Below are 71,464 nucleotides of genomic sequence, written 5' to 3'. Positions count from 1 at the left end.
GGAGGTCAAATATGAAGTTTGGATGAAATTGTTTCCAGACAAACGGCTCACGACCGGGTTTACTGGTCAATACAATAGCCAGTATGATATGTATTTAAGGTAAATTAAGATTCGATAAATAACACCGGTAATATTTACAGATTTTGAGAAATATAAACAAAAAGGAAAACCATGAATAAAGCCAGCGGTCACAATCCCGGTTCAAAGGAGACACTCCTAACATGCATGAATTTATCAAATATTGAATAAGCCTTCGTAGAGCAATGTACAGTCTTCGTCAAAAGTCTTAACGCCAAAGGCCTTTCGCTTCAGCCGCATAACGGAGCCATTACGGCAATAATAAAGTCCGAATGACCTTGAAATGTTAGCAGAAGGTTTCTTCTTGTGGCATAGAAGCTTCATGCTTGACTTGTATTTGGAATGATCCGCTACAGAGAGAATTCTAGGAACATTCATTTCGCTGCAGCTGAACGCTGTGACTTTAAGACTTTTGACCAAGACTGTACGTAGATAGGATGGTGGTGATGACAAAAATGTTGGGCTGGATACAAGGTCCTCACGCTGCAGGTATATAGGCCTAGAGGAACACCGTCCTGAATGTGACCGGATTTAATACCATCAGCTGATATTCAAAAAGATTGACCTAGTGCGCTGCGCATTCAGATTTTTGGGCGTCGCCTCCAAAAAAATTGGAGGGGACTCTAAAGCTCCACCTTAAGAATATGGCGTGATAGCTTAATTGGTAAATGGCCATATATGCAGAATTGGATATCCTCTGCTTAACACTGATAGATCACAGGGAGTCTCACTTCCACCCCTGGCGTAATGATGCAGTGGTTAAGCTATGCACAACTGTTCTGCGATAGCAGGCGCTGACGCCGGTCGTGCTTGTGCGACACAGATTGCTCTTGCCGAGAAATCTCTAGCGACCAACCATCAAAGCCACCTGCCATGGTGAGCAGTTTGCTCACAATTCGGTAGGCCGAGTGGGATGACGTCGCAAGGTCACGTGACCTAGGTGACCCACATGCCTTTTCCTGAGGCTGATTCTCTGGGGATTTTTCATGCATTTTTCGCTCTTGGTTAACGACGCCGATGGTGACGCCGGATTTAATGCTGCACGAACTCCTTACCGCTATCGCGTTACTGCAGCTGCCATGAACAGTATTTGGTCCCTTGATATTTGCTCAGGGATCCGAGCGCTAAAGCCACTCAGCCGCTCAGCAGGGCGTTCCGGCGTTAAATTTAAACCTTGGCTTTTCCCGTCTTTTCAAAATTACGGTGAAGTAGCGTACTGACTGGCAGCACAAAATCTTACAGGGACGAATCTGCTTAAGCACTCCAGGCACATATTACGGCGTCGGGTCACCAGCACAATCATCTGCTTTATTTGCGGTCCAGCCTTGAAAAAGAAAATTCACAAGGCGGTTTCGACTGTGTTAAGCGAGCTTCAGTTATAGCTGTTAACGCATTTGGATTTGGGGATATTTTCCTGGCGCACTGTTTTAGTGGTCACGTGATGCACCCCTGCACTGGCAGGCGGCTGTTCCAAACAGATCCACCCGTAGACTTATGTGACCCAGGTTGACCGGTGGCGCAACCGGTGGGTGGTAACGCGCCCACCTGTTACCCCGATGCCGACGACGGCGGACGACTACGACGCGCCAGCCAGGGACGGGTGCCGAACAGCTCTCGCTGTAAAAATCCTTGTGGTGGCCTGGACGCAGGTTCGCCTCGCTGCTGCACGTGGGTGCAATTGCGGGATGCCTGGTGGCGGCGCTGGTCGCCCAGTCCATGGGGCGCCGCTTCGCCCTGCTCACCAGCGCAATCGGACACTTCTCCGGCTACGGCATCACCTCTCTGGCACGCTCCGACACCCTCATTCTGCTGGGCCGCTTCCTGACGGGTGTCGCCACCGGCATGTGCTCGCTATGCGCGCCCGTCTACCTCGCCGAGGTGTCGGCACCTGTGCAGCGCGGAACAACGGTACGCGTCTCCAGAAAGATTGTTACATCTTATTGACATCCCCTTTCAATCGGGACGGCGGCAAGCTCCGTCCTGCCTAGTAAACTGTTTGAAATCATTTTTGCTAGCGCTTAGTGCACACACGGGATAAAGAACCCACATACACAGGACACACGTGTACGCAGGCTAGCGTCGGTCCAGTGTATGTGTGCTCTCTGTCTCGTGTGTTCACTAAGCGCTAGCAGAAATGATTTCAAACGCTTTCCAAATAACCCAATTTCTGTCTTAACTAGTAAACTGGGCGAAAGAATGCAGTCTACGCAGGATATGTGAGGCTTTAAAGAGACAAGAACGATACCAGGAATAACTGCAACGCGCCGCACTTCGGAACATATTAAATGGACATTGTTTCAAAAAAACCGTTGCGGTAAGGATTGTAAGGCGACTAGTTTATTTCGTTTGAATTTGTTCATGAAACGCACAGCACAGTACATATGCGGACTTTCCAAAGCTAAACAAAGGTTTCAGAGCAGCGCGGGGCAGATGGCTGCAAGACTGTGATTGCTATATGGTATAAAGAAATTAGTACTTTCGTTTGAGCAAGTTTTATTCTTAGATGGACGCATCTTTGCGCAAATAGGTGCTATAATATTTAGGAGTTTGCATATACCAATCACACTAAACCGGCAGGAATTCTCCTACAAGAAAAAGATAAACAAATATTTACACCCCTTTACTTGTGGGGACGAGCTGCATCATGTATAAACCTGTAGAGATGATGAATTTTTATTGCTTATGGGAATCTGGCCTAGGAGCTCCGTGGCACAAGATTTTTTTCTTTTGCTCAAGGTGCGGTCAAAGCCCGTTTCCAAAGCATTTCACCCTAAAGGAGCCGAGCACCAGGCTAGGGGAAAGCTTGTACCCATGGTATCACCGGTAGGTGCCTGGTGGCACTAGGCATCAAACCCCGCACCCTCGGCATGCGAGGCCGATGCTCAAACCACTAGGCAACCACGGTGGTCAACCTATAGAGAACCGCTGGCGCATAAACACGTAAAGGCATAAGAACATTGCACGCGTACTGCGTACAGGTGCGGAGACAAGGCAAAGCAAATGACGGCGCGATCGAAGCTCATGATTTCTGGGGAAGACAGTACAGAAGTTCTGCTTCTAAATATGTATTCAAGGAGCTGTAGATTTTAACAACTGCTCAAGTATTTCATTATCAAGCACGAAAACAGGTTAGCGTTGCTAGCGGCCATCACATCGTATGTGACGTAAGCACACTATGAAAAACGCAACCAACTTTGACGCAAAGCAATACTAGTAGAGTAATTTAGGTAATCAGATTTACATGCGATTACAAAGAGTTGCCACGAGATCGTATTAAGAGGCACGCCTCTGAAAAGTCGGTTGCGGCGCAGTGCATTTAATCTCGCACCGAATGAACAGAATGATAACTCCGTGCGTGTATACGTACTGCCTTTAAGGCCCACAGTCACGGACAAAAGCTTATTAGACGCTGATTCGTAGAAAGGAATTTATTTCTATAACGTCTCTCAAGCCGGTTCCCTGAAAAGCCTCGAAGCACCAGGGGCAAGCATGATTCACACACTGGAACAAAAAAATTAACTGCGGTTTAATTACTGCAGACCCCGGTTAGAGAATGAAAGCTGTGGTGTATCGGGCAAGTAGGCGCGGCTTGGCTGTCTGTAACGTTGAATGCTGTCCGCACGCTGGATAGGCAGCGCACCCACCCTGCCAACCTGGCAGGTGGCGGTTGCAATAATGGTTGGTCGCGAAAGGTTGGTTACCCAATGAAAGCTGCTGCCTATTCTACTGCCCTCTACCGGCGAATCTAAAGGTGAAAGGTCAAGTGGTGCGACAGCATAGAGGACCACATATGGCAAGGCCTATAGCCACACTTGACCTCTGGCTGACCTGAACGCATGGCGAAATTGGCTTTACTTAGCGTAGTGAAGCTTTCGCTTCGAAACCAGACTACTTTCCAGCGAGTACTAGGCTGCCGCCCCAAGCTGAGAGGGCGCACGGCTTCTGATCCGGTGTTCCCGGGATCAAACCCGACCACGACGGCGGCGTTTTTATGGAGGCAAAACGCAATAAGGCGCCCGTGTGCTGTGCGATGTCAGTGCACGTTAAAGATCCCCAGATGGTCGAAATTATTCCAGAGCCCTCCAATACGGCACCTCTTTCTTCCTTACTTCTTTCACTCCCTCCTTTATCCCTTTCCTTACGGCGTGGTTCAGGTGTCCGCCAATATATGAGACAGATACCGCGCCATTTCCTTCCCCAAAAACCAATTATTATTAGTATTATTTTCAGCGAGAAAAAAACATTGGTTTGGTTGTTTTTTTGAGGGGGGGGGGGGGGGGGAAGGCGCAGTATCTGTCTCATATATCGTTGGACGCCTGAACCGTGCCGTAAGGAAAGGCATAAAGGAGGGAGTGAAAGAAGAAATTAAGAGAGGTGCCGTAGTGGAGGGGTTCGGAATAATTGCGACTTCCTTGGGATCTTTAACATGCACTGACATCGCACAGTACACGGGTGCCTTAGCGTGTTGCCTCCTTAAAAACGCAGCCGCCGCGGTCGGGTTCGAACAGGGAACTCCGGATCAGTAGCCGCGCCCAAACCACTGAGCCACCACGGCGGGTAGAAAAAACAGAAAGCAATGTTTTTACACGATCTCGTGTCCTATAAATTGTTGTCCATGGTTGCAGCGTCGGTTGGTCAGCTGTGCTGTGCCCCTGTTACTGCAGCGTTTAAATCACGGTGCACACTTTTCCGCAGGGCGGCAGTCTGCAGCTGGCTCTCACCATAGGGATCCTGTACACGAACATCATGGGCCGGTTCCTAAACTGGGACGGGCTGGCTTTCCTGTCCTTGGCCGCTGCCATTCCGCTCGTAGCGGCTTGCCACTTCGCAGTCGAGTCGCCGCGCTGGCTGCTTCTGCAGGGCAGAAAAACGGAGGCCATTGACATACTCGGCAAGCTACGCGGGCCGGAAGCCAAGGTGGGCCCCCTCCATAGTCGACCGTTTGGAATTCGTTCCTCATGGTAGTTTTCTCTCTGTACTACACGCATTGACGACCCCAGGGCTTTCAAAGCGAAAGCTCCCTACGCTAGGGAAAGCCGATTTCGCCATGCGTTGCCAGTTGACCTTCAAGTGAGCCAGAGGTGAAGTATGACTCTAGGCCTTAGCATATGTGGTTCTCCATGTTGTCGCTCCACTTGACCTTTGACCTTTCGATTCGCCGGTAGAGGGCGGTAGAATAGGCCGCAGCGTTAATTTGATGACCAACCTCTTGCGATGAATCACTAATTTAACTGCCACCGGCCAGGGTGGCAGGGTGGGCGCGCCGCCTAGCCAGTGTGCGGAACGCACTCAACGTTAAAGACGCCAATCCGCGTCTACTTTCCCTGTACACAACTTTCGCTCTCAAACCAGGTTCAGCAGTGGTCAAACCACAACTAATTTTTCTCATGACACCACACGCATGTGGTTCTTCCAGCATTGTCTCCTCGAGTTTAACTAACCACCTAGATGATGAGAGTCCGTGGTATAGAGAGGGCAGCTAGACGGTTCCTGATGCACACAAAGTGAACAAGGGCGTATAAAGCCTCTGTGCGCTTGCTAACGTTCCTATAAGAGTTACAGGAAGCACCCTGAAGCTTTACACGTCTTTGTTCTCTTTGTGTGCACCTAGCTGGTAGGTTAGCAATTTATGTTGATGTTTGGAGGTCGGTCAAAATTTATTTTAGGAGATTTATTAAAAATTTCACGACCAACTTAATCTAGACACATTAAATGCAGTCATGGGTGAGTGGCAGTTGCGATGGGCGGAGTATAGAGCATGTGGCGTGGAACGCATAGCTGAGGCATAGAGGCGCAAGAATGGCACTAACACATGTGCGTTATGACAGGGTAATGACCCTTATCTTGCATGTCTGATGGTCTAGGCAGGTTGAAGGCAATTTTTTTGGACGTTGAACTGCGGATAATTACCACGTTTTTCTTGAATCTAAGGAGACACTTGTAATATGTCAGTTGCGGTAGAATACTTCCTAAGTTGCAACTGCTAGTCTTCTGTTTTGTCTGCTTTCCTTCAACGTGCCGTGAAACGATAGTTTCTCGTGTTTAGGAAAAGCGCCTGAGTGTGCTGTATTGCATCGCTCGTCAGTGTACGGCAGAAATATTTATATCAGTTTCAATAACTCCAAAGATATATCCGAATAAAAATTTTGATCTTTCTCCACCCGAAAGCACTGACGCGGAGATGCGCCAGTAAAAAAAAAAACACGCCTGGACTACACCCTCTCGCTTCCCGTCCCGTACATGACACTCGGGCAAGCCCGATTAGAAGGGTAGCGAAGATTCCCAACACTACGTCAGTGGGGAGGACGGCTAGGTACGCTCTGTGAGGTGTCACCGTAATCGGTTGGTAGCATAAAATTTTGAACATTTATTTTTGAGTTATCATGCCCACCTAGAGCTTGTACCGTTAACTCAAATACTCACAAAGACCACCTCTGCCGATTTGTTAAATTAGTAATATCGTTTGTGCAACTTTGTTTATAGTTTGAAAAGTACGGTGTTGCAAAATGTTCTGTCGGGGACAAATGTGGTATTCTCCACGCAGCGGGAGCCGGAGCAACAGAAATGTGCATCGTAACGCCATCTGAAGTACGAAAAATTGAAACATTTCAAAGCGACATGCCTGCAGATATATAGGGCTCCCATTGGCTGTCTCGATCCCAGACGCCGCCTGTAGATGGCATTGCGATGCAGTTTTGCGTTGCTCCGGCTGCCGCTGCGTGGAGTGTACCACATTTTTCCCCGATAGTACATACCGTATGTGTTTCTACCTTTGTCTCGTTGCGCAAGAGCGTATTTTTCAAATAGGTTTGTGAAGTTCGAATACGGCTACCAAATTCATTTCAGGGCAACTTTAAGGGTGTGCTACTCCGTCACACTCTGAGGAGCTTACGAGTTGGTAAACCCAGCGTGAGGCCAGCTTGGCAGGTTTTTTTGGGTGTTGGTGAAAATATTAATTTCATTGTTGCGATCATTTTTGCTGGGTTTTGTCTTGATCGTGTGTTTTTACTGAAGTCAACAGCAATTTAAGGCCGAAGATAATGATTCGCTGTATCTTGGAAATAAGTAAATTCTAAGAATATTTTAGATGTCTAATGTTTATAATGACTAGGGGGCCCGGCTACTGAGCCGGAGTTCCTGGGTTCGAACCTGGCCGCGAAGGCTGCGTTTCGATGGAAGCGAAACACAAAGGCGTCCGTGTGCTGTGCTTTGTCAGTTCACGTTAAAGATCCCCAGGTGGTCGAATTTATCCCGAAAACCTCCACTACGGCACCTAACTCTCTCTTTCTTCTTTCGCTCTTACCTTCCTGCCTTCATTTACGGCATAGTTCGCGTGTCCATCGAGATGTGAGACAATGACTGCGCCATTTCCTTTCCTCAAAACCAATTATCAATTTTTGTCAGTGATAATTGTTTGAAACTCAGTCGACAGGTAGGGGGGGGGGGGGGGGAGGTGGCTTTCCTTGTTCCCGGGTGTATCTCTTGCTACACCGTAATCGTCGTTTCAGATGACGCGGTTGTTGCGGCGCGCCTCTTATCTTTCAATCCTTCCTCTTATATCTCTTTTAACAATCCTGCTGTCTGCATGTGGCAGCGGGCAGGCCCATGCAGTTTCCCTTTCATTCTTCCTTCAGTCACAACAACAACAGAAAACAATAGAATTGGGTAAAGTTTACGCGTTCGAAATAGCAAGAGTACCACAAATTCAGAGGCGACATTCTGGCTCCGTCTTAAAGATATGACACCATAACATGCCCATATATGCGGAATTGGTAATTATAAACTTTACATTCATATGTCCGCTGTAGTTCTCATATCACTGTTTGGGCAATGGTGCAGCCGATAAAGGACGCACCCCTGCCCGGCGATGGCAGGTGCTGCCACCGGTGCGTCTTGTGCGACCAAAATTGTTCTTCCCAAGCAACATCACGCGATCAACCATTAATATAACTGCCATCTACCAGGGTGGTTAGTTTGCTCACAATCCGGTGATTAGGTTATGATCACCCCGCACGGTTACTTGAGTTAGGCTGCCCACTTTAATTGCGTCTCTGGGGATGGCTACCCGGGCCACTCTACACCACCCTTTTTAGCGCTCAGAACGTCGACGCCGGATTTTCTGCTTAACGGGAATGCTATAGTGTTATATCTTTTACATTCCACCTTGCATGTGGTGAAAGAAAAGCAAGTGAAGCACAGTTTCGTTTGAACGATCCAGTTATCTTTTGTCTTGCTCGTCAAGGGGAATCATTTTCATACCCTGAAATATATCTCTTAGCAAGTCTTCTTTTTTTTTGTAGGCTACAGGAATGTTGTCCAAAGCAGACTCCTTGTGAGGCATTTGTGCCACGCTGGCGGAATATTACCACAACGACATCGCCACAGACCGCAATATAAAACGAAACATTCTTCTTCTAGACAATAGCAAAATGATGACTGAAAATTAAGCGACAGCTAAGCTCAAAAAATATAAAATAAAGGGCTGAAACGCCTTGGAGAACGTACACGCAAACTCTTCCAGTCAGCGTGCTGGTGTAAGGCTCCGTTTCGGCACGGTTGGAAGTGGCTCCCGCGGAAGTAAGATGTATGTGAGAGAAAACCAATATTCCTCTGGCATTTGTAACCCTCGCAGCTGGACAAAGAATGGAGTGACATGGAGACGGTGTTCGCGCGGGTGCCGACGCCTCCGACTCACGTCCTGCTGGCGATGACGGTGCAGTTCCTGCAGCAGTTCTCTGGCATCAACCCTGTGCTCTTCTATTCCCGCAAGCTGTTCGCCGAAGCCGGCCTGACCATCAGCGTCGCGGACACGAGCATCATTCTTGCAGGTTTCCAGGTGAGCAAAAAAGATTTTTTAATCCATAGGGTTAAGAGTGCAACACCATAAGCCCGCCGATGTCCGCTGCCGCTAATTTCGCTGCTTGGTCCAGAAAGAGGTGACGTGACCTTGTGACATCGTCACAACCTGCCTTTATAGGCCACGCTGATTGGTCGAGAGAGGTTACGTCACCTTGCGACGTAATCATAATCTGCCCACAGTGGCAGGTGGCCACCTGCCCACCTAATTATGAGCACCCTTGGCACCTGTGCAGGTGGCAATTAATGATTGAGGTAAAAATGCCCGAGGTGCCTCAAAAGTACCTGAATCATAAATTGCCATCTGCCGAGGACCTGTCTATTAAATTAATGATTGGTCGAGAGAGGAGCATTACCCCTTGAGATATGGCCCCTTGCGGGCCTTTGAGGTACAAATAAATAAATAAGTAACGTTCTTGCCCTAGACGCTCTCGACTTAACCTAGTTATCTTACGGACGCCACGTGTGACTTCGACAGAGCGCTGAAGCTAATGTCCAACATAAGCAGGCACGTGGAAAAGGCATACAGTTAGCCTAGAAGCTAATTGATCCTTTGGCTACGCTGTGAGTTACAGCACTTGTGATCAGCGCGGCGAAATTCAACATTGGTTGCTTATAATCCAAACCTACAGTTCATCTGAAAACCGTGTAATTATAATTTTTGAGAGATGTGTAATCTGTGGACTGCATGCCGGAAATTAATGCTGTAGCTTGGCGTTGCGAAGTTTAGGGAACTGCTCGATAATTCCCACGTGCAGCATACTCAACAGAAGAACATCCTTAATTTGCGGATATCCCAAGCTCTGTCACTCGCAAAAAAAATTAGTACTCAGCGGTCGAAAGGCCAAAAAGCGGAACACCGTCAGGCTGAAACAAGAAAAAGCGCAAAAACAAAGATGCTTCCCTATTTCTTTCGGAAACTTAACACAAATTCAAGAATGCATATGCTGCTACGCCATCATAACTGGTCCCAGAGCAAGCAAGAAAACAAGAAAAAACAAAGGGACACGTTAACAAGTGCTCTGACTAGACCAATAAAAAGCCTGCTCTGCGAGAAGAAATTAAAAGGAGTAGGTGCCTGGGCGGCTGACCCGTAAAGAAGGCGCCACTTAAAAACAATTGAGTGATTAATTCTTTGTGATATCCTTTGTTTGGAGGAAATAGAACATCATTTCAGCTATTCATAGGAAAGAACTTCAGCGCAACAAATATCTGAAATCAAAAGCACTGCTTGTGATTGTAGATGAACGAATTCCTTGGTTAACTTGAAACGAAAGCTTCGCCCGTCAATAAATCAGTTGTCATCATCATCAGCCTCACTGAGCCCACTGCAGGACAAAACCCTCTTCACAATCTCTACAGTTAACCCTGTCGTGCACCATCTGCGGTCGAACTATCGTCGTAAAAATAGAGGCGGCGATAGCCTAGAGGTAGAGTATTCGTCTCGTGTGTAAGAGGACCGGAGTTCGTATCCTCTTTCCGCGTAATTTTTCAGCGAAAAAAAATTCGCGCGTCGATCGAGTTGCATAACCAGATCTGGTGTGCTCCCTGATCTCGGTGACCAGAAGCGACAATGCACTCACTCACTCAGTAGAACATGATCTAGCCACCCTGATCTAGCACTTGGCCGCAACCACTATATGACTATCAATTAATGTTTGTTATGTACACGAATTAAAACAGACAGGATAACTCTTAGCTATAATAATAATAATAATAATTCGTTGTTTGGAGAAGGAAATGGCGCAGCACCTGTCCCACATCTCGGCGGACACATGAACCACGCCGTAAGGGAAGGAATAAAAGAGGGACTTTGAAAAGAAAGAAAGAAAGCGGTGCTGTATTGGAGGGCTCTCGAATTTCTTCGACGACATGGGGATCTTTAGCGTGCACTGACATCGCACAGCACACGGGCGCCTTTTTGGCCTCCATCGAAGCGCGCCCGCCGCGGTCGCGTTCGCGCCGAAAGTGAAACGGCGGAGGGACCTTTTAAGAGTTAAAAATGAGGACGCAAAAGCAATGCATGAGCATAGACAAAATATGTTATAGAGTTAAACCTTTATTCTAGAAATCGTAAACACAACCACAGAACGGAGAAAGCGGCAGGACAATTACTTCGAGCACACAACCGATAAACTAAAGACAATTTTCGTAGACAAAAAGGCATTTGTTCTCTTCGGGCTTGAGAAATGCACAAAATAAAGCTGACAGCGCCAAATGGCACCTGAAGGTACATAAATTGTCATTTAGAATGCCGATTGCTTTATTATTGTTATCTCTAAACATTTAATGTTATCTTAAATGTTCGCTCGCCTGGGTATATGAAATGAACAAGAGGTTTAGAGTAGGCCACTCCCTTCGGTTCCACTCGCCATTTTTGGGCGATGTTCATTATTTCCATATTCTGCCGGATTTCCGGTCTGCCAGTAGAGTGACTCATCGGAATTCAGTTTCCGGCCACAAACAAGAGGCCAGTTATCCACACGTGCGTCGTGGTAACATTGAAATGTTCACCTTAACACATGTGTTTCCTGCATGTGTCCGCTAGCGCTGCGCCCCGCGAATCTCGCACCTGTGTTGTTATCCATAGGCCTACAATTATGTGTGTCTTGCAAGGTCACCACCACTGCTGCTTTCCACACAGTGATTTTTTTATTGTGGAATGCAGCTATCGGTTGCTTCACGAGGTTTGACGTTTTCGAGCAGGAAACTCGCAAAAACTGTCCGCAATAACATCACTAAAAAAATAAAATGCAATCACAGTATTGTTATTGGTTTATTAGTGCGAAGTGGTGCTTTGTTTGCATAAGTTTTTAATTGTGCTTTAATTTTTTTTACAATTCCGTCGTTTAGACGGCCGAGTGGTAACGCTGTGTTGATAGTAATCGCCGTAAGTGGCAACAACTACCAACATCTAGAAATTTTGGAATAAACAACTCTTCACCTACAAACTAGTACTACTTTATATCTCACTATTATGAATAATTTGCCGAGGGTTTGACGAAGGTTCGTCTGGTCAGGGAGGAAACTGATCAAGTGGAACGTAATGACCATGTCAATGTTCTGCGATTTAAGTGGACGTATTTTGTAACGAGCGCTTGGCCATATGAACTCTTGTAGTTAGCATAACCAGCCATGGCCCCCTGTGCAATCAAGTAACCCGCATGGAGTTGCAAAACGTCTCGTATTTTATTCGGACATATTCAGACCTTCTCGGCTCGCGCGTTATCAATAACTCACTCAATGACTTACAGGGCACCTCTATAAATTTAGCGAGTCTGTTGCGGTAATCGTAATTCCATTTTGATAGAAAAGATGCTGTGTTTGAGGCTCTTGAAACAATGATTTATCAATCAACGTTATTTCATCCGCTAACACTGAAACCAGCATCACGACCAGCATCATCATCAAATATTATCGTCATCATTTACTATGTCGGCTTGCGGAGAGAAATTCTTCCTTCTGCAGAAAGACTCAGCTAGAAAAAAGGGAACTGAAAGTTTTATTACTGCCAATACAGTAGCCACTACACGCCTCAATACTTCTGCACCGAGTCTCCCTATGGATTCAGTACGAGAGACTAGAACACATAGGATCTTCTATTACCAGATAAAACTGCAGACGTTTCCCAAAATGGTTAGTACAGCTAAAAAAAGATTGCGCCATTTGCAAGCACGCTTGCTAAGCGTCTGAGGCTCGTCCATGGCAGCTCCGCTACACGCTCGCCACAGCCGTTCTATACATACCCACACAACCACGTGGCTATGACGTGGTATCACATGGTCTGACGGCATCACCATCGGATGTCATCACGTGGCTTCACAGCACACCATCGGATGTTCTTAAGGCCAAAGTCAACCCAAAAGCCGCCCAAAGTCAAAGGTCAACCAAAAGGTCATAGGTGATGGTCAGTGGTCAAGAGTTCGACACCATAACTGCACCAGATATGGCCATACACGGCTATAGCGTGGTTGGGCTGAGGGTGGTTCAAAATGATCATCCTGCCTACGCGACGACGGATTTACCTAGCTAGCATTGTGAAGCTTTTCGCTTCAAAAATAAACACAGCGCTTCCTTGAACTTTCTCTGCGCAAAGTTTCCCCTCAAACGGCTCCTGGACTTTCACCCGACGGTGTGCAGGTGGTGGCCACGGCCGCTGGCGTCAAGCTGATGGGCGTGTTCAGTCGCAAGGGGCTCCTGACCGTGTCTGCATATACGTGCGCGTTCGCTATGATGATCCTAGCCACCCTGTACAACCTGAGCGTCGAGGAGGACGACGCCGACCCCAACGCCACGACCGACATCACGCACCGGCTGCCAATAGTGTTCCTGGGACTCTACGTGATCGGCTTCTCGGTCGGGCTGGGTCCCATCACTTGGCCGCTGAGCGCCGAGCTGGTCCCCATGAGGAACAGCGGAGTCTACCTGGCTGCCGTGGCTGCGTTCAACTGGCTGTGCGCGTTCGCGGTGACCTGGTTCTTCGACGCGCTGCACGAGACGCTCCACCTTTCCGGCGTGGGGCTGTTCTTCAGCGCACTGACGTTCATCTGCTCCTTGTTGGTGTCCTTCTTCATGCCGGAGACGCAGGACCTGAGTCTCGAGCAGATTCTGCTTGTGGGGGAACGGAAGAACAAGGACGATCCTTCTGCGTCCTCCAAAGCTTCCACAGGGTCCAGGAGAGCTCGCTGACGAATCTCACTGTCACTTTAGAGCATTTTTTTTCCTATTTCCTATCGCTTTTTCATAAATGGTCTTATGCTTATGCAACTCACGCTAAAACCCTACAATTTTAAAGACGTTTAATCTCTGAATTACTTGTCTACCCCAGGTCACGATTCTATTCGAATTAGCCTTTGCTCTTTGTATATAACTTTTAATCATTTAGCGTACCAAGTATAATAATTTCACGTTTTTTATAATAGTTTATATTTCATTGCTTCCTGTCTACCTTCGTGGCTCCTGTCAAAGTGCTGCGCTCTCCACCAATATCTATTTTATGCTGGACCCTCGGAAAAAGAGCAATTTTGACTGTGCATATATTCTGGCCTGCGTGACGCCTAGTGCGATACTTTTTTGCTGGAAATTCTTTTCTATTCTTATAATTTTGCCGCCGATTAGTGTTCACCATTTTTTTATTGGGATGGCTTGATAGAACTGACTGTGTCATACTTGGTAGGAGGTCAAGTATAAAGTATAAACATTTACACATCGCCATGTTCCTAATAAAATCTACCAAACACCGGCGTGCCTCAATTTCTTCTCTTTCACAAACATGAAAATTCCTAACTAGACTGTCTGTTTGAACGAGTATTCAGTGCCAGAGCTTCAGACATTTCCAAATTGCAGCTTAATATTGCTGCATCCACTGGGACAGTGGTACAAAGGAACGGTCGTAAGAAGCGGTAACAGCTTTATCCTCTGATTTGTTTTTAACTTAATATATTGCCACCTAGTGTTGCCAGGTGGCGCAAGCTGTCCGCGAAGACGATGAGGTTGCGATCGTGCTCTCGCGGATCGTCCGCCATTACCGTCTCCTCTTGCCGACTCCAGTTGTTGAAGCGTCTCTCCGTGAGAACTCCGTGACAATTTGGTGGAGCCTGCTGGGTACGAGTATCCCATGCAAGAAACCCCTCCAGGGAGCCGTGCCGCCAGCCCTGCGCCGATTGACACCCCGGTACACCGCTTCAGCCGGAGGCTGCAGGGACTTTCACCGGAGCTTGGACCACTCGCGACAGTCATGATGCCAGCCACCGGTATTCTCACGCAAGCTGCCGGTGCTACACCTGCCCACTATACCTTGCAGACCCCGCGGGTTCCCAAGGCGTTCCACGGGGACCTTTTCGAAGACGTGGAGGACTGGTTCCTTCACTTCGAGCGTGTGGCTGCTTATAACCAGTGGGACGACGCCGCGAAACTAAGAAACGTCTACTTTAGCCTAGAGGATGGCGCCCGCACGTGGTTTGAGAACCGTGAGGAAGTTCTAACTTCCTGGCGAGAGTTTCGCCGTCGCCTGCTGGAGGCCTACACCAGCGCGGATCGCCGCGAAAGAGCGGAGCGGGCAATCCAGTCCCGCGTCCAGCTACCGAACGAAAGCGTACAAATGTACGTCGAGGACATGACGCGGCTCTTCAGGAGAGCTGATCCTGCCATGCCTGAAGAGAAGAAACTTCGGCACTTAATGAGAGGCGTCAAAGAGCAGCTGTTCGCAGGCCTCGTGCGCAGCCCACCATCTACAGTTGCTGCATTTCTTTCGGAAGCCACAACGATGGAGAAGGTCCTGCAACAGCGTTGCGCCAGTTACGACCGGCCCGTGCATGCTGCTGCAGTCACATCATCGTTTGCCACCATCGGACAGCATCCTGATGATTTGCGGGAACTTATTCGCACAATCGTGCGTGAGGAGCTTCACAAATTTTGTAGCCCGTCGCAGCCTGCACTCGGTTCCATCTCCGCTCTTGTACGAGAGGAGGTGCAACAGGCGTTCCGGGGCCCTGTTCCTGTGGTCGACGTACCACCTCTGCCTGGGGACTACCGCCGTCCGACGTACGCCGAAGTTGCAAGGCGTCCGGCTCCCGCTTCGCCGCCACCAATTCACGCCACGCCTCAAGCCCCGCGGCCCTCTGTGCAACCGGTGCAGTACTTCGAGGATCGTCGAGCACCCCTCCGAAAGGCCGACGTTTGGCGTACACCTAACCGACGACCGCTCTGTTTTCACTGCGGAGAGCCAGGTCATCTTTATCGAAATTGTTATTACCGACGCATCGGCATCCAAGGCTTCCGCACCGACTCACCGAGATCCCGTCAAGGTGAACGACCCCCTGAAATTGAAGAATTCCTTGCGGACCAGCGCAATCCATCCCGAGCGCAGCGGCAGTCGCGCTCACCCTCACCGAGGCGCTCTTCCCCGACACCTCCCGGCTTCTCGCGAGCGGCACCGGGCCGATCGCCAAGTCCTCGTCGGGAAAACTGAAACCCGCGACCTTCGGGGGCGAGGTCGCTGGGGGGCGCTGTGCTGAAGACCTCCCGTCGTCGCCGCTACAATCCGACAAAAACCCGCCGACGCCATCACCAGAGTTAAAAAACCGCGTTTCTTTAGAAATACCCGTTCTTATCAATGGTCGCAGAGTAAGCGCATTAGTTGATACCGAGGCCGATTATTCGATCTTAAGTGGACAACTGGCGACCATTCTGAAAAAAGTGATTACCCCTTGGCCTGGCGCGCACCTTCGAACTGCCGGCGGTCATCTGGTTACGCCCAAGGGTATGTGCACTGCTCGCGTTCAGATCAGCAAGTCCACGTTCGTCGTCAGCTGCATCGTCCTGGGCGAGTGTTCTCGGGACCTAATCCTCGGCATCGACTTTCTGCGGGAGTATGGAGCAATTATCGATCTGCGCAACCGAATCGTCATGTTTTCCACAGAGCAAGCCGCCGAACTCGACAACTCCTGCCAACGCAGTGCCGCACTTCGCGTTTTCGCCGACAGCGTCACACTTCCGCCCCGTAGCAGTGTTTTGATTGAAGTCGCCTTTGCTGAGTTGCACGACGCTGAAGCAGTCGCCGAGGCTAATCATTCGCTCCTCCTGACTCAAGGCATCTGCGCCGCTCGAAGCTTACTAACAATTCGCGCTGGCCGGTCTGCGATCCTTGTTACAAATTTTTCTCCAGAGCACCGGCACCTTTTCTCTGGAACTGCGATCGCTACCGCTGAAGTGGTTGTGGATGTTCCGGTCTGCTTTGCGTTCGCGGCAGCGGCCCCTGACGACCAATCATCGCGCGCCACTGACGACCAATCTGTTCCGAATGTCGACATCAACTGCAACCTCCCCGAAGGAAAGCGCCTGGCCTTAGAGCACTTGCTATTGGAGTATAAACAGTGTTTCGCTTCTTCGTCGAAAGTTCGTCAAACGCCCCTAACGCAACACCGGATCATTACGTATGACGACGTTCGCCCTATCCGCCAGCAGCCTTATCGTGTTTCCGCCAAAGAACGGGAAGTAATCCAAAAGCAAGTTCAGTAGATGATTGACGACGGTGTAGTTCAACCTTCCCGAAGCCCGTGGTCTTCGCCTGTTGTCCTTGTTAAAAAGAAGGATGGAACACTTCGATTCTGCGTGGACTACCGTAAATTAAACAATGTGACTAAAAAGGACGTCTACCCATTGCCCCGCATTGATGACTCCCTGGACAGATTACGGCGTGCTAAGTACTTTTCATCCATTGACCTGAAGAGCGGTTATTGGCAAATTGAAGTGGACGAACGGGACCGCGAAAAAACTGCCTTCGTTACACCAGATGGCCTCTATGAATTCAAAGTGCTGCCTTTTGGCTTGTGCTCTGCGCCAGCGACGTTTCAACGGATGATGGACACTGTCCTCACCGGCCTCAAGTGGCAAAGTTGTCTTGTATACCTGGACGACGTTGTCGTTTTTTCAGAAACTTTTGAACAGCATCTCGTGCGCCTGCGAACTGTCCTCAGAGCCCTCCATTCCGCTGACCTTACGCTGAAGCCCCAGAAGTGCCACTTCGGTTACACAGAGCTCAGGTTCCTCGGTCACGTTGTGAGCGCCGACGGAGTTCGACCCGGCCCCGACAAGACAGCCGCCGTCGCCAATTTTCCTACTCCGACTGACAAGAAAGCTGTCCAGCGTTTTCTGGGTCTCTGTGCATATTACCGACGGTTTATTGCGGATTTCGCAAAGATTGCAGAGCCGTTGACGCGCCTCACCAGGAGCAACACCTCCTTCGTTTGGACAATAGACCAAGAGACGGCTTTCTCTTCGCTCCGCCAACGCCTTCAGACATCTCCCGTTCTTGCACACTTCGACGAAGAGGCCGACACCGAGATCCACACCGACGCCAGCAATATCGGTCTTGGAGCTGTCCTTGTCCAACACCAAGAGGGCATTGAGAGAGTTATAGCCTATGCTAGCCGTACTCTCTCCCGCGCCGAACGCAATTACTCTACGTCAGAGAAGGAATGCCTTGCTGTCGTATGGGCCACCATGAAATTTCGCCCTTACCTTTACGGCCGCGCATTCAAAGTCGTAACCGACCACCACTGCCTATGCTGGCTGGCTAATTTGCGAGACCCGTCTGGACGATTGGCCCGCTGGAGTTTACGGCTCCAAGAATTCGACATTACCATCGTATATAAGTCGGGCCGTAAACACGAAGACGCCGACACGCTGTCGCGTGCACCACTCGACTCTTCCGGTCCCGAAATCGACGACGACAGCGGTTTCCTCGGTATACTTAATGCATCGGACATAATAGCCCGGCAGCGGGCTGACACGGACCTCCGACCGCTGATTGACAACCTTGAAGGTCACGCCATGCCTCTACCACGACACTTCGCTCGACGTCTCGGCTCTTTCTGTTTGCGCGAAGGTATCTTATACAAGAAGAACTCGAGAGGCCAAGAAAGAGCTTACCTTCTGGTACTTCCGGCCGATCTTCGCGCCGACATTTTATTGGCATGCCACGACGAGCCCACTTCAGGCCATCTGGGTTTTTCCCGGACGCTCGCCAGGATACGCAACATGTACTACTGGCCCGGACTCTCGGACGATGTCCAAAGGTACGTAAAAAGCTGCCGTGAATGCCAGCGCCGGAAGACGCCACCGCTTAAGCCGGCGGGTTTTCTCAAGCCCGTTACTACACCCCGCTCTCCGTTCGATCAAATAGGAATGGACCTTCTCGGTCCTTTTCCGTTGTCACTCTCAGGAAATAAGTGGATCATAGTCGCTACTGACTATTTGACTCGCTACGCCGAGACCAAGGCGATACCCTGTGCCACAGCTTCAGAGGTCGCCAACTTTTTCATGCAAAACATCGTCTTGCGGCACGGAGCCCCTTCGTGCGTTATTACCGACAGAGGCACAGCGTTTACAGCGCAGCTAATCGACCATATATTTACGTTGAGCTGCACTAGCCATCGCAAGACCACAGCTTATCATCCGCAGAGCAATGGGCTAACCGAACGCTTAAACAAGACCATTGCGGACATGCTGTCAATGTACGTAGACCTTCAGCACAAAACTTGGGATGAGGTGCTACCGTACGTCACATTTGCGTACAACACGGCCCTCCAGGAGACTACACGCTTTACTCCCTTTCGTCTTGTATATGGACGTGAAGTCCAGAGCATGCTTGACGCGATGCTACCATGCCTCGATGACGGCCAACTCGCACCCGATGTTCATGAAATTGCCCAACGCGCTGAAGAAGCCCGTCAGCTTGCCCACGTACACATCGGCCAGCAGCAGGGCACTGATGCGCGCCGTTACAACCTTCGACACCGACAGGTCGACTACAATCCCGGTGAACAAGTTTGGGTGTGGACACCTGTCCGCCGCCAGGGCTTGTCCGAGAAACTACTCTGCCGGTACTTTGGCCCCTATAAAGTGCTACGGCGTATCAGTGATGTTACCTATGAAGTGGTTCCCGACGGTGCCGCGCAACCGAGACGTCGACAGCCCAACAGCTCTGACATTGTGCACGTTGTGCGGCTTAAGCCGTACTATGCCCGATAACTGCTTAGCGGCCCTCCGTTGTGACTCTGTGTGTGCTCCGTTTTCCTCGCGTTCTTCTCTGTTTCCCTTCTGAACCTTAGCGCGCCTACGCTGCTGGCGGCCCCACTGCGATGCCCTTCTTTTTCGGAGGGGGGAATAATGCCACCTAGTGTTGCCAGGTGGCGCAAGCTGTCCGCGAAGACGATGAGGTTGCGATCGTGCTCTCGCGGATCGTCCGCCATTACCGTCTCCTCTTGCCGACTCCAGTTGTTGAAGCGTCTCTCCGTGAGAACTCCGTGACAATATCCTAAATTTAGACAAGATGACAATGAAATTTACATGTGATATCAGGAACAACTTAATTAGTCAAGTAGAAGAGTATAAGTACCTGGGGTGACGTTAACGTCGGCTCTTAGTCAACTCGTTATCTCCAACGCCTGCTCTTCTGCGGGGTAAAAGCTAGGCATCTAAAGACAAACTAGGGAGTTCATGCGGTGCGCTTAACCTTCAAGTGTAGAAATACATTCCTCGACCTACTCTTGAATACGCTATCATACTATGAGAACCACACACTGTAACCATGATACAAAAACTAGGATCTATGCAAAGATTAGGAGCCAGATTCACATATAAATGGTATAAGCGAAGGTACTCTCCGTCCGCCAATTTACATAACGTAGCCCTTGAACTACTGGCTGGAAGAAGAAAGGCTTCCCGGCTGTGCTGCTTTCACTCTCTGTACGTTCCGAAACTATGCATTCAACCAGGTGATTACTTCGACCACAGCGGTGTTCAAGCCGTATCAGCACCCGCTTCGCATGCAGGGGGTGCAGGGTTGGATACCCAGTGCCGCCGGTTATACAATGGATACAAGCCTTCTCCTGGTCTGGTGCTGGGCTTATTTAGGGTGAAATGCTTGGGAAATGGGCCTTTGGCTCCGCATTGATTAGAAAATAACTTGTCATGGCGCTCTATAGCCACAGATACCCATTTGCCATAAAAAAATTATCGTCATCATCACTTCGAGAAGCACAGAGCCAGGCCTTTTCTAGAAAACTGGTGGTAGCATCAAACCAACTTTGGTCGCGCAAATTCGTACAAATTATCCCTCTTCCCGAAAACTATAGCTGATTGCAACTCCTTACCTTGAGATTCGCCACTACTCTTTCCAGTGTCGTGAGACCTTATATATCCGGCTGTGTTATTAGAAATATTGTTTTCTTATAAGCAGCCTCGTATTGTACTTAATAGTTTATACGGTTGTGTGCGCGGAATGTAACTCCACGTAATGTATGTTTTTCTGTTTTGTTTATTTGTCTCAATGTGTAATTTGTGGTGTAAACTTATTTGTAACCGAAACTGCTGCTGATTCTAAGGCACAGTGCTTACTAACAAATGAGCGTACCCTCCCTTGCTTGAGCCGATTCGGTCTGCCGTATTCTGTAAAAAAATACAATAACACTGACTACAGTTAATGCCGATTATCGCCAGGTTTCTATCTACTACCTGCACGCTGACTGTCTAGTCGTGAGCAGTGTTCCACTAAGAAAAACGCTTAGCCGCATTACATATCGCGGAAAACCCGAAAAATTACACGCGAAGCCCTTTAAAGACTGCAGCTAGAAATGCTGTGTTGTGCTAAAAAATTTACTTGTTGGACGTTGCAAAAAAATGAAGCCCATTATCACTGCAGCCTGTGTTTCGGATATAATGACAGCAAAGGAAGCATTATTCAGCCGTTAGGGTTGGAAAATGCTGATAACAATAATGTAAATACCATTTTTTTTTTAAAGACGGAGCCTTTGTATTTGATACTGGGAAATGAGGAAACCAGACACCGCTGGAAAATGCGCTTATAAGCGGTTGTGAAAGGTGCTGTTGCTCAGAATATATTTTATTAAAGTTACTCTGTAATGATGGCCTCATTTACGCAGGCAGCGGGATTTTCAGAAAGGGTTGTTGTGAATGAAATGAGATGTTATATACAGAGACTGAGATGGCTGGTCCCTTGACACCATATATCCGGCGCCCTGCGAAAGAAAAAAAAATCGCACTTATTGCAGCGGCATCGGCTACCGTAGTTGTGCATATTAGGTGCACAATTCGGGATTAACCATTTTATCGCCTTCGTGGGTCGGTCATCAAATCAATTTTTCATCTTATTCTGCCATCCACGCTTACCCTTGAGCCATCGAGCCAGACAGTGGATGTCCATCAAACTCCTTTAGTTTGTCCGATGCGCAGGAAATATTTGTTTTAAACACGGAGGTCTCATTAACAAGGACGGTAAGCCGGGCTAGTTAGTACGAACTCATACTCAGGTTAAGCCTGCGTGAAACACTGGTGCCGAGAAAAGAAAAACTGAGCGTTATTCTCGCCACTGAAAAGTTCAGTACACGAGACAAAGAAATTTACAACCTCGAGGTCACACATTTGGGTTAAGGCCGCAACCTTACAAGAGAAAAATAAATTTACTCCTTATACTAAATGGTTATTTCATAGTTATTGACGCATGATTTCAATGATATTTCCCGCGCACTTTCTTTCGATCGAAAAAAGTTGTCACGCGCTGGCTTTCTAAACGCTTGTGTGGGCTAAGTGGTTACTGTGCAAGCACTGCTCATCCTGAAGGCCAAAAATGGCTTGTAAAGTGGGGCGCCGTAGCAGCTTCCAGCAATGTAACGCTGAAATAGGGATTACAACCGATGGGTTCGTATTAAATGGGGTTAGTAAACACTTTTAACAGCAAAAGTATGGTAGACAACATCGGAAGGGAAACGAGACAGTGTTTTCCGGCGCGAATATTATTTCACAAATATTCAACTGTCGCAGCAGTCAGCTAGAACGAATGATTCAGTTTTGTCCCTTCGTGCCCGAAAACTTTAACGTGAAGAGAACAGGCGTCCCTTCCATGCAAATCAATACACCTAGCGCAGTTGGTTTTAAACAAGTACGTTATTCAACAACACCCTCAGCTAGCGCCCTCTTAGTAATGCAAAATAAAATTTTTGATCAGTTAAACACAAAGCTGTGAATGGTAATAGGAATACCAACCTTTACCGTAACGTACTCCATATTCCCATCATAGAACTGGGCGAAGCCATTAACTTGCTGGTGGAACAACCATGGGAAGTAGGCGACCACAGTCTGCGTAAATATAGAAGCGGTTTATGAAGCAGGCAATGATTTCAACATTGCGCGTTTGTCAGTGGTTCGGTATCTCTATTACCATCTTCCCGCCAGAAAACGGCAATAGCTGTGCGAAATAAGGATTGAATTCGGCTCGCAGCTTCTGCGATCCATTCGCCTTCGCACATTCGTCGAGGAACAGTTACACCGCAGCACTTACTGACTAGCCACGCATTATTCCTTACAAAGGTGCAGAACATGAATTTCAAAATGACCTGAGATGCAAAAGCTTTTGGACGGTCCTTGTAAAAGCTAGTTGTTGCGTTCTTTTCCTCCCTTATACTGAAAAAAAAAACGAACACACATTCGGCTTCTACGAACACCCGTAAACCTGCATTATGAACGCAATAGCGTTAAGGGCCCCGTCCTCCAGAAAATCTTATGCCGGCGCTGTGAGCGAAAAATCCCAAGCATGGCTCTGGCAGGTGGGCCCCAGAGATCAACCAGAGGCAGGTGGGCAACCTAGGTCACGCGTCCTTGCGACGTCATCACACCCTGCCCAACCCATAGTGATAAAACTGTCCACCATGGCAGGTCGCAGTTAAATTGATGATTGGTCGCTCGGGAAGAGTGACCTGGGTCGTACAAGGCCCACTGCTGGGAGCACCTGCCATCGCAGGGCAGTGGCACATCGCTTCACTGCAACACTTCTGATCCAGGAATGGTACGGGTACTCCCAGGGATATATGAATGTAAAGTACAGAATGACCTTCGGCATACACGGGAATTAACCCATTATTCTGTTGTGTCATACCGTTAAGACGGAGCTTATGTGTCCCCTACAATTTTTTGCTCCTCATGGCCTGAAAATTATTGCATGGGAGACAACTCACGTGGAAACCGAGGCTGTCGAGGAACCACTTCCCTCCAAGGAAATTAGACATCATGTCGACATCGCCGTAGTAGAACAAAGCCGACACCTTGCCCCTGGCAGCTATTTTCCGGACAATCTCTCTGAGGTCGTGGTACAATATGTTGTACTTGATGACGTCACTGCAAATCAAGCCAGTCGTATGTTGAAATTTCTGTTGACAGCATATATTTGAAAACAGACAGCTTTAGGCATCATATGCCATCACTCCCCGCGTGGTCAAATATAGAGGACCCGGCGTTTTCCTCCATTTTACTTGAAGTATATTCAACGGAGACTCGAAGTTTGTTATCATAGATACGGTTTTTAGGTAGAGTACCAAGGGTTCTGTTTGATTTGTAATACGCTGAATAAGTCTAACAAAGGTAAAAAGCGCCCCTCCTGTCCGTCGTCCTGTACGGTGCGTGTTAAATTAGCACTCTTTTCACCCTTGTTCGACAGTACTCAGCCAACTCGCACAGCACGAGGTACTGTTAAACGGTGACTAAGCCTTTTATAATCATGCGTGCTCTCGCCATGAAGGCGACAATTGTCTGGCGGTTTTGGCGTCTATGTGAAGCCTCCACATAACGGGTGAATTCTTCCTACCCCTCCCCCCGCTCTGCGTACTGTAAGCGCTCGAAGTCACTGACATGTCCACAGGCCCGTATATGGGCCTGTGGACGAACAGCTTCCGCGCGGCGAGCACTTGCTGAGCTTAAGAGTTCTTATAGTGCGTAGTTTCAAGTAACGGGAGAGTGCCTCGTCAGGAAGTCATCAGAGCAATTCAGGTAAAATACAAGGCAAGTCAACCAGAAAGGACAATTTCCAATGTCCACAGGCCCATATACGGGCCTGTGGACATTGGAAACTGTCCTTTCTGGTTGACTTGCCTTGTATTTTACCTGAATTGCTCTGATGACTTCCTGACGAGGCACTCTCCCGTTACTTGAAACGACGCACTATAAGAACTCTTAAGCTCAGCAAGTGCTCGCCGCGCGGAAGCTGTTCGTAGCACACTCAAGCAGGATGAACGCAAGCTAAGCCTATAGGAACTTCGCCATAACAAGCCAAAACCTCACCTGCACGGTTGCCACTGGAGAGGCGACTCTTCGACATGCAGGGCTTTCCTTACATCTTCTCTGTTTAGGTAAGCGGACACATCAGTGGTGTCTACGCAAGCAGGGCTCCACTTGACATCCTTGGAACAAAAAGAAATCCAAACATGGAGTTCGCTTAATAGAAATTTCCTTCTTTGATTATTGTTATCACATCAGAATGATAAAACATAATAGAACCCACTGAACCGTATTAAACGAAGATGGTCATTGTGTTTGTCAGTCGGCTTTATGAACGCATGACTTCTCGGAGGAGAAGGTATTAAGCATTTTATTTTTTGAAACGCGCCACAGCAGTATCAGTTTAGACGGCTAAACATCGTAGACCGCGCTTGCCACGATTCATATTTTTGGATTACAGTGTTAATCTCTACAAAGTAGTTTTAAGGAAGCCTGCCCCTAATTTTTGAACACTTGTTTTCGGAGTTAAAGCGACTTTTTGAATCATAGCAATACCAGTGTTGGCGGACACCTGAAGCGAAGCGAATCCCGTAAACTAGTTAAAGGGATAACTAAATTATAATACCCAGCTTAGTAATGAACAGACACGTGCCTGGGTACAATTATAGAATTATACCTGGTCACAACCAATAGACATATTAAGTTTTCGAATTATAAAATGAGACGAACCTCGCCAGCATAGGTCAATTAATTGTTTTATTTGTTCCTCGGACGGTGTCTAAGAGGAAGCTTAGACTAAAGGCCTATAGCCTTACGAGGTCTTGGTCCCTAGTGCAAGCTTTAGCATCAATAACAGAAACTCAGAGATAACACTTCGGTCAGCACAAATTCATCGACGAACACGTTATTCCGTGGTGCAAATGCCGCGTGACATTCCTGTCCCGCCGGCGCACAGCTTTCACCTCTCCTAGCTGTTCCCTACGAGGCGGAGCAGAGAAGACGAGCGGTTGTGGCCACACGTCTTCTCATTGTCGCCTCCCGCGGCAGGTGTATGGATGGTCAGTGGCCCACGCAACCGGACTTCCGGTCCAGGGCAGCAGTGAACGCAGCAAGCATGCACTCTCGGCACCTTTCCAAGCAAATGCCCAGGGATGGCTTTGCATCGAAAATACGGCGCGCAGAGGAAGACCCGGCCACCATTCTCGGCGCGTACAAGCGTTCGGCGCCGATACCTCCGAATTGGAGTCCCTGTCCCAGCCGTTAAGTCGGAAGCCCTTCTTCCATAGCTTTCTGCTTCCGAGGAATGCCTCGTTGATGTTTTGTAGGTAGCTGGCCCCCTCTGTGTATTATTTGGAAGTCCCTTTGTTCCCTCAAGCACGCCTCTCCCCCCACCCCACCCCCGCTGTTAGCGAGCGAAGACGCAGCAGCCGTGGTGGGGGGGGGGGGGGGCTGCGCGGAGAGAGGACTGGTCGTCATAACTCATAACTTCAACAATCCATGAGAAATAGGACAGCAAGGGCTTGCTTAATACCCGACTGATCACCTTACTGTCCGGTATGTCCAAGGTGTTTACAAACGTAATTAAGGAAAACATAAGACTTCAACGAACCAAATGACAAGGAAAGCCCTTCGGAAAGTTGACTTGACAATTCATCATATTCATACTACCACTCAGGTGTAACCCCTTATACAGCCTTATAAAATACAAGAAAGCATTTGACTCAATCTAAACGTCAGCAGTCATGCAAGCATTGCGGAATCGGTGTAGAGGAGCCGTATCTAAAGTTAATGGAAGATATCTACAACGGCTGTACAGTAAAAAAAAAGTCAACCATAAAGTCAGCAATATAATTTCAATAAAGAAGGATTTCGGGCAGGCAGACGTGATCACTCCAATGCTGTTCACTACCTGTTTCCAGCAGGTATTCAGAGACCAATTGCGAGCAATGGGGCATAATAGCTAATTGATGTCTGACTAATTTGCGATAAGCGGAAAACAGCGCCTTGCATGGTCGTTTGCTATTTGCAAGGCATCATGAATGTCTTACACAGGCAAAACAGACCGGTGGGTTTAAAACTACACTGAAAACTAAAATAATAATCCGAAGTCAAGTAAAGGAACCGCACTTTAAGATCGCTATCGATGTGCAGAAAGCGATAAGAGAAAACGTTTACATAGGGCAGGTGGTGATCGCAGATCCGGATCAAAAGAGTAAAATAACTAGAAGAATAGAAATGGGGTGGAGCCCTTATGGCAGGTTCGTTCATGTCACGAATGGCAGTTCACCGATAATCCTGAAGAGAAAAAGAGTAAAATGGCTTTATCTTAATGACAGTCACATACGGGACAGAAACTTGGAAGCTAACAAAAACTTTTCATCTGAAATTGAAGAGAACGCCGCGAGCTATGAAAGGGGGTATGTTGGGCCTATGAGCTATGATGTGCCTGTCAAGTTCAACCTCAGCTCGACTGCTGCTGACGATTCCTCGAGGACAAGCTGCTGCGTACCACCTGCGCATCTGCCTCCCAGTTTGGCTTCGACCACTCTGTTGATCTGGCAACAAGGACGCACTAGCAGCAAGATCTCCGAGGGGCGGATATTTATTCGCCAGTTTCAAGGCGGCCAGCTGGCGTGCTGCATCGCATCGGCCATGCGCTTACCACTGTTCTTCGCCCAGTTTAGTTACCGGTTTCCCGCGGCATGCTATTGAAGTTCCAATCTATGTATTGCGGTGTCGTGCCCCAACGACTTGCTTTATGTAATGAATAAGCGTGTTGTTAAGTTAATGTATGGTCATGCTCTATTATGTCAAATTTTACTGTTATTATGCGGTGATGTGGAGAGCATCCCCGATCCCGGTTTTGACACACACGGGATGAATTCGGATGATGGGGTAATGGATGACATCTACGCTGTAATAAAACGACTTGAACTTCGCCAGTCGATGCTTAAACAGCAGCAGGACGCTACAAGAACGTCCTTAAAAAGAATACTTGGCATGATCGCTACACATGCGTTCCTCACGGTTGGTCGCCAGGGCTGGTGATTTAAGCACATCATCATGTGGTGACACCTTTACCAGGGAAGTTGCCCATCTTAAGGGCTGTTTTGAAGATGTTTGCAATGGGTCCCGCAGGAATAATTTGCTTATTCTAGGTCTACATGAGTGCAAAACAGAGTTGGTCTGAATCTGAAAAAAAAAAACTGTGCTCGAATTCTCCTCGTCTCTTCTCAGCCAAAATGTTCCACTTGAAAGCATCGAAAGGGCTCATCGAAAAGGTCGCTTTGACGGCAAGCGCCGACCGATTGTCGTTAAATTTTGTAGTTATAAACTCAAGGAGAATATCTTATCGTGCGACCCTAAGCTACACGGCACTAAGTTTGCCATACGCAAGACTTCACGCCCGCAGTCAGAAAGGCACGCTTCAGGCTTTCACAATACGCACGTGACCTGGCTTTTGCCTTCCTAGTTGCGATTCGATAAGCTCCTCGGAAAAAAAAGTTTTTCATCTATGATGCTGAACACGTCCGAGTCGTCGAGCTTCGAGAATGACAAAAAGGGAGGCAACTGCCCACTCCGCTACTCGTGTCCGCCTTTCATTCTATGCCCTTGGCGCCATCAAATTTTGACTTGATAGTTCTCGTCGTGAATTGCAGGAGTATCAAAAATACAACTGATGAATTTGCACTTCATGTTTCCCCTGTAAAACCTCATGTTAGAATTGGCACTGAATCGTAGCCGGATAATTCCGTTCTAAGCTCTGAAGTATTTCCCATCGGTTATTACACATACTACCGTAGCGATCGAGACTTGCATGGTGCAGGGGTCTTTTCGCTTGTTGACCGGTGTCCTAGCTCTTCATTAATAACAGCGCCCATAGTTGGTTGCGAGTCAGTATGGTGCAACCTTCGCCTGAACAATGGAAAGAATTAGCCTATTGGCTCAGTCTACCGTCCTCCTTCCGCTAACAACCCTGACGCTTTCAGATCGCTATCTGCATTTCTACGCAGCTTAAGGAATGAATTTCTTTTTGGCGAGCACTCCAACATACCCTATTTCAAATGGGTAGACTACAAGCCTATTCGTACAAGCAATTCTTTATTGTAGTCATCCTTTTATGAATTAATCACAACTAATGACCTATATCAGTGCGTCACTGAGCCTACACGGGAGACAAAGCCCTCATCTTCAGTGTTAGATTTACTGTTCTGCAACCGGCCTTCAGTAGTGCGTGACACTAGTATCATACTAGGAATAGGCGACCACAGTTGTGTTATCGCTAATGTTCGGCATTTTCCTTATTTAATTCTATGAGGTCGACCTCGAAAGGTTTTAATTTTTACTAAGGGCGCCTTTACGTCAGTGAACAACGAGCTTGCGTCTTTCCTTCCTGACTTTATTAATCTAAGCCAGAATTTAGATTCTTGTTCCCTTTGGGAAGTATTCAAGAATAAGCTGGAATGCCTAACTGTCAATATATCCCACCTAAAGGTCGTTGTGGAAAGCGCTGCCACGACAAACAGTGGTTCACGCGGCAGACCAGACGGCTTATAAGGAAAAAAACATCGCCTTCCAGAATCATACAAAAATATCGGTGCCCTGCAGTATTGAAGTCGAATCGTGCTCTTGGGAGTACACTAAAACTGAAATTAAGGCTCTTAGGGTTGCTTTTTTTTTTACTTGGGATCAAAACTGCGTAATAATCCCAATGAATTGTGGACGTGTTTGGAATACAACGGACGTGAACCAGTTGGAATCCCTAACTTAGACCTCGATGGTGAAGTTAATACTAATGATGGTGATAAAGAATGCTGCTTTAATGCTTTTTTTTAGTCTGGTTTTGCGCCAAGTTACATCAAAAAACTTCCGTTAACTCTTGAACCTGTTACTGAAACCATGTCTGAATTGGTTTTTACTCACCAAGGTGTGTTCAGATTGCTTAGTAATATCAATTCATCTTCTGGCGGTGGTCCTAATGGTGTTCCTAACTTTGTTTTAAAGTCATGCGCGAATGAAATTTCTTATTAGTTAGCCACCTTGTTCCGAGCATCTCTTAACTCGGCGTCTCAGAAAATGACTGGAAAAAGGCTAATGTGCTTAAAAGTGATTCAAAAAGCTCTGTTGTTAATTATCGACCAATTTCTTTAACCAGTGTGTGCTGTACGACGTTGGAACACATAATATATAGCGCAGTCATAAAACAAATTGACTCTCATGAGCATATTGCAGAAGTTCATCATGGCTTTAGGTGAGGCTTTTCCTGCACTAATCGGTTGCTTGAGTTTAGTAATGTTCTGTTTTCTTCCTTTGACCGTGGCTCTCAAATAGATTGTGTGTTTCTAGATTTTAAGAAAGCCTTTGACTCAGCACCTCATTCACTATTATTACATAAGTTAAGTTGTCTTGGTCTGCACCCCACTTTCATCGATTGGCTTCATTCGTATCTTCAGGACCGCATGCAGTGTGTTTTGATTAATGGTTCGCACTCATATTATGTAAATGCTTCCTCAGCTGTACCGCAGGGGTCTGCTCTTGGACTCCTTCTTTTTCTGATTTATATCAATGATATTGTTTTGGATGTCACCCGCAAATTTAGACTACATGCTGACGACTGTGTCATTTACCATGTTGTGGAAAGTTCCTCTGATGCATTAAAACTTCAGGGAAATTTGGATTCTATCCAATGCTGGTGCTCAAAATGACAAATGTCTTTGAGCGCTACAAAATGCCAACTTATCTCTTTCACTCGAATGCGCTCCCCATTACAAACAAGTAACTCATTACATAATGTTCCCCTGCAAAAAGTACTTGAATATAAGTACCTCTGCGTTTATTTTAAACCTAACCTAACGTTTACGAGGCAAGTTGAATATAATACGTCGAAAGGCTGCAGAATGCTTAATTTCTTAAAACGAAATTTCAAGCAGAGTCTAATGTCACACAACTCCGGTATTTCACTTATATACGACCAATGCTTGAATATGCCTGCCCTGCATGGGACCCCAAGTTCGCTTACTTATCTGGCATGCTCGAGCACGTCCAGAATAATGCTGCGATATTTGTGTCCAATAATCACAGCTTCTAAACTAGTGTATCGCCTCTTAAAAACCACCTTGGTTAGGGTATTTAGCTAACCGTAGGAGACATTTGAGGTTGCAAATTATGCATCGCATCCATTTCGGAATGCTGAGCATTGACAAGGACCATTACCTGCCTCAACCTCACATTTTTCTAGACGACTTGATCATCAGTGGAAGATCCGAGAGATTAAATATAGGAAAGATATTTACAAAACCACGTTCTTTCCACGGACGACCGATGAGTGGAACAGGCTGCCAGCCGGCGTCACTGAGTGCTGCACGGAAGATCAATTCCGCGCTTTCTTATCTGATGTGTGACGTGGCGCGCAGTTCTCTTGAGCGTGTGTTTCACTTCATTACTGTCATTGTATTTATGAAATGTAGTTGTCCTCCTTTAGTGCAAGCTTTTCTTCATCTGTTATTAGTTGTGTTATTGTATTTCTGTTATCCTGTGGTACTTTCGGCCAAACGAGCCCAGGATGTTGCGTTTCCCCCCTACAATAATGCCTTCGGGCACTGCAGGTCTCTGCAATAAATAAATAAATAAAGTGTAATGTTAAAAGACAAAGAGAGGGCATAGTGGGTCAAGGAACGAACGCGGGTTAATAACATCCTAGTATAAATCAAGAAGACATGGCAAGGGCAAGGCGTGTAATGCGAAAAGTATATAACTGATGGTCGTTAAGGGTAACGAACTGGGTTACCAGAGAAAGCAGGCATACTAAGGGGCGGCAGAAAGTTAGGTGGGCGGATAAGGCTCAGCATTCTGCAGTGATAAGGTAGCTGCAGGTGGCACAGGACAAGGCTGATTTGAGAGGTATGGGAAAAGGCTTTTGCCCTGCAGCGGGCGTAGTCAGGCTGATCATGATTATGATGATATTGAAGGCGGTTTCACAGTGCACATTATAATGACACTTTTGATAATTCTTCGAATTAGCGTTTCATACTCTATCAGTGTCTTGTGCAAAGCATTCACAAAAAGAAAGATCTCGGAATGTTTTGTTAATATTTGTTTCTGTTAGTGGCGCTTCCGCAGGTACACAAGACGGGCGGCTAGTGCGAAGCACATGTATCGCGATATTTAAAGATTATATCGTTTTTGAAATCACGCCAAGTTCACTGCCTATGTGTACAGGGCTTTTCTTCCCTAAGGGACAACATACATGCAATATGGTATCGTGAGATTGATTTCAAAAATTCTTCTTAACGTGAATTGCTAAGGGCACAACCCTAGCCTTTATACCCAGCCGGTGATAAAAGCTCCGGTGCAACCTGCGCACTTCCAAAATTGATTTTGGTCTGTGAGGCGTGGGTAGGCATAATCAATATTTACTGATGTCTGTATCATTCCCTTTATGTCCTCTATTCAAACCTTGGAATAAGAAACATCCAGACACTCACCAATTCGCTTACACTGAGGCTTCGGAGGAGAGACACCCGTGATGTGTGGTACATAGAACTGAAGCCCGGATCTAATACACCATCTGATCCGTTCTTCGGTGTTTCACACTTGGAGTACAGGTTGAAAATGTTGAGACCCTGGTTCGTAACGATCATGGAGGCTTCTTTTACCTGCAAAACAAACCTTTGTTTCATCATCAGCACCTAGAAACCCACAACATATTCCTTAGCACTTCACCAATGCATTGTGACTGCAGCTAGGCTTCGCGGCATTAGGAGAGGTGCTCTAATGAGGGCTGGGAGGAAGTCCATCTCACCCCAAAGAGACAATTTGAAAACAAAACAAGCTTGTTTTCATTTTTAGTTGTTCAAGAACTACACTGTGCAGATAAGCTCATTCCCCTTCTTCGATCCCCGCCTTCTGCGTCTTCTTTCCCAAAATCAAATCAAATCAAATCAAAGTTTATTTCCCATCTAGCACTACAGATGGAGGAATCGTAGAAAAAAGCTGCCCTTGGGCAGCTTCACGAGTCTACAATCCTAATTATTGACAGGGAGGCAACACAAGAGTTTATACAATTTAAAAAAAAAAACAAGCACATCAAGGAAGCACCGGAGAATACACGAAACAGCAATATGTATACATAATGAAACTTAAACAATGTTATTCAAAAACAAATTATTTAGTTCACGACGTGAAAAAGAAAACAAATTGAGGTTAATGTGGATATACCTATTTAGAAGAGATGGAAGTGTGTACTGAAGGCATTCCCTACCAAGATTTAGCCGAGGTGTTGGCACTGTCCATTCTTCACTACGTCACTGTCCATTCTTCACTACGTCTTGTTGGATAGACTGATTCTTTTTTCCTTAGTTCTGCTAAATTTTTAAGATTTGTTACATTCTTCTTGATTTCTGTTTTAAAAGTAACACTGAGGCGATATTTATAAAGATTATGTGCTTTAATAACTCTGGAATGACAAAAGAAAGCTGCACTTGGATGTCGGAACGGTAAATTATATGCATTTCGGAGATATCTTTTTTGCATTAAATGAATACGTTCAAGGTTAGTGAATGTTGTAGTGCCCCACACCAACTGGCAATAGTTTAAATGCGAGTTGAATATTGAATTGTATACCAGCATCTTAGTTTTTGTGGGAAGTATTCCAAATACCCGCCGATGACTATTGAGACGCTTTTTCCCCGAGCCAAAACTGACAGTCCATTTAAGAACGCGGCTCTGAACAAGGTAGAGCTTGGCAGGATAGACTACCTTTGTTTGGCATGACCTTGGGAGCATTGCAAGCGCCAGGATAAATCGGTTGGTGTACGCCTCAGTTTCATGACACCAGGAAGAGTAGAATACAAGACTGGAATCTACCATATCATTGTTGCACGTTTTACAGCACAATTGCTAATCTCGCTCCATTAATTTCGCTTCGAAGCATGAAATTGTTATAAAGAAGAAAAGTAAAAATGTTATAAATAGTGTTGGGGTAGGGGTTTTACATCCCGAAGAGACACTTGGGTTATGAGAAACACGGTAGTAGAAGGCCGCCATTTATGTAAAACAATCTGGGGTTCTTTAACATGTGCTGACATTGTACAGCACACGGACGTTTTCCATTTCGCCGCATCGAATAGACGAAGAGCTTCGTAGGGATCAATGGGTACGCACGCACACACACTCGCACGCACACATCTGATGAGAAGGAGCTCAGCCAACATCACCTCTGCAGGCTACTGCAGAAACATTAGAGAAAGCTGCAGCACCAATTGCTGCGCGAATGGTGCAGCAGCTGGACATTTTTTACCTTAACACTACTCCTTGCTAGAGAAAAAAATGGCTGCGGCTTCGCTCGGCTAGGCCCGGTTATTAAAGCGAAAGCTTTGTTATGCGTGGCTATTCTGTGTTGCTTAGCCAGGTTAGACCAATAAAGACAACCACATCTTTTGAGTCGTTTATTCCCGGTTTTGTTTTACCGCGGCAAGTCCTATTCGATGGTCAGTGCAGTAATTTGCGCTGTTTCTACCCTGGCCAAAGAGAAAGTCCAGTTCATCGACTCTCTCCGAAACAGCAGGTCTATACTAGTTCCCCAACGGCTAGCAGCAACGTCCAAGTCCGACACTAAGTCCAGGCCGAACTTGTCTTTCATCATCTGTTTAAACCCAAGCTCCTTACCGTTGAAATCGCCAAGTGTCACACACAACTGACACGAGCCATCGTGCTCTCTCCCTCCTTCCATTGCCTCCCTTTTCAAGCGGTTGATGAATCCCGAGGTTAGTCACGTCACGCGCCGGCGTACTACGCACGGCGAAACTCGCTCGACTAGGCCAGTGCACCTTTCGCTTTAAAATACTAAAATATATAAAAGATCAGGGAATCCGAACCAGCGGAACAATGCCAGGTCTTAAAGCCAATAAAAAACATATAATAAGGACGCTCGTCAAGCTAATGCTCTCTAGTCCCACCCTCGACAAGACCGAGTGGCGCTCACCGCCGAGCGAGAAGCCGACGGCCGGTGAAGCCAGACCGAGGAGCGTCCGACAAAGAAGATCGCACAGGAGCGAGCATTGTATCGCATTGTGATAAGGCACGGGACGGACTGAGCTGCGTAGCCCATGCCACAAGCGCGAGGCGCTCCCCCTCATCGTTTCGCTCACCATTCGGGCTGACATGGATTATATACGCGAGAACGAAATAAACGCGACTGTGTTCGCCTTCCCGATGTCAGCCCGTCATTACGTCGCCAACAGAGCGACGATACATTGTGTCAGAAGTGGCCGTCCCAATTCCACAATGCCCTCAAGAGACAGAAGGCTTCGACGCCAGGCTGCAAGGATGGGTGTTCTGAAGCCGCCGGACCCACTTCGCAATCACACGTAATGCTCGAAAAATTTGCTGCTATTTAAAAAGAAGCTACAGCTCTATTTTACCGTAGTGAAGCCAGACGACAAGACGCTGAGCTATGCTGCAAACGATGCAGTGCTGTTGGCTTTAGCTGGTGACGACGCAATCGAAGTCTTCAATAAGTTTACTTTCAACGAAAACGAAAGCAAAGCAGACTATAATACGGTCGTAAAAACGTTCGACAGCTGCACGCGCGCCCAGACGATCGATGTGTATGAACGATACTTGTTCCGCACGAGAAGGTAGGAGAAATCTTCGAGCAGTTTTCACGTGACTTAAGAAAACAGGCGCGGCATTGCAATTTTGGAGGACTAACAGACCTCATGATCCGCGGCCTGATAGTATATGGTATCAATGATGAAAACCTCAGGGCGAACGTTTCCCATAATAATGAACTGACTTTGGCCAAAGCGGAACAAACATGCAAAGCAGCTGAGGCAGCAGCGCTTCAGAATGAAACCTGGGCACAGAAAAAAACAAGTCGATCCTGTAAACGGGACTCAAGGAAGAACAAGACTTCAGAGCAAAACCAAGTGCTCTAAGCGCGGAAGAGAACATAAGCCACGCAACTGCCCTGCCTATGGGAAGACCTGTATAGCCTGCCAGGGAAAGAATCACTTTGAAGCATGCTGCAGAAAAGCAGCACAAGTCGGTGAATTGAGGAATGACGATGATGCCTTCGATATCTGGGATGGATGTATGCGTGGACAGCGTCGAGAGTCGTCGGGACTGGATTGTTAAGGCAAACGTTGTAAATGCAACTGTTTTGCTGAAAGTTGAAACGGGATCCCAAGCTAACCTACTGCCCTAATCTGTCTTCAAAAACATCAAGCCTACGCCAGCGCTTCAGCACAGCAGTTCAACCCTACGATTTTACAGCGGATGTGCAATCAAGCACTACGGCGTTATCAACCAACGAGTGGCCATCGGCAACCGATGCTATAACCTGAAATTTTTCGTGGTAAAGAAAGGATGCGAGGCGCTACTAGGTCTTCAAGTGACTGAGCAATTCGGGCTGGTTTCCCTAAAAGCGGATTCGGTATTACGACAGCTCTGAGAAACTGCTCGAATAATACAGTGCGATTTTTCAAGGCACCGGATACGTCCAACGACAGTACTGGATGATGCCCCGCGAAGGCTCCGACCCAGCCGTTCAAGCCACCCGGCGTGTACCCTTGGCATTGCATTGCGGGAACCACGGCGCGACGAGCTGAAACGAACGGAAAAGGCTGCCATCATAACCAAGGTCAACGAGCCGACGGACTGGATAAGCCCTTTAGTTATTGTCAAAAAGAAAGACGGAAAGCTAAGAATCTGCACGGATGCGAGAAGGATTAATGCAGGCATAAGGAGGGAGCATTACGAGATGCCGCGGAGGGAAGGCATACAAGCATAATTGTCAGGCGCAGCCGTCTTGACGCAAAGGCTGGTTTCCATCAAATACCGATTGACAAGACTTCACGTATTTGTACTTTCGCAACCCCCCTTGGAAGGTGGCAGTTCTTGAGGCTGCCGTTTGGTATGTCTCCCGCGTCTGAACTGTTTCAAAATATACTGAGCGAAATCTTTCAGTCTCTTTCTGGTGTTCACGTGTACATACTATCTCGCGTCAAATGAAAGGCGAACAGCGGAGCGCGCGCCTAAAAGTCCTGTTTGCTACGTCTGCCTGTCGCCATTAAAGGCAGGTGCGCCCATCCGGTTTGCGACAGTTTTGCTCTTGTTTTCTTCGACGTATATTTTCTCGCTTGGCAGCTGGAGCGCCGCATTCAAACTTAGCGCCAGTATCAACTTTTTCGGCGCGGTTTCACCATACGGTTCACTGGCTACAGCTGCTGTGGCGCCCGTGGGTGAAGCGAGCGCTCTTATCTCTCTGGCCTGCAGCGCTTTCGTTTGCTGCCATCATCGTCGTGTTATCAGCGTCTGGTTGCGATGCGAACAGCGAAAAAGACCGATCGCGTTCCGTTTGATGTCCAACGCAACGGTTACTGAATCGCTTGTTTCAGGCAGTGGGCTCAAATTTATCGCCACAGGAAAAGCTCAAATGCACTAGCATCGAACATTCATGCGTGACGGTACGGCGCGAATAAGAGAGCGCTAATCATTTCTCGCTAACATAACGGAGTGCACCAACGCGCCGTTGCAAAGGAAACAGGTGGTCCAGTGTCTACCATTACCAGAATTTCCCAAGCATTGTGTGGTGTGGGACGGCTTGGAAGCATGCTTCGTGGGCGCAGGCAGCGGGTTACCGGCAGGGATCAAGGCCTACTTATTGCGGCGGCTCTAGCAGACACGCCCAGCATTACGGCTCTTGAGGTAACGACGAGTTGTGTTCCGGCACGTCAACCATTAGATGCCGCCTAAATGAGCTTGTTCTGCGAAGGCCTGTACCGCCGCAAAAGTCAGCAGTCTCAGCAGCAAATAAAAAAGCAAGGATTGTGTCCGCTCAAGACCATGCATCATGGACTACAGAGAACAGGCGCTGTGTGATGTCCTCCAATGGTGTCAACGCTTTCGGTTCACTGGAACCAGCATCAGCGAATTCGGAGAGCCTACAACTACAGGTGTGTCTTTCCTGCCTTAAGTGCATGTCGACCTGACCATATTTGAGGTAGGATTCCTTTCATGCAATAACCATCGTATTGAGTAATACGACTCGAGAAGAGGTTTTGCTTCCTTTCTTCATCAGCGCAAACCAGACGCTGAAAACACGCTGAGCGCTCGCTTCAGAGACATAGTCCACAGCCGTGGGCGCCAGCGAAACCGCGCTGTGCAAGTTGAGATCGGTGAGAAGTACGACTGTGGCACTCCAGTAGCAAAACGAGAAAAGGAACGTAAAATAAATCAGAAGTAAAACTCTGGCAGACCGGATGAGCGCGCCTATGTCTGACGGCGGCAGGCAGACGGCGTTAAATGTACCTTTGACCACGCGCTGCTCTGTTCGCATTTCATTTGACGCCGATAGCACGTCGACGACATTTTTGTGTGGGGATCGTCCAAAGAGCAGCGCGATGAGCGCTTAAAATGGTTATTTGATGCAGCAAGGCGGGACGGTGCTGCACTCAATCCAGGGAAATGCAAAGTTGGAGTCGAAGAAATTGAATTTTTCGGTGACAATCTATGAAAAAGGAATAACGCCTAACCAAGCACTGGTCAAATACATAACTGAGATACCTGCACCATCAGACAAGCGTGGAGTGCAATGCCTACTCGGCGTAGCGAATTATTTTTCCAAATATATCCTTTCCCTGGCAGTAAAGACACCGCAATTGCGCAGTTTGATCAAGCACGACGCGGTCTTTGAATGGACTCCCAGCCACGCGCAAGAGTGGCTAGAAATCTGCAAATGCCTGAACGAATAGCCGCTGCTTCCCCTCGTCAACCCTTGTAAAGAAACAAAAGTGGCGTCAGACTCATCCCAGACTGGTCTGGGCTCGGCCCTACTACAGCGACATGGCGATAACTGGCGTCCCGTGGCATACGCATACGCGTAAATTAAAGATGATGGAACTTGGACCAGTAGAACAATACCGGGGCTTAAAGCCAGTAAAAAAAAATAAGGACGCTCGTCAAGCTAGTGCTCTCTAGTCTCACAGTGGACAAGACCGAGTTGTGCTCGCCGCCGAGCGAGAAGCCGATGGCCGGCTTCTACAACGTATTTTCAAAAACCTTTTTTTCTTCGCCAGAGAGGAGACTAATGAATGTGATGGGGGGAGGGGGGTGTCAACTCAAAATTAAAAAAAAATGGAGTTGCCCTTTAGTGCAGACCCTATTGAAAAGTGCTCGCATGGTGCAGTAGGTGCAATTATCGCTCGAACAATTTTAACTGAAGAGAGAATAAAAAGATACCGTTGTATTTATTATGTGTTATCGTCTGAATGCTTGTAGAAACCTGCGCTGAGGTGTCCTGTGGTTGTGTTCAGCTACAAGTGTCCAGTACATTCCTCGTCATGATTTCTTCTCTTTGGTTTCAAATGCCATGGATCAGCTCGCGCAGCTACTTTTGCTGCAACATATCCCCGTTCAATAGATCGTTCACCTGCGCACATTGGAGTAAGATGTAGTTTCCTTAAATAATCGTTTCCCTCTGCTAACAATGTATATGCGCATTTTGATTTCTTGGTACATAAGAAAAGATGTCAGAAATATTTTCCCTTCGCTTTCGTCGAGCATAGTGGCGTAGATGGTAGAGAAACACGAGCAGCAATATATTACTCCTACACAAAGAAGGGAAACGCGTGAAACAATGCTTTGTTTTGAAACTGTCATTCGTTTGGAACTTCCTCATTTAGTAAATAATCCGTTGAATGTAGGCCACTTGAATGCTTCTTAGTTGATTTTGAGAAAAAATGAAGAGGAAAGTAAAAATAAAAAAGCTACTTTGAAAGAGGGCCGCTGAGAAATACCTACTTACCGCACTGTCACAGGAGGATGTCGTTGAATCAACGAAGTTGCAAGTTCTGCGTGTGATAATGCCGTTGCAGCAGTTTGTAGTCAGCTTCTTCCACAAACTTGAAAAAAACAGTAAAAGAACAATTAGGAATTGGAACAATACGGAGCGCTCGTTAAAATACGATCTGTGTGCGCTTCATAGGGAAATTAAATCGCGTGAGAGGGTGCTCAGCTGCGGTTCACAAAATTCATTTTGATATTGGCGCTATTGTTTGATTCGTCCGATCAGCATTACCTGCGTCCGAAGAGGCCATGGTAGTTACTGAAGAACATAAGAGAATTGGCCCTGGAACGTTCGTCGAGAACTCCATTATTGATGGCGTAGCCCTTTGCAAGGAAAAGAAGATACATGAAACCCTTATGAAAACATTGGTCTGTACAATCACTTTGGAATTAAATGCACAGTTTCCTTCTCACAAAACCATGATTATCCGTCTTACAGGTGCACTAAAGAGGATTCTGAGCTCGTCTGTTTACCGTGGGAACTTGATCTACACGCTGCATGCATTTTTGGAAACTTCTAATTACTGTCCTTCGCGGCCAATTTCCCTATTACATCGAATGAAACGTCGGGATTCGCGCCTTTTTTTTTTTTTGAACTCGCCTCCGAAAGTAGGAGGAGTCAACCAACGCATTGAGTGCCTCTCAGCCAGTCGCGTGGCGGCTTGCCGCTCTGCCATCGGCGGAGGGATACATAACGCAAAGAATCCACGCGTATATTTATTTCCGTGGGCCTAATTTGCGGCGATGTTGTCGGCAACTGAAGCTATTTTTTCACGAAAACCTAAAAATCAAAACAAAAGCGAAATCGACTGGCTGAAAGGCGTTCCAGGCGTTGGTATCCTCCTCCTACTTTCGGAGGTGCGGTCAAAAAAAAAAAAGGCGGGAGCCGGGACGCTCAATTCGATATAATAAGGAAATCGTCACAGAGGCTAGCTAATTCGAGGTTTCTAAGAATGTTCGTGGCGTGTATACCAAGTTCCCGGGATAAAAAGACAAGCTCAGAATCCTCTTTAGTGCACCTTTAACGCTCTTCCCCTGAGCGCACGGAAGAATTTATCAAGGACACATAATTGTATAATATTTTGGCAACGCGTAAGAATTATCAGCTGTAGATGTGTTTATTGGCAGTGCTGTCACTCCTAGTCTGGTGACGTCACATCACTCCAGCCAACCGGCGAATTTTATTACCGCGGACGCTGCTCCTTGCGGCTTCTTTTGGTGTCGCATAAACATTTTACTTCTCAGTATTCCAAGATTTGAACATATGAAACTATATTTGTGTTTGAACCCGAGATACACCATTGCTCGAAATTTTTGTTTTCAATTGCTTCATTATGATGAAAGTAATCGCAGCTTTAATAAATAGTATCAAGCATTTAAAATTTTTGAATTATTATTTGGAAACGGGTCTCGGCTAAACACAGATGAATGTTTATGGAACACTTTGGCAGAAAAAAAACGTAAACGGAATAAAAGCGGGCCCCGCCGCGGTGGCTCAGTGGTTAGGGCGCTCGACTACTGATCCGGAGTTCCCGCGTTCGAACCCGACCGCGGCGACTGCGTTTTTATGGAAGAAAAACGCTAAGGCGCCCGTGTGCTGTGCGAAGTCAGTGCACGTTAAAGATCCCCAGGTGGCCGAAATTATTCCGGAGCCCTCCACTACGGCACCTCTCTCTTCCTTTCTTCTTTCACTCCCTCCTTTACCTTTCCCTTACGGCGCGGTTCAGGTGTCCAACGATATATGAGACAGATTCTGCGCCGTTTCCTTTCCCCCCAAAACCAATTATTATTATTATAAAAGCGGTCACAAATAGTAGGGGATTTGGTGAAAGAGTAAGGAACTATACCCTGTGTGCATTTGAGTGGCAAAAAGATTAATGCATTATTTTAACATTGGCATTTGTCATTAGCGACATTCAAAGGCAGGCAATACGGTACTCCCATTTCAGAGCCCTGTATTTCACCTGCTGGCGTAAACGCTATACAGTTATGTCTGCTAAATGTGCGGACACATATTTGTGGGTGTTATTAGGCAACGCGTTCGTAGGCAGTGTCTCAAGGGCGTGTCGCGTATGTTGGATTCACCGCATAAGTTAAGACTCTCACTTCACAGCTAGTACGTGCGAGGGCTGGGAGGCGCTGGGAAACGTATCGGGATTCTCACAGACATGCATCCCGCCAGAGGAGGGCAAAGAGGCCCTGAAGTCAAAGGCGAAGCACACGATAGGTGTGGCTGAGCACGGATCCTTCCCCCCACCCCCCCCCCCCCCTCCGCCACCCCCACCTCAGCGAGCACTCCACCTGAAGACTACGAAGACAGTACGAGGAGCTTGCAGACGGTGGTCACATGATCACGGAATGAGGCCACACCTTGATTGCCATGGGACGTGCATATCATAGCTATGCTGTAAAACCCATTTTTTTCAAGAAGCGCTTGCTGCCTGCTACGACTTCTGTAGCGTTAAATACGATAGGCTCACTCAGTATGACAACAAGGTTATCAAAGCATCTTGGTTTTCTGTCTAATTGCCTCTATATGATTTGCCAACTCTTTGAAAGCAGCTACAAGGTTCGCTAAAGGTAGCTAATGGGAATTCGAACAGCACAGCAATAAAAGCAATTTCAGATGATATTAGCGTCCGTATATGAAAAACGCCAATGTTCCAAAAATGGAACACGTAAGAAGAAATGCTTAGTCATTATAAATGTGACTAGATTTCCTTCGCGGTTGTTTTCTAAAGCTGAAGTGGACTTTCAAGGGGAACTGCTTCTTGGTGCGGTGTTTAAAACACCAAAATTGTACTTGTTGTTGAAAAAATGGTTTTCCCCTCTTCATTCGCGTCTTCCTTCTCCTGTTTCTATTCATTAAGGCTTATTTCTGTGTCTTGCAAAAGCCTAAACACAATACATAATGGTCGCGTGTCAAGTAAACTGAAACAGTTAAAGCATTCTTGGTTTTCTGATTATTCGGTTGCTGTGCATGTCTCGGCGTCTTTAATCTTAATATTTAGGCTTATCTGCGCGCGATGCGAAAGAGTAAAGGCTGATGATGTCAAATTTTAAAAATTTCGGGTGTTTAAAAAGTAAATTTTGGATGTATTACAACGAATTTAATACCTATTATGAAATCTAATTTCATGATCGGTGTGTGCTGTTCACGCTTACTACCGCAAAGATTTAAATGCGCCGCCATATTAGAATCTGATGGTAAGTGCACCGTAACGAATTGCGAAAAAATTTTCAACATTAATGCGTCATCATTATATTCATCCTGAGAGCGCCTTATCGTTGTCGAAGCCCTGTACATGATGCGACTTTATTGTTTTGCTTTATAACCAGGTATAATAATTTTAAACATTTCTGCACTTCTGAGGAACCCAGAAAAACATTCTGCTACGAAAATGTCTTTTCTGCTAATAGAGCTAAAATAAACACAAACAAAAAGCAGCAAAATATACCAAGAGATAAATAATCACAGCGTTTACATACAGACCTAGCATGATGTGACAGAAAACTACGCTGTCCCTGTCTACTCGCGGGTTAGCGCTTTTTTCAAAAGAATGTCAAACATGTTCTTGTGGCCACGGGTCTCGTAGATCTCACCGTCAAATTGATCGCGGGCTCATCGATCAGCCTCTCAACCAGAAGGGCCACATGCGTGGCAGACACGCCCTGAGCAGTAAGGAACAGAGCATTGCTGCTATATGTGGAGAACTTGTGGTAGAAGTCCAATATGGCCAGGTAGGTGTCGTCAGCAGCTTGTTCGTCATTAGTGGTGTAGTTGCCGGTTGCGTCGTACGAATAGCCTGATCCTGCTGGTGCATCCAGAAAGACCAAGTTGGCGACCTGTATATATGAGAACGACAGTTAAAAAAAGGGCACGCTTATTTCCTTTTTACCTACCAAGTGCACCAATATCTCTCATCAGCAATACCTCTTTGAAAAACCCTTTGGTTCAAATTCATAGCAGAGACGCTATTCTGCTAGAGAAAAACTCCGCACAGGCTTATGGTGTCTGTCCTGCGCAAATGATTCGTGCTTGTTCCTCCGGTGGTCTTCGGAAGTTATGTATGCTTTTCCCAGGCATTGTTCCCGATTAAAGAAGGATATCTTCTACATTGCAGAAAGTATACATGCTAAACGCATCATACCCTCGGTTATTTTCATTGTCAGTGCGTGTTAAAGAACTCCAGGCGGTCAAAATTTAGTAAGCCCTTCACTAATGCGTCCCTCATAGTCTCCGTTGCTTTGGGACCTTAACCTCGCATAAAACCGTAAAACCAATCCAGTATTTCCCTGATGTGAAGCATGGTTGACCTTTAGACGCTATCGCACGCAAAGCTAACGTGGAGGTGTGCATATTTGCTGTCCCATGTTGCTTTTATGGCCTCTACAATCTTTTAAGCATAAAAAGTGTTTACGCCAAGTGGTTGGCGCACCACAGGTGAACTTTGCGTCAGAACGAAGGGAGAACACGACGGCGAACCTAAACGAACTTTGGCGAATTTTTCAGTTCCGCCGGCTCCTGTTGCTACGTGCCGAAGCACAGCACACGCAAACAGCGTCTTAATGGTCCCGTCCTGGGTGAAAGTCTGCCTTGGAGGCCGAGAGGCGCACACACTCTCCTGGTGGCACTTGATAGGCGAGGCGATCCCAACGCGTTAGTTGCCGTCATTACGTCATGCGGGCGAACCCTTGAACACAGGTCTAGTGGCGCCATCCATCAGCATGGCCCAGTACCAACTCTATAACTTGACCTTTGACGTAGCGGCCTACGCAAGCATTGACGATGGCGTCCGGCCGCGCCAAATGTACCAAGTCTTTCTGCAGCAGGTTCCGACAGCATCCCCTTTTCTTCAGTACATGGCGAACGCAGGTCGCTCGGGGCTCCGTACATATCAAAAATGCAACGAAAGCCGGGCGCACTGCCGTTTATGCATAAAAGCTAAGAGAAGAAAAATGGCTGATGAGGGACGCTCCCAAAGACTCGTGCGCGGCTGTCAGTCTATGAGCCGTCACTGAACAGAATGCACCTTTCCTGCAGTGCATTTCAAGCTCGCATCAACTCTCGACCACAAGATAGCATATCAGCCAGATTGATGCTTAGTCAATGCACCAGGCTCGATATAAAAAAAGCGTGGCTTTCCTTGTTCCAACTGAAGTCGTTGGGCACCAGACGCTGCCCCTTGTCCACGACATGAAAAGGTCCGTGTTCCATCATTAGGGTGAGCATGGAGCTACACCCAGGTCCGCCGTTGACCCATATAATAACGGGATCGAGGCTCGCCTTCCCACTTTGGCTCGCCGCGTACCTGTGTTGAAAGTGAGAGCGCAACGCTTAGCCGTGTAGCATTATTTGAGCAACAATACCAGCACTGTACAGGCTTGAAAGAACCACAAACTACCAGGATAAAGACCAAATAGGAGAGCATTTGCTTTAAAGTCGGTGTAAATATATACATGAAATATAAAGATACAGATTAACACTAAGTGGCACGAAAAAAAAACGACAATATAACTGATGATATTTCGTTTGCTGTCATTCCAGCTCTTGAAGCAGGCTGGTATAAGTTGTGTAGTGAATTATATATACAAAATGAGCGTTTATATTGCAGGTTTCTTGAGCCTCAAGTGACCTAAAGGTCAACCACATCTCACAGCCATCGTTTGGTTGAAGGAACTAGAACCGAAAAGCATGAAAAAAGATGTTAAATTATAAATTATTTAGCGGCGGAAGGGGAACACCATGCACCGGTCCATGTATTCGCATGTAAACGCAACATTTAAAAGAAAACACTTAACTAAAAATGGGCATATAGTCACTCATTAGCACAACATGCGTAGCCAACCGCTTCTGTATACTACTCATTCGTTCGCTCTGACATTTCGCAGAGGGGTGTAATTTGGGGGTAATTTTTGTTCTCTATTAGGTTTGAGCCGCGTGGTCTGATTCAGTGCAGGTAACTGGGCATCCACGTACGGCGACGACAGACCAAATGAAACACTTTCCAAACAGCTCTGTCAGCAGCAACATCTCTCAGCAGCACCACCGTTCGTCTGGTTTCAACATTCTACCGAAGCCAAGAGGTGACGCTGCCACTACAGCTCCTGTGAAATCACTTGTGTACTGCTATCACCGCGTGGGATGAAGGCTCCCAATTTGTTCCCACCAAACCGTGCAGTACTGGATCTAAACGCGTTAAAAACAAAAATTACCGCCAAACGCCACCCCTGTTCTAAATCTGATCCCGGAAAAAAAAACGGTGGCTTAGTCGAAAGAAGCACTTTACATGTTGCTCTTAGTGACGCAATAGTCTGCATGTGTGCAGACTTCTGTTCAAAATGAAAGCAAAGAAACTCAGCGACTTCCTTAACAATCCGCACTCTTGATTATCTTCGGGTCGTAATGGCCGTAGAAGTCTGGCGCTCTCTATTTAGGCATATCTCGGAACTCTCGAGTTATTATGCTGACTTGGTTATGAACAGCCCGCGACACCATAGAAGATATGCCACACGTTGCAGGAGCATTTTGTTAACAATCTGGAACCGATCAGCTAATATACTCAAGATGAATCCTCATGCGAAGTAAATAGATAATGTTCGGGCAGGGAAGGGCGGCGATAAACAGAACACTTCTGTCAAAAATTACATGGATAATATCAGACACTCTGGCTGTTTTCGTTCCCAAACTACCCGAAAAAAAAATCCGTTATAGGAGAGCACAATCTAACGAGCAACCCGTCTCCAAATTTTCACGAAAACTATTAGTTGCACGCCTTTTAGCTTTACGTCTCCTCTGATTGCAGAATCATAGGCACGAAAGAATTTCACAAAAAATTAGGCGTGTAATCTGGAACACTAGGATGAGCCGAGGCTTTAGAGGATGCTGAGGAAGTCGTAAGCTGAAATGTCTATTCCAACGCTACTTCTCGTACCAGTAGTGGAGCCTTCTATTCGGTCCAGCGTTCAAGAATCCCGAGTACTGCTTGAAAGTGGGCTTCACGGCAAGCCCTGGGAGCGACTTGATTTCGTCTTGCGCAGGTCCCTGGCCGGACACTGCAGCCGCTGCAGCCATGAAGACCAAAAGAGCCGTTGACCTCATCTCCACGTTCTATGGCTTTTCTGTAAGCAAAGGGCAAACAACAATCGCAAGAAAGGAAAATATGGATGACTGGATGCTAATGAGGACATATGTCTTTAGAAAGCTAGCAGGTGGTGTGCCGTTTAATTAAATTTAACTTCTCGCTTCGAAACACAGCAGTGTTTCGCCTGTTGCGTTCCCCATGTTCAAGACTGCCCATGTCTCGTCGCCCTGACATGGAACAGGTAGCTCCTTGGGAAAATGCATAACGTAGGCTGCCCTTCGGACTGCAATTTAGGTAGGCAGCCAATAAACTCCTCACGAACGACGGATTGCTGACAGCCTTTTGCGGTAGAGACCCCCGCTGTGTAATGTTCCGGATCGCCTGGGTCATTGCCGATTTACAAAGGATAAGATCCTCGGCGCGTGGCTGCAACCGTCGACTGCTCAAGGCCTACTACATCATTCGTGAGAGCGACTGGCTTGAACGACAAACTTTGACTATGCTCCTGGCCCCTTCTCCTTCTCTTTTCAGTACATTCATCCTTCCTTCCCAGTACAGGGCAGCCAACCGGAACACCCTTCTGGTTAACATCCCTGCCTTCCTTCTTCCTCTTCATCTATCTATCGGGGCAATCTGATTATTATTAGATGTCATTGTCTTGGATTGCTTTCTGGGAGTAATTTGCAGTGTCTAAAGATTGCGCCAGAAAAAACATGGAACGAAATAAACCAAGTAAGCGTAAACGATGTACCTGCCCCCATTAAAGCCGAAATCTAAATTTAGGGCATGCATCGCTTGCTGCCACAGTGGGCTTTGAAGCTGCTTGGCACTTTCTCGTCTGCTAACTGAACTGGCATATTGGAGGTGTCCACGACCTAGAGAGGACGCTACCAATGCATTAAGAAGAGCTCCTCCGTAGTGAACTTAGCTTGAATGACGAGTTATTTTCTGGCAGTGCAAACTTGTAGGGGTGAAAAAGTATATCGCTGCACAAAGGTGCGAACATAATAACAGATTTAAGAAATCGCTGGTTAGCGTTTTACTGTGTCCCTCGTGGAGCGGAGCGAAAGACTGTCAAGTCGCCTCGGAGGACATTTTAAGTAAACGAAATTGGAGATGAAGAATCGTGCACAGCGGGACCCAGACAGAACTAGAAGGGTTCGAATTTGCTTGTTTGGCCTTACAAGTAAACAGCGGCAAGCAACCGTCATTGCTTCTGCTGGAGAAGGGAAAGAAGATAAGCTATTTCCTACTAACTGTCGCTGAGTATTGTTGACGGTTGCATTTGCCGGCCCGAATTGTGGACTAAGTTCATTAGAAAGCAATGGAAATCAAGTCACGAATACAAGGCCGCTATGGAAGACTGCTTCCCATCTAGTGTTCTTCCATTCTCACCATCCACCGCTCAGTAACAGTGAGGCTATTAAACAGAGTTCGAATGGAATGGCTTTATCCACTTCCGTGAGTAACAAAGTACCGCAGCGCTGTACGCGTATGCTAGAATAGGGGCTATTTTACCGAGGCATTGATTTGCAATAATAGAGAGACGGGCTAGTTGGTGACTATCAGTAGAGTGCATCTTGGAACCGCGCAAAAAACTACAAGGGACGAGGAAGAAACCGCGCTCTGTCCTGTTGGTTTCTTCCTCGTACCTTGTCTTTTTTGCCCGGTTTCAAGATGCACTCTACTATTGATTTGCAAAACAGCTCGTTTTTGAAATTCGTGCGTCAGTCAAATAAATTCAATGCGATACGTATCTGCCCTACATTAATTGCTCATCAGCTCATTGGCCGAGAGCTATACAGATCCTCGATGAATTAGCTGTGCAAAAATGAGCCTTACGGGAGCACAGCCAGAGCAACCTAGCTCTCACAAGCCCTACAAGTAGCTACGTTTGAAACAGCCACCTGACAGGACGTATCGCCTAAAAATGGCACCAATGCACCAGTAATGGCATGAGGACTGACCGCTATCTATGATTCCATGAAAGAGAAGTACTTGCGTGAGAGGGAACTACTGTATTGTTAAAGGCAGGTTAAGCGTCGATCAAGCTTTGTTTCTGTCATAAGTTGTTCTAACTAGACACCTCTTTTCTTATCAGTGCTGAAACTTTGGCTGTCAGTGACAACGTGCTGAGATCACGCTGTGGCACACAGCACCACAACTGTGAAACTTTTAGTTCCAAAGCTCTGCGTGTCACTGGCACCAGACTACAACCGTAATGGCACTGAGCATCAGCCTCTCTTGTTTTCCACCAACGGGTCATGTATGTTTGTTTATAGCACTTATTTTTACAGCGAAAAGTACAGAACTACAAAAAAAAGCGTCAGAACGTTCCTGCGACTGACTGGTGCAACAAAGCAAACAGAGCTGCTCCGTCGCCACCGATCTTTTGTTGACTAGTCTCCGGTGCTGCAACAGTGTGGCGATTTCATTAAAATCGCAAATAAAGCCTCTCATGGCGAGACGTGAGGACATTTTAGTGTGACACCGGAACTGAAAATCTTAATATAAAACAAATGAAGGACACGTGGTTTCACTAACGAAAATTTTGTGCACCTTAGTAATAATTTAATCATACTACAGCGTGGACCGGAAAGAACGAAAACAAAAGTAGAGAGCACATACAAGCGCTATACATACTTGCAAAAATTTACGATGCTGACTGGGAAATTAAGTTTTCAGCTCTCTCTGTTTCTTGGAGTCCGCACGTTTGTAGTGTATAAGTTATTTAATGCAATGTTAACAAAAACAATTTCATTGTTGCTTTCACTTGACAACAACAATACCTATCTTAAACATAATTCTGACTTTGCGTATTACACGCTGCAATAATAAATGCCTATAAATGTGCCCTTGATGCAAAAAATGAAAGCGTTTACCCAATGTGCCATTCCAAAGACTTCCTACGGTGAATGTGCATATTAGACAGCCGTCTACTAATTAGAGGATGAACTGTAATGAAATATGAGAACTGACTAAAACCTAGAAAACTGCTTGCCAGGTGTCGCTGCAACGACGAAATCTGCACAGCGCCTCTATTTTCCGAGCGAAAGCTTTGCACTCCCCTCCTTAGCTTATTCGTCGTGTGCACGCGTTTGACAACGAGGAGGCGCTGCACTGCATTTAGTTAGGCCTAGGACACTGATAATTGCCAAATTATCTGAAAAACAGGGGCTATAGTTATCGCTTATGCTGGTGCGTGTGGGCATGAGTAGGCGAAATAAAAGCGAACCGCTACCATTTCAGTGCGCTATTGCGTAAGAGAATCGAGCGGCGACATGGGTATTTTTTCTGGAGCGGGCGAGATGGTCGCCGCCATTTTCTCTAAGCAGCAGGTAGCGTCCCACGTTGCGTACGCTACGCTATGCTTTATAGCGGGCGGGCGTCCGCAACGCGTGGCTAGATACCTTGCGTTCTGCGCATGCGCATTTGTTACCCACAATGTCGTTGCGTGCGCAAGCTCACTGCGTACGTCCATAAAGGGAAGGTAATTAACACACCAAAACAAAAATTACAATGCACGTTACCCACAGTGTCGTTGCGTGCGCAAGCTCACTGCGTACGTCCATAAAGGGAAGGTAATTAACACACCAAAACAAAAATTACAATGCAATCAAAACCCATCTGCTAAAACAAACCACAATCTAATTGCACAGCAGTCAGAAACGAAGGAGGAGGGGGGGGGGGGGGGGGGGGGGGGGCTAGACATCTGACGAAGCCCTCCTGCTTTCGGGACTGGCGCAGTGGATCAGCCGCGAGCGCAGGAGGGCTTCGCCAGATGGCGTCCCTGTGCAGAGCGGCGAACACTGGACCAGGAGGGGGGTGCTTACTTTTTCCCGCGGCTGTACCTTCCTCTGGAAAATGGCGCAGGTAGATATAAGCACGTATTTAGGTAAATGTAAACGCATCAAGTCGTCGGCCGGCGACTTACATATCGTTAGTCGTTACTTGCATGTCTCTGATGATTTGGTATTTCAAAAAGCGCGCCGTTTACGAACGCAGCGTGTGGATCAGAATGACATATCAGAGAAAAAAAAAAACCTTGAGTACTCACAAGAAACTGCTGCATTAAAAGTGGCAATAAATGATTTTCCAGCGCACCGCTTGATTTCCCCTTCACGGCCGCTGTTGACGCGATGGAGTAGAACCGGCCTCCAGCTAAATGCATTCGCACCCTGCACAGGGTCTTATAGAAGCAAGCCTGATTAGAACAGCACAATAGCGGTCTGATAAGAGCCAGTGATAAGACGATAAGACATGTTCTCGTTTTCACTTTCTTAAACATATCACTCAGCGTTATCTACTCGCTAACTCAATGAAGTCATGTTTGTAGGTGACTCTTTGGATTCTTATCCTAACATTGATAAGGTTCCAGAAAATGAATAATCTGCGCTTAGAACATTTTTCTGTGATTTGCTGCCTTATAAGTAGGCTGTCGTTTTGGCAGGAGGGTAAAATTATTCCAGCTTCTCTTCTCTGAATAAGGGGACCATAGCAACAACCAATTTTCCCATCCCTCCTTTGAAACCACCCTGTACAAACAAACTTCATACTTGTAGCTGTTGCAATTTAAAGTGTCTTAAGACTTGGAGGCCATGCACTGCCGTGCATCGAGCATTATTTCTGATAGAATGAAGACTCCTTGCAACGCACTTCACCTAGTTATAAAGGACGAAGTAAAGAACCATTTTCATGTAATCCTCTCTTTATAGATATTTTTTATCGCGCGCACTTCCCGCGGTGCAGAACTTGAGAAGTAATGCTAACCACAGAAACAATAGCGGCTAAGATCAATTCATGATTACATGTCTCTTGACTCCCGCATTGCGGAGTATATGTGAAATATTTAGGGTCGGCATGGGGCCAAATTTGTGTACGAGAGTCTCCGCGAAAACTCATTTAGCCAAATACATAAAGCCCAATAAATTCACCGAGATGGCTTTGAATAAGAAAGCCTCAATCCAGGGTCGGGTAGTTTTTCCTAGAAAAATAATAGATAACATCTACTACCACCAAAAAAAATACCGCCATTAAAAAAACTGCGCTTGTTCCGAATTTACGCCGGAATTTTTCACTCATGAGTCTGGGAGAAGACCGCGTACAAAAGTTTCTGATGTCGGCCGTCCGTGCTTATTTACCGAGCGCGTAGGTATGAGCGCCCGAGGTTTCTCGCTTTATGTTGCCATTCTCACTTCCAGCAGCTGCAGATTCCACCACCTATCTTTGTTCACAAAAACTGATGGTGTTCTTCGCGACCACCTAAAAAGCTACCATAATTTCCACACTGCAGTTCGCCCTCGACCTGTAGTTCGCAGGCTTCGACTGTGCCTGATGAAACAATTTTAATCGCCAGACAGTCCGCATTCTTTACATTTCCCATAGCCGATGTACAGTCTAAGCATGGTACATTGAATCACAATGCGCTATATAATATATCGGACGTTATTGGACAGAAAATACCGTAAAATCCCCAATATTGTGTGCAATACAGTTCTAAGGACCAAAAATTTTCAAGTTTTATATATATATATATATATATATATATATATATATATATATATATATATATATATATATATATATATATATATATATATATATATATATATATATATATATATATATATACGGTCCGGACTAGATACCGGAAGATGCGGTTATTGAATTACAGCGTTCCGAAGAGTTGAGCTGGCAGATTTGGTTTAACAACGCAGTACTCAGAACACAACAAGACTTGTATGGAAAAATTCTTACTGACCAAAGACGCACCCCCAAACACTGATTACTTAGGGGACTCAAGCACGGTAAGGAGCGTTGTTCCACTTTCATGAGACTACGAAAGGCGGTTAGGTGAAACAATCATATTTAGTGGCAACCTTTGTGAAAACACACAAATGGAGAATACGTCCCATTACTGTTTCGTCTCTTTTTTTTAGCAATTTTCTCTATGTATTTTTTTTCTAGGTGGGCGTTTGGCCGGCATCGAAACTCATTCGCAGCTGATCAAGCTACGCATAAAAACCTTCTTGCCGCTTGGTTCAAACCAGTGACCACGAAACCGTAAAAGACAATGATGATCCTTTGAAGCGGAATGACGGTGACCAGTTTCATTGATTCACTCAACACAAAGATTGTGTTATTCACAGTTTAATAGATTCACACAACTTAAAATTCGAGACTCGGTTTCCAAGGAAAACCAGGCTCCAGACTTTAACGCAATGAAATAGCTGTGTTTTCTGGATCCATTGGGTACGCCTGGAAGTCGATGAAAACGTACCTAAAACACACCGCGAGAGACTGGCAGTTAATTCCCCACAGTGGGCATGTGTCATCACTTCGCTAAACCCGTTTATCTTTCTTATGCAGGTCCTTGCTTCGTGCATCGACCCTGTTCCTGCTCAACTCGTCGGCGGCGAGAGTGCTGCTTTCTGGAACGAAAGATATCACTGATGCATGTGTCGATGACAGTGTTTTTCCCCGCCAGCGCCGGAATTTGCGGCAACACCGACGGCCGTGGTGCTGAACTTTTTAAGACGTCCGCACTGGCTATCCCAAGGAGCATCGGCATCATCAGTTCCTTCGGGAGCCGCCCCTGAGGTTTTCTTTGCCAGTGGGCAAGGCAGCACCCGTGGGATGCAGTCGCAGCTAAGCCCGTTCGTCTCTTGTATGCGGGTTAGTAGATATCGCTACTGCTAATGATTTAAAAGTGATTTTTTTTTAGTTTGGTGGCGCGGCCTTGCGCAGGTGACTTGCTTGAAACATTTTCAGATTGTTTTGACTCATTTTGTTTACTTGCACTTTTGCTTAGCGCTGACGTTGAGCTTGATCCCGGCCCAGAGGTAGCAAAGAAACTCGAAGAAAATTATCGAGGATCAAAAGGCTTCTTCATGCGAACTACAGTATCTAGGAGCAAGATTTGACTTGCATATATCGGAGACAAATCAGACTTGCTTCGATTCAAAGTAAACTGGAAGTACTATCACAAACAGCTCAAAGGGTGGAAGCCTGTGAGGAAGTCGTTGGCAGGATTGAACAGAGAAATAGTGTCGCTAAGAACAAAAGTTGACTATCTTGAAAAATACTCTCGTCGGAACAACCTGCTAATTTATGGCATTGAAGAGTCAGAAACTGAAACAGTAGATGACCTTAAGAAACATGTTCTTGCGGAAATTTTTGAAAGTAAACTTGAAATAAAAGTAGAGCAAGGCAGCAATGTGGGCTAGTTGGTTGTACATTTAGGTTTGAATAACGCGCTACACACTAACAAAACGACACTGGAACGAAGGACACAGGACAAGTGCGCTAAAGTAGAGCGTTTGGAGAGGGTACACCGCTTGAGGAAAAAGAACTGAAGATAAAAAGGCATCCGGTGATTATGAGGTTTTTGATTTCACTGCAAAGGAAAATTTTGATTTCACTGCAAAGGAAAAGGTGCTCTGGGATGCTTCAAAATTGAAGGGTTACTAGTCGTCCATTTCAGGGGACTTCTTGCCTAGGCTACGGAAAGCGAGGAAGCTACTCTGGGCTACTGTTAAGGATGTTAAGAAGCCTGCGGATAAAGTGAACCTCAAGTATGACAAATTAGTTGTCAATCAAGAGGTATACGCGTGGGACGAAATGAAGAACCAAAGGTATAAAGTAATTCAGTAAAACTTCTATTTGGGCTAGTTGGTGCATTTTTTTAACCAAGGGAACGGAACAGCGCAAAAACAAGCAATCACTGAAATAGACTTTTTGGAAGCAGCTAACGTTTGAGTGCTTGCTGATATCTTTATTGATTGTCCGCTCTCCTCCTTTTTCATTTCTGTTGCTCGCTTTTTTAAGGCATATGCCTCCGCTCAATAAAACTCAGTTGTCAGTCAGCGCTCGTGTTGTCTTGTCCTTCTTGTGTGATTGCTTGTTTTTGCGCTGTTCCGTTCCCTTGGTATAAAGTAAGTAGTGCCGTTTCACGTGATGTCGGTCATAACCCTGCGAGTAATGTAGCAACAACCTCTGATTCTGGAAAGAATGCCGGGTGTCCGCGAAGGAAATATGCTCACGCTTCTTCTGCTTGACAAACCGCCAGTTCAGTTATGTCTTCTTTCAACGTCCTTAGAGCTAATCATCATACTAAACAGATTCCGTCATCGGCAGAGAATATCATTAGGAATTCTTTTGGCAGTCAGACCTAACCACCACCTGAAATTCGCCAACTACGTGTCATATTTTTGAGCGCCAGAAACATTGTGAAGGAAATAGATAGCCTTGAGGTGCTGTTCTTATGATCCCCATCAATTGGGGATAACCGAGATATGGTTACACGGTGGTATTTTTGGTGAAGAAATTGTGCCACCGGGCTACGTCATATACAGACGTGATCGTGGTTCACGTAGTGAAGGGATTGCTGTGACTGCCAAGCATGGAGTGAACGTAACGCTCCTTGATCAACTTGATCAGCATGATAGCTTGTTTTTGCGCCTAATAACGCATGGCTTCACATTTTACCTTTGTGCTGTGTATCGTCTACCTGATGCAACGAATTATTTTATGTCTAGTCTTTTCGATCGTTTAATACATTACCAGAATCGGAATGTAATCCTTACCGGTGATTTCAATCTGCCTGCAATCGATTGGGACAAACCGTCGTATGGCTTATCTGCCTCATGTGATGTTATTTTAGATCTGATGTTTTCGTTAAACCTTAAAAAAGCTAATCGTGAACTCACCGGAGAGTAATCTGTTCTAGACGTATTCTTTGTTAGCCAAACCTTTTTCGATGGAGTTCTTGACGTTGAACCGGGAATCTCAGATCATTGTGTTTCATAATTTTGTTCTGCTTCGCCTGCCGCTTCCGGGATGCTTCCAGTTAAAATGATAAAGAAATATGTCCGTGCTGATTTCAATGCATTTATCGACGCCTCACAATCGCTGTTAAGCAGCTCTTGCGGGAATGAAGTTCATAGTTTTTGGCATCACTTTAAAAATCCTGTACAGTACTGTACTGAGCATTTTACTCCACTTAGAAAAGTTGACATCAACCGTCGCAATCCTTCGACAAGTTGAGAAATTGTTCAGCTTAAACGCAAAGTGAAGCGATGTAGGAAAAAAAGATCTTCCTTACAACAGCTCCGCCCGCTGAAAGAGAAACTTGCGTAAAGTTAAGTTCAGCGAGGTTTAATTATTTTAATACGACGCTCTTCGAATTCACCAGAAGTAATCCCCAAAAAGTTTGGAATTTTTTAGGTCGAAAGATTTAGCAGTTCAGTAAAGTTCGAATTAATCATGACGTTGTGACGGACTGCACAATAATTGTAGAAAGGCTTAACTTGCACTTGCAAGGCATATTTCTGAGGAGAGGGCAACCACAACTAGAATTCCAAGTGAAGATCGTGATAACGTGCCGGCTATTTATGTGAATGGTGTTTTGTCCATACTGAGGAAACTCGGCAATAAAAAAAAAAGTTCTGGTCCTGACGGGCTTGCAAATGCTTTTCTTAAACGCTCTGCAGCACAATTATACCAGTTTTTAACTCAGATTTTTCAAGTTTTCTTACGTTCTGGTGAATTACCGGAGGACTGGAAAATGGCCCGCGTTGTACCAATCCATAAAAAAGGAGAAAAGCTAAAAAAGGACATAAGCCGGGATCGAACCCGCGTCTTACTGGTCAACACCAGAGCGCCATCAACACTTAACCACTACGGCGTCTCGTAATATGTGAAAATGACGCAAATTCCATCTTGGCTTAACCCGCGGAAGCTGTGGGTATACGTTAGGCAGTCAGAAAGCGGGAAATGTTATTTCTTGGTTTTTGCGTTGCAACAACGCGCCGGTGCCACTAATGATTACGATGAGTGACCTAAAATAGAACTTCAAAGGAATGGAAATCTCATGTTTGAAAAGTATGTGAGTTCCGTACAGTGAATAATTAACGTGATAAACATGCAGAAATAATATTGAATACCTGTCTATGAAACGAGTTGCAAAAAACGAATCGCAGGCGATAAGGGAATGGCGATTGTGACGAGTCAGATGCGTGAAAAACTTCGCAGCGAGAAACCACCGCGTTCATGTTGAGGTAATACAAGATTAAGCAAGTAAAAGGGCCTGAAACAGAATCGATGATGTGGGCGGTGTTTTAAAGACGGTACGTTTTAAGACTCCGGAATGAGCAATTAAAATGGCCAGAGTACAGCTTCAAAAGCCGCCTTTACAATGAAAGCTAAGAGATAGTTATCTAGCAAGTGTACAACCCGAATGGGTTAGCAATATTTGAGGAACTCTAAGTGTATACCGTACTAGTGCTTGCCGTCATATTCTCACGAAATGAAAGAAGACCACCCATAATATTCGGTAACTTAAATGACTCTTGATTTAGCGAGCCGCTTCACAAGGCTGGCTAGTTCCAGCTATATATGCAGTCGTCTCTTTTTGGTAATATATTAAGCTCTGTAGCCGCTTCACAAGGCTGGCTAGTTCCAGCTATATATGCAGTCGTCTCTTTTTGGTAATATATTAAGCTCTGTAGTGGACTTCTTGCAGAGCCCGTGCTTAAGAATAGAAACATGCACTTTCTTTTATCGCTGCTGATTATTCAATTAAATTTGTGGTTTTGTATTTCTCTTCGTTTTTACGCCTAGCACAACTTGACTGGAGTTCTGGGCTCCCACCTGTATGAAAACATACACGTACCTATTTTATGTCAGTAAACATTGATTGATTGATTTATTGATTCATTGATTGTTTTATATCACTCACCGGTTATACTCACGGAAAACACAGGCGACTGGAGCGCATGAGACCGAATGTATGCTTTTGTAATTTATTAAGCAGATGTGTGAACTAAGTGTGAGCTCAAGTATCCTGGTGGTTGTCTTGTCGGAAATATATGGTTTTTATTTGGGCCTCATTCAAAATTCAGCCTGCTTGAAAAGACGCGAAATGGCGGCGAGTGCTTCCTCCGGCTTTTTTTCCGCAACCATGTGGCCGGCTCCCTGGAAGAAAAAATGAGTTATAAAGCATTTCCAGGAAGAAGAAAGTTTGTTGTTTCCGGACTGCGTTAGAATTTCAAGTGTATGAGTAAAAAAACTATGGGAAGAGCGGAAAAGGAAAGTCAAAACCAGACGCACCGTATTTAGGGTTACTAAGCGGTGTTGCCGACGGCTGCCGTTTCCGCCAGGGCAATGCCAGCTGCTTCTATGACCAGGTGCCACAAGTTACTATACAATCTAACACACTCCGCAAGCAATTCCGGATAAACTGCAAATAATTCAACTAGTACAGCGTGCGAAAAAACCAGAAAATTATCATGCCCAACAATTCTGGACGAAAACATTTTTCAAAGGGAACCAGTTTACGAACACCATTTCTCATATATTGTAAGATTTCCCTAGAACGATCAATATATCGCAGATCTCCCGTCAGCAGGCTTCATTTTCTTGCTATTTATGCTTTTGCTGTCCTAAAAAACTGGCTCACTGGTTTTTATGGCTGCCTTAACTGCTAGATATGAGAACTGGAAGCACTCTAAAAGAAAGATGTTGCTACACAGCTCAAGAATCAACCTTTACTTTCATTATTTTCATAACAGTGCCTTACAATATTTCAATATTGAAACTTTTTTTCCGAGAATGTTCGACATGAACAAAAAATACGCACTGCTTCAATGCACTGTAGCATATTCAAATTTTACGTTGTCCCCAACTTTCAGCAGGAAAACAAAAGAAAAATTGGTAAAAGCGCTCCTCAAGTACAGCCAACCCAGGAGCGAGGATGTAGTGGCACTGCTAGGCACCATGAGGTCTTATTTCGCATGTTTAGAACTGTGGAATGTGAGAATGACGGAAGAAAGGACCCAGCTGTATTAAAACACCAAAATCCATCCCTTCAGAAGACTAATGACGCTTAGTAGCGTAGCCTTCACGCAGAGTTTCGGTAAATAAGTCAATTGTCATTACCTTTACAGTGAGGAAGGTGACGTTTCCCTTGTAGGTCTGGTAGTATCCGGCAACTTGTTCATTCAATTTCCAGAGTTTGTACTCAGACAGGGTCTGTGCGAGGCAGTTAGTAGGCAGAGGAGATCGAAAACTCTTGAGTGCTAATTGTTAGTTTAAGAATTTTCGTCATAAGAGATGTTTAAAAGCTGACATGAGCACGTGTAATGAAAGACAGTTGGCAGAAACAATGGCGGAAACACTGTGCGGGAAAGAAAGAACGACGGTAGCGCAGGAGTCCGTAAGAAGCGCACCGATCTGTCGGAACAAAGTAATGGGAGGTATAATTGGAGAGATTTAGCATACCGGAGACGTACTAGCGTTGACGTATAACGGTTTACCGGACGCCGGCTGCGCACGCGCAGTGGGAAGGGTGCCGAAAATGCAAGGGTGCACGGCGAGGATGCGCAGCAGGCAAGGGAGCGGTGAGCTGGAGCCAATGCATGGGTGCAAGGCAAGGCTGCGCTGTGGCAAGGCTGCGCAGTGGCAAGAGTGCAGTGTGAGGAAACTAGCTGCGCATGCGCAGCCGGCGTCCGGTAAACCAGTATACATCTACGCTAGTGTGTCTCCGCTACGCTAAATCTAATATCTAGAGATTCGTGTCACGCCGCCTGGCCCGTTTCTGCTCTAAAAGGGCTCGAACCCACATTTCCAAAAGGGCATGCACAACATTGCTTCTAGATAAAAGTAACATATAATAAAGGATAAATTAAAGCTGTCGGCTGCTACTTGCCGTGGGAACGGGCTCGCGCGGTGCCACCACTACTGCCCCTGCGCGTGCCCCGCATCTGGTGCATTATTCCGGTACAAGATTAAACGAACGCAAGTAGAAAATTCGAAGAAGGAAACCAGATAAGAAATCATGTTTGGCGACCTATATAGTGGCAACGAGCCGTGCTCAGGCGTTACCGTTGCAACGAACTATAGATCGCTTGTGAATTTTTTCCTAAGGCCCGTCGCAGCACATCGTACGCAAGGTTTGCGCTATCTCCCGTGAACTCATGTGGTACGCCGGTGCAGAGGCAGCTCTCCCTTACCAAGCACATTATAAACTACAATCGTAGATGCTATAAGTTTTTACTTTTATCTCTGGTCTTTACCACTTCGCAACGTTATCAATAACAAAGCATTTAGGGTTTTCCAGACATTTCACAAGGCTTAATATATAGAGTGCAATTCACCTCTAAACCGAGGCTCTCGACGAACAGTTGATTACTGATGACGTTAAATGTCATATCCGTGTCCCCGCTGTAGAAGAGCGATTTCAGGCGCCCCGAGTCTACCAGCTTCTTGATGACGTCCCGTACAGTGATGTACTGGGTGGCGTAAAGTAGGCTGTCGCTGCGAATGTTGGTTAGAGCATAGTATAGTGAAAGAAAATTTTAATAAATGGCTATTAGTTAGCTTTCTTAAAAGTTTAGTTACGAAGAAACAAATTTCAAAGAAATGAGAGGGAGTACGGAAATGGCTAACGGAAATGAAATCTCTGCTTTCTTCGAGCAAGTAGCACGGAACAGAATTTGATTTAACCCCTAGTCAGCGTTTCGTCTAAAATACATGCCTCAAGCACAGAAAGCTTACAATTCAGTGGCACAAATCTGTATTTCAAGGAAACTAATCGATTAGGTAAAGGACATACTCTCTTGAAGACTTTATTATTCGGCTAACATGCTTGTATATGTTCAATGAACAAGCCCAAAATGACAAAAGATTGACGGTATGCTCTTGGCGACAACGCTACCTACCCTACCGATCGTCACGACCAGCGACGCCTGCGATACTGGTTTTGAAGCGTTTCTTTTTTCTTTAAGAAACAGTGCCGTGCTCAGTGTAGTTTCGAGAATTTTTTTCTCTCTTGGGATGAAGTACGCCTTTTCTACTTCGCCTCTTTTGAACATCACTGAGGGAACCACTGGTCGCGCTCGATAATGTCGCGTTCTTGATGGCTACAACTCCTAAGAGCGGACTTCCCACTCACAGAACCGTCACTGTTCATGCAGAAGGTCATTTAGCTTTCCATTATGACACAGTACAGCAACAGAGATCAGAAAAAAGGAAACCGGAAGTTAGAGCTATTTTACTAAAAAAAACGATGCATAAGTGCAAAAACTGCAACACTGTTGACAGCCTGATAAACATTTAGACTGTACGCTAGCCCATGATCAGCATGCAGATCGCCGTCCAACAGTCTTTCCTTTTTTGGGCAACCATAAGAAAAAAAATTGCCCACTTCTAAAAGTTATGAACAGATTAAACTGGAAGCTAAATAATTTTTTTTTGTTTTGCATCGAACATGCAAGCAGGGGCGTATAGTATCCAGCAGAATGTTTTTCCTGTAGGGTATTGTGCAGGAGAAAATTGCTATTCTCACTTTTCCATTTACTTGGTGTTCTCTGCCTTCTCCGAGATGCAATTTTGACACTATCATAAATATCTTCTTTCCAAATGCGCGCTCTAATTGGTTTAATAATTGTTTTTTGGGGGGAAAGGAAATGGCGCAGTATCTGTCTCGTATATCGGCGGACACCTGAACCGCGCCGCGGTGAAGGGATAAAGGAGGGAGTGAAAGAATAAGAAAGGAAGAAAGAGGTGCCGTAGTGGAGGGCTCCGGAATAATTTCGACCACCTGGGGATCCTTAACGTGCACTGACATCGCACAGCACACGGGCGCCTTAGCGTTTTTCCTCCATAAAAACGCAGCCGCCGCGGTCGGGTTCAAGCCCGGGAACTCCGGATCAGTAGTCGAGCGCCCCAAATGCGCGCTTTCAAACTTGTTTCTCTAAACGTTATAACGTACGATAACATACCTGCATGGAGTCCAAAGAAGAGGAGACCGGTCGTTGTGCAGCGCTTTCCGCACCTGAGGTTGGTTCATGTACGTCGTCACATTGTCGTAGTTGAGGCACGTTGGATTCGACCCAAAGTTTTTCTGTCCCAGAGCAAAATTTGTGTGGAATCATTGTGCTGAGAACAAAGTGTTTCGGAATATTCATAGGTGCTCATTGTATATACCAAAGCTATAAAAGCATATCATTATAGAGCTCGCAATTCAGGCTGCTTGTGGCGCGCTCTTAGCCCAAGTGACGTCGTCTGAATTTCCTACTGAAGTGGCAACTTGTCCAACCACCTACAGATAACGTTAGCGTTGCGTCGAGCTAAAAAGGAAACATTAACTGGAATCGCAATTGTGTGGTTATCTCATACTAATTCAGCATTGCTGTGATGAATGTTAGAATTGACATACTGGCCGCCGTCATCCGAATTTGTTCAGTGTAGAAGCGTCTTCCAAATTACAACTCTTATTTTTTCCCGTCATATTCAAAGTTGTTTTAGTCTTTTACCTCTCCATTTGTGATACGGTTTTCATAAACTGAGGAAACAAAACCATAGAGCTCAAAGGGCAAGCTGGTCCAGAAAAGAAACAGTAAAAACAAAAATAGCAGTGCCTTTTAGTTCTATTTGTATATTTCAAGATCCAAACCACCTATGCTTGATCACACAGCAGCAGTGTGCCTTTATTCGTAGGCGCCTTTTTGAGAACTATATCGTACTTAAATAAAGTTTGGTTTACTTTTTCGGGGTTTAACGCCCTAAAGCGGCTCCGGCTATGAGGGACGCCGTAGTGAAGGGCTCCGGAATTTTCAATCAACAGGGATTCTTTAGCGTGCATTGCCATTTCACAGTACACGGGCCTCTAGCATTTCGCCTGCATCGAAATTTGATCGCCTCGGCCGGAATCGAACCCACGGCTTTCGGGTCAGCAGCGGAGCGCCATAACCACTGAGCTCCCGCGGCGGCCCTTTAAAAGTTAGATCATGTAAAAGGCATCTTGGCGTTCACACGCAAATAATGAAATACATCAAAGAGACTAATTGTTTCGTACACCTTTCATATGCAAAGCATTCAATTTTTTAGGCATATTCACGTTACTCACGAAGAGCGATCACCAGGAGTGAATGATAACATCAGTCCTCACTGGCATTGCAGTCGCCCGCTTGGGTTCCATTTTCTTTCCCTCCTAGCACTTTTTCCTTCGTCGCACCAGATAGATGCCCATAGCTGTTTCAGGTCGTAACCAGCACTGTCATAGTCGTAATAATAAAGCGCTTTTAACTTCCGTGCGCAGCCCACTTCTAGCTCACGTTCGCATGACTGGCGCGCGCCGGGAGAACCCAAAGCACAAATACTGTCGTTAAGGTACGGGTTTTTCTCCTCTTGTTGAGCTCCGCGGCCCTAGCAGACCTTTAGAAAAAATTTTAGTGTTGTCAAGAATTCAACCGCTTCATCTTGACTTAGCAGGCTCCCAGCGCTGCTTTGAGTGTTTATTTCAGGCAAGCAAACGATCGATCACCACGATTATTCACCTCGAGTATGCAGCCTTTAGCATATTGGCGGCATTATTCAATAAAGCACTATTCAGTATGGTGTTTTGCCGAATGTAATCTTTACTAAGTCCCACACTCAGCAATTCTGGACAGAGGCACTTTTGAATCTGAAACCATTTATGAACGCCGTTTTTTTCATAAAATGTAAGATTTCGCATTAACAGTCAACATAACTCGAGATCACCCGATGACAGTCTTGAATTTTTTTCTGTACACGTTTTTGCTATAGTCAAATGCGTTTCCCATTGGTTTTCTATTGGTGTCCTAACTGTTCGATGCGACCGATGGAAACAGTTTAAAAGAAATATTTTGCTACATATAAAAAGATTAGACCATTACCTTCAAAGTTACTGTAAAGGTATTTTACAATGTTCCAATTTCAGAATTTTGGTCCGAAATTGCTGCACTTTAGAGATCCAGACTATGCCACTGGTGCGCCGGCGTGTTCGCCCGGAAATTCAGTTCGCGGCTATTCCAAACCGGTCGAATAATGGTACTCCTGTTCATTCGAGTTGTACTGAGGGCAGCGTTCAGATTACTCACCCAGGGCTTGACATTGAGGCACCGAAGCATGAACTCCTGGGCTCTGCGGTACGGTGAAGTGGACCATCCCTTTTGTGCAGCATCATGCTTTCTCCCGCCATTTCTTTCTGGTCTAAAACCGATGCAAGTATCGAATAGGTCGTAGTTGTTGAGCCCCCGCTCTATGATGTTGTGGGCTGCCACCTCCACCTGAGAGCCGGAACATAGCACCTACAACTGAGCGCTAACTTGACATATCGGAGAAGAAAGTCCTTATGTTGCCGTGTATCTGCTAACTTGTTATGATAAAGAATACAAACTGATCAGTGTCCTTCAGAAAGACTATATAACAGATCTTTCATGCCAGTATAATCACATAAAGAACCATAATCTGGCAAAAAAACAGCGGCATTCAAATAAAAGACAGGCGGCGGGGTATAAATAGAAAACCTACAGGAATAACCTGGTGGACACGAAGGGAACAGAATTGTTTCAGGGGGCAAAAGCGAGTTAATTGCATCCCTGCTGCAATCAAGAAGTGTGCCTGGACAGGGGATGTAATGCGAAGGCATAGCAATCGATCATACCTTAATGTTAGTGAGCTGCTAGAGTTGCTTATTCATATTAAGCGGCTAGTGCTTCTAGAGCGGCTCTGTTTCCTTCCTTTCTTTTTTTTTTTGTCTTGTCCATATTGCGATTGCTCTTAGTCTTAAGCATGCTCAACCAACTAGCCATCCATTACGAAGGCAAATATTGGTGGGGACAACAAATATCTCTTCAGCGGGTCGTCACTTGGCTCTAAGAGATGCATGTGTGTGTGGTGTGCCCATTAGCGTATGTGTAATGTTACATGGCATGACGCACTTCTGCGGTGGACGAAGTTAGATATTTGTTTATAAATATCTACCTCTATTATAACCTCTATTATATAGAGGTTAGGCCGAATTTTGACTGCGTTCGCTACTCAGGCCGCCACAGTGCGGCAAAAAGAAACCCCGCGGAAAAACAACCTTCATAAAAATTGTATGTTGACCGTTGTCTTCGTATAGACTCAATCGCCTTCTTGTATATATTTTATTTTCCCTTTTCATAGTCTACAGACAAAAGTCTACTCAGAGTGCATCGTGTGATTGTCTGTAGACTGTCCTAGGATTTGTAGTGCCGATAAACTATTCTAAAGGTTTTGTCTGCCGAGATTCCATGCATTTTATAGATACATTCTATGGATAGTCTAAAAAAAATTTTATTGGAGACTTGAAATTATGTTGTCTTGTTTGATGAACAAAAATGCATCAATAACGCCATAGACCGGCAATATATTACATTCACATAACTGTTTTAAGCTACATTCATGTAACATTTCCTCTTACAATGTTCCTTCTTGATGTCTTCCTTGATAGCGACTGAAATAGACGACCTTGTAAACTTTATTTTAAGACGTAAAAATGACTTCCCGTCACAACATCGGCTAGACCCGCGCCTCGGCATACCTGATGATTTGTGAAAAGCCTTAAATGGTCCAGCACTCACTTGCTCCGGGTGTGAGGCAGCGCTGCGGTGACAACTAATGAAGCATGAATGTAGTGAGCACCACTTCCACAAGCGCCGCTATGTTTCCTTAAACTAGTCTCTACTTAGGATGGGCGCACTTTTGTTCGCATTTTGCGTGCGCGTAATGTTGGCCTAAAGCCTGAACCACATTTCCCATCGCCAGACGCACTGGTCAATTGCCATATATACGCACCTTTCCAAATATAAGCTCGCTAAATATATAAGTTTTTTTATGGTATTGTCTTCCATTTTTAATCAGTTCAAACTCACAGTGCTCATGCGCCTTCGGTTTCAATATTTGAATAGGTTTGAATAGAAAGCGCGAATGTTCATTAGGCAGTGAGAAGTCCATGCAATGGTGCGCGAAGAATGTTGTTGTTGGGTTTTCAGTTTTAAGCATTAGTTCAATCTGGCAAGCTGCGTTTATGCTATGACAACAGGATAAATTTGTATTTAACCGAGCACATTCAATACCCCTTCGCTACGTTTCTGTCTATTGCAATACAGGCACGCTTAGTGATAGTCGTGCAAGTTAGCTGCAACCGATTACGGCGTAACATATTCGAAAGCAAGTAAGTAAAATATTTGAGATAAACACATTAGAAAATGAACTATGGTCCGCATACGCACGGCAGTATCGCATTCCAAGGAGATGAACGGCGGCTCGACGAAGCTGCAGGTCTCTTCAGAAGCGCTGCCGTTACAACACGACGAAAGAAGGCTGTTCCACAACCTGTTGTGCAGGCGATAAGGGTTAGAAAGTACAGCGATCAGGATGCAAGATGTTCATAACATGTACTGCTATTGGTGTCATGCATACTTACTCGAGATCTAATATTCCATGGTACTGGCCAAAGAACAACAGAGAGTTTCCGGTAATGCGGAAATCGAGTGCTCCATTGCCGATGGCATATCCCTGGACAGCAGAAGGCGTGGTTTGTTTTTGTTGCACACTCTTCAGGCGGCAAATAGGCCGTACGTTATTACAACATTACCGCAAATAGTGATGCTTTTTATCACTGCCACTTTGAAAGAACACTACGAACTGCTAATACAGTTAGCACCTCCAAGTGGCGTCTCATCAATAAATCAAAAACTGGCGCTGCGTATCCAAACTTTCCCACATAATTGTATCAAAGCTGTTCTATTTTACACCAAAATGGCACCTTACAACATGAGGTACAAAATAAATCCTACTGCTAACGTTCTTCTCGAAGCAGCATGGGGATTTACTTTCATGCTAGCAGAAGGACACAACTAGCAGAAGGACACAAAGTGATCTCTTCAGGAAACAGAAATCAGATTCACCAAGGCTTACGCTTGCCTTAATGCATGATCATCAGTTTCTTGGCTGCATATGCCTTGTAACCACTAGCCTGCTCTAGTAAAAACAAGCATCTATACCTTGCCTTTATTTCGGTGCCCAATGGCAAAAAAAATGATTAAAAATGCTGTTTTCCTTTTGACATAAGAAAGAACGCTTTCGCAGCAGCTTGCATCAGTGGTATTTATTACCGGGCAACAGTTAGAGCAACCCAGAGTTCACCGTTCATAGCAGATTCAAACCCACAGCTCACAGCTGAGGAGTTTGAGTTGATGGCAGCGAAGCTGGTTAGCTGACTTCACATACCTTGAGGTTGATTCCTTGGCCATCCTTCACCAGACGGGAAGCGAGCATGACGACATACGTAGCAGCGCTTCCTTTTCCGGCTATATAAAACTCATTGTTCTTCAAGCTGGGGAACTTGCTGAAGAAATCCAAAAGAGCCCCCTGAATGTCGTCTGTAGTGGAGTCGTCGTTGCTCGTGTAGTTTCCCGACGGGTCGTAAGAGAAGCCAACGCCGGCCGGTGCCTCCAAGTACAGCACACTGGCAAGCTAATAAAAGAACCAGGGTTGTGACAAATGTGACGGGGCATTTTCTTGAAGTCGTCTGCTAAAATGCTAAAGGTAAAAGGAATTGAGATAAACTCCCGTGTTAGTGTTACAAATTATCAAAGCAAAACGCTGAAAGCCGGCACAATTGATGAAGTCCCCGGAGTAACTTTCTCACAGAGACGTCACGTTAGAAGTTTCTATCGCACAGGTACTTCAGTAAGGTATGTGCTTTAGGATAAGTGTACTACCTCGATGGAAAGAAACGCGAACAACCCGACGCCAACACGCCTCGCGGTTGGAATTTATTTTCATCTAGCTTTTACCTGGACGGTACGAAAAAGACGTTAGAATCGTCCTGGAATGTATCATGGACGAGTCTAGAGTATTTTTGCTATCACTGAAGTAAAAGCGCGGTGAAAATGAATTGTAACAGCGGAGCGTGTTGGCGCCGGGTTGTTCGCGTTTCTTTCCATCGAGGTAGTACACCTGTGCATCACATATGGTGCAAAGTATCGTTGCAAATTAGCGACATAAGTAAAGCTAATCAATGTTTATATTATCTGGCTTCCTTACGTTTTCACGAAAGCACAGTTTCGCGTAATTCCCTCTGCTTTTTGACTGCTGTGAAAATGGTAGATATAACACATTGCAGCAATCATTCGATACCTTGTTCCAGCTGTATGGGTTTGCAACGAGAGTCTTTCCATTGTCAGCCACTCGGAACGGACCGTGCTCTTCCAGCAAAGTGACCATGGCGCTGCACCCTGGACCGCCATCAAGCCACAGCATCAGCGGGTCCTTGTCAGGTGAGCCTTGGCTCGCCACGAACCTGCACAAAATTAGCAGTTAGTTCAAGTCTTCCAGCAGCAGCTGAAGGCAAGTTACTGTTCGAATCAGGTTGCAATTTGGTATCAGGTCTTTGCGCAGATTAACCCGATTGCATGTCTATGCACGGGTAAATCTGTACATGCATCTCCAGCGCCCTGCACCACCTTCAAAAACAAATATATATTAGGATTAAAGTGTGCAGCCGATAGTTAGGCTCGGAAGCAACAGCAAAGAATTATTAGCTGCCACTTTTATTCAAGTATATTACAGGATTTTCGGACATGGTCTTTGGTAGCTTCTATGAGCATTCGTATTTCCTGCGCTCATCGTAATGAAACGAGATATCTTAATGGGGTAGTCCGACACATATTCCTAATTTTTATTTCATTTTGTTTTCTGCCCAACGCAACTCAACGCTGCCAGCGACTACAAAAGTCTAGATGTATAAAAGTTTCCCAAGCGCTGAAACCGTTTTTCCGACTTTGAGTAGCACAATAGCATCATGTAAAAAAAAAGTTGGTCGAAGTGGTAGGTAGAAGTTTAAACATAAATTAAACCACTGAGTTCCGTTCTAACTGATAAATAGTGTTTCGTACGTGTTTGTTAGTGCAACCCTACAAAATTCAGTCTACAAGCAAACTTTGTAGCTGCTGTACACACTCAAAACCTCTACAGAAATCATAGATTTCATAATATGCTGTAGAGATGACGTGACAGTTGACACACACGAAAGCCCCTCCCCTATAGGAGTGACGACTGCACATAATGCGCACCTTGACAAATGTTTATTGCGGAATATTGTTGCCGCCCCATGCCGTTGCAGCTAGTCCCTGCCAGAACTACGACCGTTAGCAGTTCGGTGTGTTTGACTAAAAGTTGTTATGCACGTTGAGAATTTAAAGTGAACATGCTAAGCGCCTACTGCGGGCGCGAAAGAGTCTGCTAGGCTCGCCTAAATATTGTCTGGTAAAACACAACCGAGGAGAACGCACACTGAGGCACTCCCACCTTGCATTGGCAACGCCCGCTGCTTTTCTGTATGTAGTCTTTGTCAAAAGTATGCAGCCCAAGGGGTCTGCTTCTGAGCCTTGCATCGCTGGTCCCCTTGCATACTCAGGGACCCCAAAATAACAAAGGCGAGAGGAACTGAACTCCTCTACCCTCCCAAGTTTAGGACTGTTAAATGTGCTCAAGAGTCCCGCTACGCGGCCAGGAAGCAAACCACTTGGGCTGTATATTTTTGACAAGGACTGTAAACTGAGTCATCATCGCTGTGGCACATATATTGGTCGATTTTTCATAGTCTTACCAGTAAAACATCTTCCTTGTTGCTCCAACGTTAAGAAAGCCCGCGTACTGCTTGAAGTTGGGCTGTTCAGCCAGACCTGGCAGAAAGAGGATTTCGTCTCCTGGCGGTCCTTGTGAGACGGTCATTGATGCTGCCATTAAAATCCAGACAACTTTGTTTTTCCAGCGTTCCATGGCTGAAACAATATTTCCGGGGAATATCATATATTTAGGGCCCACCACTATTTTGACGCCATATATAAGTGTTTGTCATACCTGGAAATGAAAGAAAAGGCGTATAACTGATTTGAAGCAAGTCATTTTGTACGGGAACATGCCTAGCTGCCATTAATTTACTTAAAGACCGTTTTCTAGAGGTGTTACACATTTGCTGTGGTTTCTTGTTTTTTTTTCTGAAAAAGTTCTTGACGATATAAACTGCGCTGGACACTGAAATCATAGAAGGAAGGCGGCTGCCACAACCTGTGGCGAAGACAGCATTTAGTGTTAACCTGACTGGCAGTCGTATCATCGAGACTCAAGAGGATGACACGCCGCGATGAACAAGCCGATCAGCAAGGCTTTTGGCTTCTAGGGGCGTCGCGGTTAAAACGAGGGTATTTTTTTATTCTCTATGGATTACCGCGGCCTAAACAATGCAACCGGTAAGAGCGTTTGGCTTCTCCCTAGAATTTACGGTGCTCTTGGCCGTCTACACATCGCGAAATTCCTTTCGACTTTCCGCTAACGCTCCGCACACTAACAGGATACAATGGTGGATAGTGAGTGTGTAACACAGCCGTTTAGCGTTTCCGGCTGACCTGTCATAGTTTATTATCATGACCACCGGAAGAACGACCTTCGCTGCTTAGATTACTTTGTAGTCATTCCCTCCACCTGTTCGAGGTGCTTTATTCTTTTGGTAACTGTTTTTGAATGCCTCACTGGCGCTTGCCAGAAGTTAAACTGAATAAGTTGCGCCTTTACACAAGGCCGACACTTGCAGTTAGCAGAGTGTCATAGTTTTTTCTGCTTGTGACGTGGGTATGGCTGCGCGGTCACCCTTGTCGATGTATATAAATGAAACGTAGTCCTCAGTGATTTCAATGTGTCACTATTTTGCGCTTCATCGGAAGAAAGTGCTCTTCAAATTTTCTGAGTAGATAAATAATCTAATGCTACTATCCAATGCTTTCTTCAAGCTTTTTTCCCGTCATGCTTCGTGCATTTTTACGTGTCGCAGTGCGAACCAGAACAAAATTACGGGCAGATTATTTGTTGCCCTGGGATCAGTAAATTCTTTTAAGAATTGTTTGATTTCTGTAAGAATATAGTAGTATTCAGGGGAAGGAATTATTGTGGGAGCACAAACTTCAGACAGTAACAACCCCGATTTCAATCTGCATGTTACATGAGCAACCAATTATTTGAAGCAAGTTGGAAACGCCTTTCCATTCTTTCAGCTGCAATGACTCTACTTTCAAAACTGCCAATGCTCTTACTTGACGAGCAAAGAAAGCATATGTAGACAACAATGAGCAAATCAAGGCAGCAGTGTGTGCTAGTTGGTTGTACATTTGATGGGACTAACGCGCTACACAACGAAAAATCAACTGAAACAACGGACACAGGACAAGCAAGCACTAACAACCAAGCATAAATCACCGGAATAAATCTTAGTTGTTAGAGCGCGCTTGTCCTGTGTCCGTCGTATCAGTTGTTGTTTTTCCTTGTTTAGCGCGTTATTCCCATCAAATGAGCAAATGTTCTCCGCACTTTTCTATGTTTAGTGATTTTTCTTCCAAACGAAGCGTTCTCCAGTTTGTGTGAAAACACAATATTTTTAATTTCGATCTCAGAGTAAACCTAACTAAATCGGCATTTGAATGTAATAGAGAAAGCTTAGTCGGCAATAATCTTATCCCAGGATATAAAGCTAATCAAATATGTTAATGAAAAAGATTATGGAAGATCGAGAGGTGTGAGACGGGGGGGGGGGGAATAAAAACTGAACCGCATCCAAGACAAAGTTCGTCGTGCTGAATTGTGGGTTGCGCCTGCCCAGTTTTTCTTGCTGTGTCTGGTCCGATTTGGCGCGTTTTTTCTCTTGATAAAAAAAAAATGTCTTGAAAGAATCTCAAAGCTAGACTGCATGCGAGCTTGAGGAGCGGTGTGAGCGAACTAGGGTTAAATGAAAAGCAATATTTTTATCCAATGTAATCAATTATTAAGTTATAGCTGCCAGAACGATGCATGTCAATTCAAAGTGACGTGTATAAAGCGAAGAAAACAGGGATAATTACAAATAGCTCATGGAATGTCCCATCCTTAAAGAAATTGTTTCTCTTTGTTACAATGCCTTTCTTCTGCAATTGCGAGACCGTATGAAGCAACAGCCTGACGCGACATACGTGTAGGCGAATAACGCAAGTAATGCTTTAGATAACAAGCTGTAAAGGCTCTCCGCAAGGATGTCTAATATGTTATTTCCGGCATCCCAACATGCCTAATTCCCATTGAAAAGAACGCTGGAGCTGTCGAATATTCACCTCAGAACATTGATAGGTTCCCATCTTAGGTACAACTACATTGTACTTGTAGGCATT

The 71,464-nt window shown here is 45.9% G+C and overlaps 3 protein-coding genes across 3 annotated transcripts in view; 1 reads left to right on the top strand and 2 right to left on the bottom strand.

Annotated features, from left to right (window-relative positions):
• LOC144111465 (trehalose transporter 1-like protein) overlaps positions 1-14,070 on the top strand; it is a 14,959-nt gene extending 889 nt beyond the window's left edge. The window contains exons 2-5 of the mRNA XM_077644783.1: positions 1,728-1,986; positions 4,774-4,995; positions 8,711-8,914; positions 13,075-14,070. Of these exons, the coding sequence (XP_077500909.1) occupies positions 1,728-1,986; positions 4,774-4,995; positions 8,711-8,914; positions 13,075-13,623 (1,234 nt within the window). The 3' untranslated portion in view covers positions 13,624-14,070. The remainder of the gene's footprint in view (positions 1-1,727; positions 1,987-4,773; positions 4,996-8,710; positions 8,915-13,074) is intronic.
• A 7,237-nt stretch (positions 14,071-21,307) lies between these two features.
• Positions 21,308-50,630, bottom strand: LOC144110252 (lysosomal protective protein-like). The gene is made up of 11 exons (XM_077643087.1): positions 50,494-50,630; positions 46,287-46,473; positions 44,500-44,663; positions 42,955-43,199; positions 39,584-39,675; positions 39,311-39,407; positions 31,989-32,159; positions 24,568-24,686; positions 23,469-23,628; positions 22,501-22,593; positions 21,308-21,476 (listed from the first exon to the last, which is right to left on the bottom strand). Exons 2-11 carry the CDS (start codon positions 46,451-46,453, stop codon positions 21,393-21,395), a joined length of 1,392 nt encoding a protein of 463 aa, XP_077499213.1. The 5' UTR covers positions 46,454-46,473; positions 50,494-50,630; the 3' UTR covers positions 21,308-21,392.
• A 6,587-nt stretch (positions 50,631-57,217) lies between these two features.
• Positions 57,218-69,128, bottom strand: LOC144111138 (lysosomal protective protein-like). Its single transcript, XM_077644293.1, has 10 exons — positions 68,881-69,128; positions 67,410-67,572; positions 66,498-66,743; positions 65,692-65,783; positions 65,498-65,600; positions 63,338-63,526; positions 61,217-61,338; positions 59,591-59,750; positions 58,374-58,466; positions 57,218-57,410 (listed from the first exon to the last, which is right to left on the bottom strand). The coding sequence occupies exons 1-10, from the start codon at positions 69,081-69,083 to the stop codon at positions 57,327-57,329; spliced, it is 1,455 nt and encodes a 484-aa protein (XP_077500419.1). The 5' UTR covers positions 69,084-69,128; the 3' UTR covers positions 57,218-57,326.
• Positions 69,129-71,464: the final 2,336 nt, after the last annotated feature.

Source organism: Amblyomma americanum, chromosome 11 (genome assembly GCF_052857255.1).
Source record: "Amblyomma americanum isolate KBUSLIRL-KWMA chromosome 11, ASM5285725v1, whole genome shotgun sequence".
Lineage (NCBI taxonomy): Eukaryota > Metazoa > Arthropoda > Arachnida > Ixodida > Ixodidae > Amblyomma > Amblyomma americanum.
This window is presented reverse-complemented; position numbering and strand designations above follow the sequence as displayed.

What these genes read in the sequence shown, in the direction of transcription:
- LOC144110252 (XM_077643087.1), bottom strand. Translation starts at nt 46,453, where the DNA reads ATGAGGTCAACGGCTCTTTTGGTCTTCATGGCTGCAGCGGCTGCAGTG. An exon ending in CAACGACTTCAGTTGGAACA is followed by an intron (nt 43,200 to 44,499) that starts AGGAAAGCCACG and finishes TCTCATATATAC; the next exon opens with AGGTCGCCAACTTGGTCTTT. An exon ending in GCCTCAGTGTAAGCGAATTG is followed by an intron (nt 24,687 to 31,988) that starts GTGAGTGTCTGG and finishes TTTTGTTCCAAG; the next exon opens with GATGTCAAGTGGAGCCCTGC.
- LOC144111138 (XM_077644293.1), bottom strand. Translation starts at nt 69,083, where the DNA reads ATGATATTCCCCGGAAATATTGTTTCAGCCATGGAACGCTGGAAAAAC. An exon ending in ACAAGGAAGATGTTTTACTG is followed by an intron (nt 67,573 to 68,880) that starts GTAAGACTATGA and finishes AATTTTGTGCAG; the next exon opens with GTTCGTGGCGAGCCAAGGCT. An exon ending in CTTCTTTGGACTCCATGCAG is followed by an intron (nt 59,751 to 61,216) that starts GTATGTTATCGT and finishes CAACATTCGCAG; the next exon opens with CGACAGCCTACTTTACGCCA.